Consider the following 72,089-nt stretch of genomic DNA (forward strand, 5'->3'; position numbering starts at 1 on the left):
CTAAATGAGAAGACACGAGTGAGTGATCACCCGTACGGCTGATGAAGTCAACTCGTACGTGTGATGAATGAATCGTATGGGTGAGTCAACAGCAGGGGTATATAAAGTGTTATGTTCTTCATTTTAGGTTAAGCCTCTCATTTGTTACACACACTCAGATCTAGTGAGCTCCTCCGATTCTCTCTCAGTCCAAATCACCCAGGTGGTGAATAATAGCTCTAGGTGTTGATCTAATCACACTTGATTTAGTTGTGGTTTGACTAAATTAATCAAAAAAAAAAAAACTTAACCTATTCACTAGAGGGTTTGATTCACTTATTCTGCCATTTCGTGAGTTAAATATGTTGATTTCTAAGTTCCTAGTCATGTTTCATCACCTTCTATTCTTTCCCCCTCAACTCATATTTTAAAGTATTCATCAATATGCTCCATCCAGTTCTGATTCTCGATATACTTCTAACTTTCATATCGGTCATTCTTCTTTTTCATCTACCGCCGGAAGAATCTATTTACTTCTACTATACTCTTGGGTTTATAGTATTTCTAGTTCTCCCGTGTCTTTATATTGCTATATGCATCGATATATATGGTTTATAATTTCTGGTTTGTCGTTGGACTTTATATGTTCCCTTATATTTTAAAGTCTCTGCTTCTGTCTTCTATAATCATTATCATTCATAGTTAATGCTCTCTTTTATTTGCTGCAATTTATACCCCAATTTCTATTTCGGAGTTTTGCCCTTTTGTTTCTTCTTCTTGCGATTAAGCACCGCTTGTAATGGTCCAGAATTCACAGATATGAATTTCGGAATGAACAATGTTAATGTTCTAGGAAGGAAATTGTGATGGCACGATCTTGACTTGTCAAATTACTAGATTACCTTGGAAAAGGCCGAATCATCAAGAAATATTTCCTTGATATTTTAGAGGTTAAATAGAATACAAGAGTCGTATAACATGGCACATGATGATGTTATGATCTGTGAATCATCACGTTCCATTTAGAAACTCAGCATGACTTACTGTAATATAATCACATTGATCAAGTGTCATTATATTATACTAATTCATGCTTCAGTTCCCAACACTACTTCAAAATATTCCTATCTTAAACTTGAATGTTTCAGAATTTAGAAACTAAAATAGTTTATTTTATGATGTAATACAGATAGCGCGAAGAGGTAAATGATTTCAAATAAGAAAAATTAAGAAAAATATCTTCAGAAATATGGAGGATATTTATAATGAAAGATATGATGATATTTTAGAATTTCTAATATCAGAGGATGATGAAGAATATTTTCCGCAGGGGTTTAGAGTCAGGAACAAGGTATTCGTTAATGACTTCAGCAGGTACTGAATCATTTGGATCCTTTGAAGTCAGGTTCAGTCTTTGTAATTTGTCCACAGCCTCCTTCCTACTTTGCTCAATCCGTTTTCCAGTTCCAAAACTTCTCTTTTTATGCGCTTTGCCAGCACACTTCATCATTATCATCCAGCTTTTACCGTTTAAAGTCGTTTATAGTTTTTGCTGCTTCATCAGCATTTTTTTTTTCGGAGAACCAATTCGTAGTTCGGAGTGTTTTTCAGAAACTTCACATTCAAATTAAGTCCAGAAGATAGACGTTGTATATACACATATAACTGTTGGCGTAGAATGCTGCGAGATTTCAAAATACTAATTGCTAATTCCCAATGATTCGTATGGCAATTCTCATTACAAGATGCGAATGAGTAAATGATGGGGTTTCAATGAATAATTATAATGACTTTTTGGAGAGGCTAAAGTCAAAGGGTAATGAAGTTGTTGGTACATCTGCTAATAATGTGGTGGAATGTAAAAGGTTCCCTGGTAACGATGGTGTATATCTCAAGGTTATAATAAGGTTAGTCTGACTGAAAAGTCGAAGTTGACTTGCTGGAGCTGTGACAAAACTGGCTACTATGAATAGGAGTCGCAAAGTTATTTTTGCTAATAAATGCCAAAGAATCTGACGCGGATACGTTGTTTAAACTTTTACTTTGGTTTCAAGAGTTTTTCGGGTACATAACTGTGGGTAACATGTGGTTGGATCATCATCTCGATTGCTCATCATTCGAAGTGTCTTCAGAAATTTTCGAAGGATTTGAACACAGATTGTAATCGTTAACATACATTTGATGTTCTAACACAGTTTTGAAGTCAAAATATAGCTTGTGAAAGATGTAAGGATCTAAGAGTGATGATTTTGGTCATATCTCAAGTTGAATTTTGAGATTTCAAAATCAGAATATGTAATTAAATTTTGAATGAGTATGGTTGTTTTGATTTCTATAAAAGAATGTATATTGTTATGAAAGTAGGGAGTATAATGGATGATTTGCTGAATCAGATTCGAAGAATGTAACATGTTAATTGTGAATTTATATATCTCTCGGGTATTACCTACCCGTTAAAAAAAAGATTCACAATTAATATTTTGTACAAAAGAATTTTATTACAGTCTTTATGAAAATATATATATGTATATTTTCTTCAGATGTAACATAGATTTAATGAGTTAATGTTAAATTAAACTCATTTGATTTACGGTTGAAACTAGAATTGAATAATCCCTAAAGGCTTTAAAAAGTACATAACTTTTACGCAGTATTTCTTTAATGACATTGAAATTATGAATCAATACTTCGTTATTTGTTGATGTATGATGTTCGGTTCGTGGAATTCTTGTGAATTTCGCAAAGTACGAATGATGTTATCTGAAAAGTTTCGGGTACATCGATGATGAAAGTGTAAAATCAAATATATACTTGCTTTATTATGAATTGGAATTTGTTGAATTGCGACAGAGATTGTAGTTAACGCTGGTTAAGTTGCGGCCGAAGGACGTACATTATTGCATATTTGTAATATGAATTAACCGAGTAGTTAAGATTCACACACAATAGTTTAGCACGGAAAGATTTATTTCAATATATATATATATATATATATATATATATAATATACATATAATTTCTTCAGAGGGAATGAGTTAATTCTTCATAACTCGTTGATACAATATACACGTTATTGATTCGTAATGATGTCCACAGTGATTCTTGAACTGACGGAGTTTGTGATGTTATCTGTGTTGTTGATTCGGATGTTGACTGTACTGACGATGCTGGTAACGCTGACGGTACTGTTGATGCTGTTGGTAAAGCAAGTTTAGCTTGTTAATCACACACCATTTTTGTCAGGGTTTCTACTCTTCCTTCTATCATTTTGGTTCGCTTAACTGATTTATGGTTAGGGCTAGATTAGATAATCTCTAAGACTTTAGAGATTACATAATCGCCGCGGAATGTTTCTCCAATGAAGTTATGAATTAATACTTCATCAGTTATTGTTGTTGGTACTCCTTGGTATCTATGGTGCGTATGACGTTGATGCTCGTGGGACAGATTGTGAAGTTGAGGTTTACGACGCGGTTGTGGTTGGAGGTGGTAATGGTACTGTTGGCGTTGATGATGGTGGTACTGGTTATGCTGCTGATGCTGCTGCTGGTGTTTGTAATCTCTGCACCATATTCTCCAAAGCCACTACCCGAGCGCGAAGCTCGTTGACTTCTTCTATTACACTGGGGTGATTGTCGGTTTGGACGAGCGGATAAATAAAATCTAAAATTTGATGTAATATATAATTGTGACGAGATACTCTGGAAATGAGCGAGAAAATGGTGTTTCGGACAGGTTCGCCGGTAAGTGCTTCAGGTTCTTCGTCAAGAGGGCAATGTGGTGGATGGAAGGGATCACCTTCTTCTTGTCTCCAATGATTGAGGAGGCTACGAACCCATCCCCAATTCATCCAGAATAGGTGATGACTGATTGGTTGATCTATTCCGGTCACACTGCTTTCGGAGCTTGAATGGGATTCCATTTCGGAATCTGAGTGACTTGAACTGATGACGAATTCCATTTCGTACGATTGGATAAAGGATTTTTTTTTCCGATATGAAATGATTTTGGCTAACGGATGATATTCTAATTACATAGAATATATATATATATATATATATATATATATATATATATATATATATATATATATATATATATATATATATATATATATATATATATATATATATATAGATCAAAAGATTTCGTAGATTACGGAGGACTTTGCGGGATATGTCAGGCAAAGTTTAAAGCAACAGATATGATTTAGCAGATATGCTAAGATATGAATTTTTGTCTATACACTATTCATGCAATCAATGCAGCAAGACGTGTCTTAGACTAAAAATGATAAGCAGGTAATTTCCTGAGGATGATAAGTAGTTAATTTTTGACACAAAATGATAAGCAAAACTTTTGACATGCAGACCGGGTCGAAGTCCAGACTCACTAATGCATCCTATCGACTTATCAGTTAGACACACTAATGCAGACCTGGTTCGCTAAGACCACCGCTCTGATACCAACTGAAAGGACCCGTTCATATACATTATAAACGATTCACAATAGTTGATTACATTGCGAGGTATTTGACCTCTATATGATACATTTTACAAACATTGCATTCGTTTTTAAAAGACAAACTTTCTTTACATCGAAAATTGACAGGCATGCATACCATTTCATAATATCCACTATCCAACTATAAATTGATTAATAATAATCTTTGATGAACTCAATGACTCGAATGCAACGTTCTTCGAAATATGCTATGAAAGACTCTAAGTAATATCTATAAAATGAGCAAATGCACAACGGAAGATTTCTTTAACACCTGAGAATAAACATGCTTTAAAGTGTCAACCAAAAGGTTGGTGAGTTCATTAGTTTATCATAATCATTTATTTCCATCATTTTAATAGACCACAAAAATTTCATTTCCAGTTCTCATAAATATACGTCCCATGCATAGAGACAAAAATAATCATTCATATGGTGAACACCTATTAACCGACATTAACTAGATACATATAAGAATATCCCCTATCATTCCGGGATCCTCCTTCGGACATGATATAAATTTCGAAGTACTAAAGCATCCGGTACTTTGGATGGGGTTTGTTATGTAGTGACCCGAACTTTTCCACGTTTATATATATTAATTGAGATTGATATTTACATGATTAAATGTTTCCAACATATTAAGCAATCAAACTTGTTAAGACTTGATTAATTGAAATAGGTTTCATATAGACAATTGACCACCCAAGTTGACCGGTGATTCACGAACGTTAAAACTTGTAAAAACTATATGATGACATATATATGGTTATATATATAGTTAACATGATATTATGATATGTAAACATATCATTAAGTATATTAACAATGAACTACATATGTAAAAACAAGACTACTAACTTAATGATTTTGAAACGAGACATATATGTAACGATTATCGTTGTAACGACATTTAATGTATATATATCATATTAAGAGATATTCGTACATCATAATATCATGATAATATAATAATTTAAAATCTCTTTTGATATTATAAACATTGGGTTAACAACATTTAACAAGATCGTTAACCTAAAGGTTTCAAAACAACATTTACATGTAACGACTAACGATGACTTAACGACTCAGTTAAAATGTATATACATGTAGTGTTTTAATATGTATTCATACAATTTTGAAAGACTTCAAGACACTTATCAAAATACTTCTACTTAACAAAAATGCTTACAATTACATCCTCGTTTAGTTTCATCAACAATTCTACTCGTATGCACCCGTATTCGTACTCGTACAATACACAGCTTTTAGATGTATGTACTATTGGTATATACACTCCAATGATCAGCTCTTAGCAGCCCATGTGAGTCACCTAACACATGTGGGAACCATCATTTGGCAACTAGCATGAAATATCTCATAAAATTACAAAAATATGAGTAATCATTCATGACTTATTTACATGAAAACAAAATTACATATCCTTTATATCTAATCCATACACCAACGACCAAAAACACCTAAAAACACTTTCATTCTTCAATTTTCTTCATCTAATTGATCTCTCTCAAGTTCTATCTTCAAGTTCTAAGTGTTCTTCATAAATTCCAAAAGTTCTAGTTTCATAAAATCAAGAATACTTCCAAGTTTGCTAGCTCACTTCCAATCTTGTAAGGTGATCATCCAACCTCAAGAAATCTTTGTTTCTTACAGTAGGTTATCATTCTAATACAAGGTAATAATCATATTCAAACTTTGGTTCAATTTCTATAACTATAACAATCTTATTTCAAGTGATGATCTTACTTGAACTTGTTTTCGTGTCATGATTCTGCTTCAAGAACTTCGAGCCATCCAAGGATCAGTTAAAGCTAGATCCATTTTTCTCTTTTCCAGTAGGTTCATCCAAGGAACTTAAGGTAGTAATGATGTTCATAACATCATTCGATTCATACATATAAAGCTATCTTATTCGAAGGTTTAAACTTGTAATCACTAGAACATAGTTTAGTTAATTCTAAACTTGTTCGCAAACAAAAGTTAATCCTTCTAACTTGACTTTTAAAATCAACTAAACACATGTTCTATATCTATATGATATGCTAACTTAATGATTTAAAACCTGGAAACACGAAAAACACCGTAAAACCGGATTTACGCCGTCGTAGTAACACCGCGGGCTGTTTTGGGTTAGTTAATTAAAAACTATGATAAACTTTGATTTAAAAGTTGTTATTCTGAGAAAATGATTTTTATTATGAACATGAAACTATATCCAAAAATTATGGTTAAACTCAAATTGGAAGTATGTTTTCTAAAATGGTCATCTAGACGTCGTTCTTTCGACTGAAATGACTACCTTTACAAAAATGACTTGTAACTTATTTTTACGACTATAAACCTATACTTTTCTGTTTAGATTCATAAAATAGAGTTCAATATGAAACCATAGCAATTTGATTCACTCAAAACGGATTTAAAATGAAGAAGTTATGGGTAAAACAAGATTGGATAATTTTTCTCATTTTAGCTACGTGAAAATTGGTAACAAATCTATTCCAACCATAAATTAATCAACTTGTATTGTATATTATGTAATCTTGAGATACCATAGACACGTATACAATGTTTCGACCTATCATGTCGACACATCTATATATATTTCGAAACAACCATAGACACTCTATATGTGAATGTTGGAGTTAGCTATACAGGGTTGAGGTTGATTCCAAAATATATATAGTTTGAGTTGTGATCAATACTGAGATATGTATACACTGGGTCGTGGATTGATTCAAGATAATATTTATCAATTTATTTATGTACATCTAACTGTGGACAACTAGTTGTAGGTTACTAACGAGGACAGCTGACTTAATAAACTTAAAACATAAAAATATATTAAAAGTGTTGTAAATATATTTTGAACATACTTTGATATATATGTATATATTGTTATAGGTTCGTGAATCAACCAGTGGCCAAGTCTTACTTCCCGACGAAGAAAAATCTGTGAAAGTGAGTTATAGTCCCACTTTTAAAATCTAATATTTTTGGGATGAGAATACATGCAGGTTTTATAAATGATTTACAAAATAGACACAAGTACGTGAAACTACACTCTATGGTTGAATTATCGAAATCGAATATGCCCCTTTTTATTAAGTCTGGTAATCTAAGAATTAGGGAACAGACACCCTAATTGACGCGAATCCTAAAGATAGATCTATTGGGCCTAACAAACCCCATCCAAAGTACCGGATGCTTTAGTACTTCGAAATTTATATCATATCCGAAGGGTGTCCCAGAATGATGGGGATATTCTTATATATGCATCTTGTTAATGTCGGTTACCAGGTGTTCACCATATGAATGATTTTTATCTCTATGTATGGGATATGTATTGAAATATGAAATCTTGTGGTCTATTATTATGATTTGATATATATAGGTTAAACCTATAACTCACCAACATTTTTGTTGACGTTTTAAGCATGTTTATTCTCAGGTGATTATTAAGAGCTTCCGCTGTCGCATACTTAAATAAGGACGAGATTTGGAGTCCATGCTTGTGTGATATTGTGTAAAAACTGCATTCAAGAAACTTATTTTGTTGTAACATATTTGTATTGTAAACCATTATGTAATGGTCGTGTGTAAACAGGATATTTTAGATTATCATTATTTGATAATCTACTTAAAGCTTTTTAAACCTTTATTGATGAAATAAAGGTTATGGTTTGTTTTAAAATGAATGCAGTCTTTGAAAAACGTCTCATATAGAGGTCAAAACCTCGCAACGAAATCAATTAATATGGAACGTTTTTAATCAATAAGAACGGGACATTTCAGTTGGTATCCGAGCGTTGGTCTTAGAGAACCAGAATTTTGCATTAGTGTGTCTTATCGAGTTTGTTAGGATGCATTAGTGAGTCTGGACTTCGACCGTGTTTACTTGAAAAATGATTGCTTAACAAATTTTGTTGGAAACTATATATTTTTAACATGTGAATATTATGTGATATATTAATCTCTTAACGCGTTTGATATTATGTGATAGATGTCTACCTCTAGAACAAGTCCCATTGACTCACCTAATAATAATGAAGAGTTAAATGTAAATTGGAATGATTCGTGGACTGATTCACAAGTTCCCGAAGAGGAACCGGAAGAAGAGTCGGAACCGGAAGAAGAATCGGAACCGGAAGAAGAATCGGAACCGGATGAAGAAGTAGAACCGGTGGGGGAAATAATAAAACGGTTAAGTAAAAGAAAATCCTCAACCAACCGACCAAGGTTAATTATGGTCAATGGTGTTTCCGCCAAGGACGCAAAATATTGGGAGGATTACCAATTCTCCGATGAATCGGATTCCGACGAGAATTCCGATGATGTTATAGAAATTACCCCAACTGAATTTAAAAAGGCAAAAGAAAATAATAAGGGAAAGGGCATAAAAATAGAGAAATCTAATTCCAACCCCGATGAACTTTATATGTATCGTCAACCCCCGAAGTCCTTAAGTTGTAACAGTGACCCGGGAACCTCTAAACCACCAGGTTTTTCTAAACCGTTGTGGAAAACGACAGTTAGTATTAGGGGAACATCATATATCCCTAGAAACTTGGAAAAACGAACCAAAACCGAAGAAGAAAAAACGAGCGAGTCGGAATAAGATAGTTGTATTCGTGTGGTGTAATATATGTAATATAGTGTTCTTATGCTTTATGATATATGTAAAAATTGCTTGTATTAATAAGTATTTTTTTATGAATCTAACTCTTGTCTATTTTACAGTTTAAAAACACAAAATGGATAGACAACCCAATATTTTAAGAGACCTACCCGGAGACATGATTGATGAAATCTTGTCTAGAGTCGGCCAGAATTCCTCGGCACAACTATTTAAGGCGAGATCAGTTTGTAAGACATTCGAAGAACGTTCCAAGAATGTCTTGGTTTATAAGAGACTTTCGTTTGAAAGATGGGGGATATCACATTGGGAAACCCATAAGTTATGATGTGTTTACTTTGATACATATATTGCGGGGAACCCAAATGCTATTTTACGCAACGGGTTAAGAAATTATTTTGACTCAATATATCCGAATATTGGACTTCGTGATTTAGAAAAAGCGGCTAACATGCAACATAAAGAAGCATGTTATGCTTACGGATTAGTAATGTTCGCTTCTCACCAAAGTGAGAACAAGAACATCGGGCTACAACTATTAAACAAAACGTTCCCACAAGTGACGGAGTCGGTAATTGGGGTAAGAAATGAGGTTTTTAGATTGTTACGGGACTGTTGGACATTACGTAACCCTCGTCCCTTTGACGACGTTACAACACGCTGTCTTATCAACGGCCATAATGGTTATGTTCCACAAGACCAAGGATGGGAAGTAATCCTAGTAAAACCAGAATGCATGACTTGTTTCTGGACGTATGAATTACGTGTCTTTATTGCCTTTGCTGAACGACTTGTGTACTAGCTAGAATTATCTTCACAACCATCTTGTATCAAATTTATTGTGTGCTATATTTCATGCTATTTGTAAAATAAGCGGTATTGTAAGTTTGTAAAATATTGTGTAAAAGTTTGAACGCGAAATATTATTATAATCAGTTTTTCATATAGAATTGTAGTAGTTGAATTGTATATTAGCTACTAAGTATGAACTTAACGGGTAGGTACTACCCGAATTTAAACTTATAAAACGCTAATATGAAGAAAAAGCTTTTATAAATGAGTTCATATTATGCTATGAAATACTATTAACTACTCTTAATATTCTGTATGATTAACTTGTTCCATTTGACTATTTTGAAGGAAATGGCATCGACTACTCGACACACCGTGAATATGAATGAAGAGGAATTCCGTACTTTTCTAGCTTCAAACATAGCCGCAGTACAGGCTGCGCTACATACCAACAATAACCTTAGATCTGGCAGTACAGGAAATCGTGTAGGATGCACCTACAAAGAATTCACTGCCTGCAAACCTTTGGAATTTGATAGAACCGAAGGACTGATCGGATTGAAACGGTAGACCGAGAAGGTCGAATCGGTGTTTGCCATAAGTAAGTGTACTGAAGAGGACAAAGTGAAGTACGCTACGCATACCTTCACAGGTTCTGCGTTAACATGGTGGAATACCTATCTAGAGCAAGTGAGACAAGATGATGCTTACGCACTACCGTGTAACATCCCGCGTTTTTCCGTTAAATTTATTTTAACACCGTCTTTTTTTTTAAAATAATATCTTTCGTCATTTAATTTGGCATCTTTCGTTAACTAACGTTCATAATATCCTCGTTATTTAATTATAACGTCACCCGTTTACTCGAGCGTTTTAAATATTCATTTGGTTATTTCCCGCACCCGCTTTGAAACTAGAGGGACCAAACTTGCAAAGAGGCCAAAGATTTGACTAGGTCAACTAGTCAAACCTTCAACCTCCTCCTCTCATTCATCTCTCTCTTTCTCCTTTTGATACTTCCAAATCCTCTCAACTTTCTAACATAAATTCATCATCTAAATCCGGATTAGGGAGCTAGCAACCAAATAAATTACATATTCTTGATCCTCTCATCATCCTCTTCGATTTGATGCTAACTACTTTGATTTTGGGTAACATTTCTAAAACACTAGATTTCTTTAAATTTGTGTTCTTGACTTAAAAGTGTGTTAATTAGTGTCTATGGCTCATTGTGATGTCGTGTATGTAATTTATATGCTCGATTTGTTGTTTTTGGTGTAACTAGCTTGAATATGAAAATTGCTTGCTTAATCTTTGATTTTGGATGATTAAAAGTTGTTTAATTGTTAAAGTTCATGTATTAAATGTGTTACTAGCATCATTAGCTTCAAATTGATGTGTAGGTTGATTAAGAAAACTTCAAAAACATGATTATTGATTTTGAGATGTTTGACTAGGGTTTGATAGTTCTTAACATGAATTTTTGGATGCTTGAATGTCATGGAATGTTAATTGTTAGTGTCTAGTAGTAATGTATGCTTCATTACCTTCAAAACGGCATATCATATGTGTGAATTGGTTTCCCGAAACTCAAAATGCAATTGATGAACTTGAAACTTTGAAAATGGACTTTTATTGTTCGCTTGATGAGATTTCGGCTATTGTAAATGATTTTATTGTTGGACCATAAGTGCTTAGTTGTATTCCTCGTCAAAATACCTTTCCAACGATATATGATAGGCATTATAAATGTTTGCGGGTCAAGAGTTGGGTTGGAAAAGGTTTTGGTTCGTGCATACTTTGAAAAACTGACCAGAATTCTCTGCCCAGATGGTGGCGCGGCGCGCCCCATCCCCGCGCGGCGCGCGGATTGGCCTGGTCAGATTCTGACCTCTTTGTCCCATTTCACGTGAAATGTTTGACTAGCTACCGACCTCCGATTCACATGAAACTTGTTCTAATATACTTGTATATGAATAATTAGCATAGAAAAATAGTCCGGGACCCGACCCGAACATGTTGACTTTTTTGTTGACTTTGACCCGACCAAGTTTGACTTTTTGTCAAACTTAACCAATTAATTATGCAATCTTTCTAACATGATTCTATACTTGTATCTTGCATGAAACTTGACAATTTTCTTCACATGCTACATAATCGAGTCGTGTCGAGCCATAGGACTAATTGAACAACTTTGACCCTTCGTGACTATCGTTATTGATACAACCTACTTGTTTAGGTCGAGATTAGCTTTGTCTTTGCACGCGTTTACTCGTTGAAGTACTTTATTAACTCTTGCGCTCAAGGTGAGATCATAGTCCCACTTTTACTCTTTTTGAACTTATATTTGGGATGAGAAAACATAAACGATTCTTTTGAATTAAGTGAACACAAGAACGAGAAAACAAACATTCTACATACGAGTTTAGAACAAAAATCCTCAATTCGATTATCATTAGTTACACTTGACGGGTGTAAGCGGGAACTTATGTTATATGGCCATATGGGTTGACAACCCTCATCTTTGATGGTTCGCTACCGTCTACGGATGAAATATATTTTCGAGAATCAGTGTTTGTTCTAGCACTATGGATGGGGTATACAATGGATGGAATGTTAAGCTTTGATAATTGGGTGCTCGTGAATATTAACTTTTAGAATGTATTACTATTATTTCAACTTTGCAAACCTTGTGGTTCGACTTACTTACTTTTACTCACTTACTTACTTAAACCTATGATTTCACCAACGTTTTCGTTGACAGATTTCTATGTTTTTCTCAGGTCTTGCACGATATGTGATACATGCTTCCGCTCATTATTTGATACTTGCATTGGATGTCGAGTATACATGCATTTCATGGAGCGTCTTATGACTTTACTTTAAACCGTGTCGCCTAGATTTCATTTGTACTTATAACCTTGTAACTTAACTTTTGGTTGAACAATTCTTTTAAACTTTGGAAACAATCTTTATGTTGAAATGAAGGCGACATATTTTGGTCAAACGTTGTCTTAAAGACTTATGACCAGGTAATGGGACCCATGTAGACGACGCCGTCACTTGACGATTTGTCGGGGTCGCTACAAGTGGTATCAGAGCCTTGGTTGTAGGGATTTAGAGTTCATTTGTGTCCACCCTGAGTCATAGGGTACATAGGTGAATCTAGACTACAACCGGCATATAGACTGAAGTAGGAATTACTTGACTATTTGTGCATTTATACTCGAACTCTTCTATCATATCTAACTCGTATTCGATCTTGATCTTACGTTGATAAATTTTGTTGACGCGCCACCTTGACTTTATGAAGTAATGTTAAATGCACATGAGAATCAGGGTAATATAATTTCCGGGATTATATTACGGTGATTCACATGGACGTTCCGACATTATGACATAAAGAATTTAAGGCGAGTCAAGGAAAAATTTTCTCTCTATCCTTATTCCATATCACGGTTAGTATTGTTAAGAATACTAATCAACGATATTCTTGTGTCATGAAGGAACAATGGCTCACCAAGGTCAACACAATACCCCTCTCGAAACTCTAGAACAAGCTCTTCAACGAATGATAACCACCGCCGTGGGTACGGCCGTGGCCGATCACTTTTCCAACAACACCAATCGTGGAGCCGGTAATTCAAGCGAAGGTTGCTCCTACAAGAACTTCATGAAGAACAACCCTCCCACTTTCGATGGAACCGGAGGACCGGTTGTTCTCACCCGATGGTTTGAACAAATGGAGACCGTTTTTAACACAAGCGGTTGTCGAGACCAAGATAAGGTCAAGTTTTCCACCCTCACTTTCACCGGCATTGCTCTTTCGTGGTGGAACAAGTACGTACAATCGGTGGGTATCGATGAAGCCCACACACTCTCATGGACCGAATTAAGAGAAAGAATGATCACCGAATATTTTCTGTGCGACGAGACTCGAAGGCTCGAACAGGGTCTAAGGAATTTAAAAACGGTCGGGAACGACCTCGAAACTTATAATCAACGGTTCACCGAACTAGTCTCAATGTGTCCAAATCTCATGACTCCCGAATCCCTAAGAGTCGAACTTTACATGGATGGCCTCCCTAAGAGCATTCAACACGGGGTAATGGCATCCCAACCCACTAACATACAAGAGGCTTTAACCAAGGCCCGCCAAACTTTAGAAACGGCGAATGAAATGGAAGCACCGGCACCAATGGTCGAGAACCACCCGAGTAACAACAAAAGAAAATGGGAAGCCTCCCAATCAAGCAACCGCAACAATAACAACTTCACCAAAGAGCCCTTTTTCCCCAGCGACAAGAAAGGGTATGCCGGAAAACTACCTTTTTGTAACGAATGCCACAAGCATCACTTTGAAGGATGTGGCAGGTTTCGCCACCGGCGCCAAGGAAGTGGTCACATCGACAAACATTGTGGAAGTGCCACCCCCGTCCCTCGAAAGGGACCCAACACACAAAAGTCGGTCACTTGCTACGCATGTGGCCAAACGGGTCATTTTAGGAATGAATGCCCAAATAAGAAAATCAACCCCAACGCACGCCGTTAAACTTTCAACATCAACGCCTAGGATGCCCGAGACGACGATGGACTAGTCACGGGTATGTTTCTTCTCGAAATTCTCACGTTTCATGTTTATTCGATTCGGTTACCGTTAGACGTTTTATAATCAAGGCTCTGACTCATACTCTTTGCACTTCACCTTTTTCCCCTAGACACTACTTAGGCAATTTAAGTGACCAACGGAAAATATTGTGTGCCTATAAATTTTATTGGAGGATATACGTTAAGACTTTTGACTTGACACCTATAGAATTAGGGAGCTCGAAACCTATTCGTTAAAAAGAAAATGTTTTCCCCATCATCTTGTATAGATTATTGTGAACTGAGTAATTTTCGGTTAGAAACCGATACCCTCTCCCTCGCATCCATGACCTCATGATTACTTGCATGAATCCCATGTGTATTCCAAAACGACCTCCGTTCCGGTTATCATCAATTGGGGGTTAAGGGAGACGATGTCTCCTAAGCCATCTTCCGAACTCGCAACGTTAGTTGTAAATCTCTCTTAGTACCGTCGATTTATTTAGGACTCCGTCCGTATTCATGAACCTCCTAAACCACGTATGCAAACTTATCTAGACAAATCTGTTATCGTATTTATAGATGACATCTTAACTTATTCAACTAAGTCCAATTTTCTAGACTATGATGTTAATGGTCAAGGCATTACAATCAATCTCAAAATCAAGCCACATGTAATCAGGGAACTCTCCCAACTCAGACTTGTATTCGTAAAAATCTTAGATCTCACCGGTTCTTACCGAAAATTCATTTCTGACTTTTCTCGTGTTACACGTCTTTAATCTCTCCGCGATCGAACCTTGAGCGTGATTCTTCACACCAACATTTCTAGCTAAATTCGTACAACACCAGATGGGACTCAAATATGGAAATATTTCTACTTGGACGCCGAAAGGCATACTCCCTCGACTCGAAATCAACGGAACGGAAATTCGTTATTTTGCACGAAGAATTCGAATACTAAATTGTGGATCCGATCAATATTCTCGTCATCACTTACCACACTACATACCTCTGTTATTTCACCGTTACCGTCTGATATTACTGGAAATTAAGATAACACACAATCCAACAATACTTCACTCTTCTTTGACTTAACGCCCTTGTGTTTCTGATAATCGGCCAACTATTATTCAACCCCGAACTATACAACTATGTGTACTATCTCGTTTCTCTTTCAGACTTCAACTTTTGACAACTAGAGGCCCGTTATGGCAACCTCAAGATGCAAGCTCATCCTATTATAAGTCCTCATTTCACTCCTATCTTTATCGCTCGCATTTCCGTTTAAAGAAACTCCTTGTAACATTTCTCCATGGATAGAGAAATTCCTCATATTACATTAGTATTCGCCACGAGGGTGAATAGTCCTAACGAACATTTTTTTTTGAACCCTAACTGACTTGTTCAAACATATCTTAAGAGATTCTATTCCAACACGGAGTATCTTTGTCAATTATCCCGTATCGAAATACTCGTTTCGCCTCTAGTTTTACAAGAAATCTTGGAGACCCGCTTAGACATGAGTACCGCGTACCACCCACAAATAGACGAACCAAACAAACGAACGATTTACGTCTTCGAAAGACATGTTTCAAACTTGCATGGTCGCTTTTAGTAGATCCCTCTTACAACAGTAGTTACCACTCGTGTGTTCACACGCACTTTCCGAAACCCTATATGACCGCTAATGTCATACCCCTATTCGTTGGACCAAAGCATGTGGCAAACAAAACACCGAATCTTAACTCATCCAAGAAACAACAATTGAGATAATCCAAGTCCGAGAAGGGCTCGAGACGACCCGTAGTCGCCCAAAAGAGTCATACCAAACTTAGATGAAAACCTCACAAATCCCAGTGTGTAACCGCGTAATATTGAGAAACCGCACCTTGGAAAGGTGTAATCCATTTTGGGAAATCGAGAAAGGCTATATCCGCAATATCGAACCTTTTGAAACCTTGGGGCGTATTGGAACCGCTTCCTATCGTTTAGAACTTCCGACTCAATTAAGTTTCCGTTTACCCTACATTTCGTGTAACAAACTTAGAAACGTGTCCTGCGGAACAGGAACGTGCAATCCTTCTAGATGCACCAACTATTGATGACAAACTCCTCCTCATAGGAAAAACCGGCTGAACTTGTGGATCGTAAAACCAAGCCTAATACAACGTAACACCCCGACTATCTGGATTCGTGGAATGTCCAAGAAAGTACCTTCAATCATTCGTAGAGTTACTACACTAGGTCTCGAGTAAGAGACATCGACTATTACTTCCAACTAAATTTCGGGACGAAATTTCTTTTGAGGTGTGGATAATGTAACATCCCGCGTTTTTCCGTTAAATTTATTTTAACACCGTCTTTTTTTTTTAAATAATATCTTTCGTCATTTAATTTGGCATCTTTCGTTAACTAACGTTCATAATATCCTCATTATTTAATTATAACGTCACCCGTTTACTCGAGCGTTTTAAATATTCGTTTGGTTATTTCCCGCACCCGCTTTGAAACTAGAGGGACCAAACTTGCAAAGAGGCCAAAGATTTGACTAGGTCAACTAGTCAAACCTTCAACCTCCTCCTCTCATTCATCTCTCTCTTTCTCCTTTTGATACTTCCAAATCCTCTCAACTTTCTAACATAAATTCATCATCTAAATCCGGATTAGGGAGCTAGCAACCAAATAAATTACATATTCTTGATCCTCTCATCATCCTCTTCGATTTGATGCTAACTACTTCGATTTTGGGTAACATTTCTAAAGCACTAGATTTCTTTAAATTTGTGTTCTTGACTTAAAAGTGTGTTAATTAGTGTCTATGGCTCATTGTGATATCGTGTATGTAATTTGTATGCTCGATTTGTTGTTTTTGGTGTAACTAGCTTGAATATGAAAATTGCTTGCTTAATCTTTGATTTTGGATGATTAAAAGTTGTTTAATTGTTAAAGTTCATGTATTAAATGTGTTACTAGCATCATTAGCTTCAAATTGATGTGTAGGTTGATTAAGAAAACTTCAAAAACATGATTATTGATTTTGAGATGTTTGACTAGGGTTTGATAGTTCTTGACATGAATTTTTGGATGCTTGAATGTCATGGAATGTTAATTGTTAGTGTCTAGTAGTAATGTATGCTTCATTACCTTCAAAACGGCATATCATATGTGTGAATTGGTTTCCCGAAACTCAAAATGCAATTGATGAACTTGAAACTTTGAAAATGGACTTTTATTGTTCGCTTGATGAGATTTCGGCTATTGTAAATGATGTTATTGTTGGACCATAAGTGCTTAGTTGTATTCCTCGTCAAAATACCTTTCCAACGATATATGATAGGCATTATAAGTGTTTGCGGGTCAAGAGTTGGGTTGGAAAAGGTTTTGGTTCGTGCATACTTTGAAAAACTGACCAGAATTCTCTGCCCAGATGGTGGCGCGGCGCGCCCCATCCCCGCGCGGCACGCGGATTGGCCTGGTCAGATTCTGACCTCTTTGTCCCATTTCACGTGAAATGTTTGACTAGCTACCGACCTCCGATTCACATGAAACTTGTTCTAATATACTTGTATATGAATAATTAGCATAGAAAAATAGTCCGGGACCCGACCCGAACATGTTGACTTTTTTGTTGACTTTGACCCGACCAAGTTTGACTTTTTGTCAAACTTAACCAATTAATTATGCAATCTTTCTAACATGATTCTATACTTGTATCTTGCATGAAACTTGACAATTTTCTTCACATGCTACATAATCGAGTCGTGTCGAGCCATAGGACTAATTGAACAACTTTGACCCTTCGTGACTATCGTTATTGATACAACCTACTTGTTTAGGTCGAGATTAGCTTTGTCTTTGCACGCGTTTACTCGTTGAAGTACTTTATTAACTCTTGCGCTCAAGGTGAGATCATAGTCCCACTTTTACTCTTTTTGAACTTATATTTGGGATGAGAAAACATAAACGATTCTTTTGAATTAAGTGAACACAAGAACGGGAAAATAAACATTCTACATACGAGTTTAGAACAAAAATCCTCAATTCGATTATCATTAGTTACACTTGACGGGTGTAAGCGGGAACTTATGTTATATGGCCATATGGGTTGACAACCCTCATCTTTGACGGTTCGCTACCGTCTACGGATGAAATATATTTTCGAGAATCAGTGTTTGTTCTAGCACTATGGATGGGGTATACAATGGATGGAATGTTAAGCTTTGATAATTGGGTGCTCGTGAATATTAACTTTTAGAATGTATTACTATTATTTCAACTTTGCAAACCTTGTGGTTCGACTTACTTACTTTTACTCACTTACTTACTTAAACCTATGATTTCACCAACGTTTTCGTTGATAGATTTCTATGTTTTTCTCAGGTCTTGCACGATATGTGATACATGCTTCCGCTCATTATTTGATACTTGCATTGGATGTCGAGTATACATGCATTTCATGGAGCGTCTTATGACTTTACTTTAAACCGTGTCGCCTAGATTTCATTTGTACTTATAACCTTGTAACTTAACTTTTGGTTGAACAATTCTTTTAAACTTTGGAAACAATCTTTATGTTGAAATGAAGGCGACATATTTTGGTCAAACGTTGTCTTAAAGACTTATGACCAGGTAATGGGACCCATGTAGACGACGCCGTCACTTGACGATTTGTCGGGGTCGCTACAAGTGGTATCAGAGCCTTGGTTGTAGGGATTTAGAGTTCATTTGTGTCCACCCTGAGTCATAGGGTACATAGGTGAATCTAGACTACAACCGGCATATAGACTGAAGTAGGAATTACTTGACTATTTGTGCATTTATACTCGAACTCTTCTATCATATCTAACTCGTATTCGATCTTGATCTTACGTTGATAAATTTTGTTGACGCGCCACCTTGACTTTATGAAGTAATGTTAAATGCACATGAGAATCAGGGTAATATAATTTCCGGGATTATATTACGGTGATTCACATGGACGTTCCGACATTATGACATAAAGAATTTAAGGCGAGTCAAGGAAAAATTTTCTCTCTATCCTTATTCCATATCACGGTTAGTATTGTTAAGAATACTAATCAACGATATTCTTGTGTCATGAAGGAACAATGGCTCACCAAGGTCAACACAATACCCCTCTCGAAACTCTAGAACAAGCTCTTCAACGAATGATAACCACCGCCGTGGGTACGGCCTTGGCCGATCACTTTTCCAACAACACCAATCGTGGAGCCGGTAATTCAAGCGAAGGTTGCTCCTACAAGAACTTCATGAAGTACAACCCTCCCACTTTCGATGGAACCGGAGGACCGGTTGTTCTCACCCGATGGTTTGAACAAATGGAGACCGTTTTTAACACAAGCGGTTGTCGAGACCAAGATAAGGTCAAGTTTTCCACCCTCACTTTCACCGGCATTGCTCTTTCGTGGTGGAACAAGTACGTACAATCGGTGGGTATCGATGAAGCCCACACACTCTCATGGACCGAATTAAGAGAAAGAATGATCATCGAATATTTTCTGTGCGACGAGACTCGAAGGCTCAAACAGGGTCTAAGGAATTTAAAAACGGTCGGGAACGACCTCGAAACTTATAATCAACGGTTCACCGAACTAGTCTCAATGTGTCCAAATCTCATGACTCCCGAATCCCTAAGAGTCGAACTTTACATGGATGGCCTCCCTAAGAGCATTCAACACGGGGTAATGGCATCCCAACCCACTAACATACAAGAGGCTTTAACCAAGGCCCGCCAAACTTTAGAAACGGCGAATGAAATGGAATCACCGGCACCAATGGTCGAGAACCACCCGAGTAACAACAAAAGAAAATGGGAAGCCTCCCAATCAAGCAACCGCAACAATAACAACTTCACCAAAGAGCCCTTTTTCCCCGGCGACAAGAAAGGGTATGCCGGAAAACTACCTTTTTGTAACGAATGCCACAAGCATCACTTTGAAGGATGTGGCAGGTTTCGCCACCGGCGCCAAGGAAGTGGTCACATCGACAAACATTGTGGAAGTGCCACCCCCGTCCCTCGAAAGGGACCCAACACACAAAAGTCGGTCACTTGCTACGCATGTGGCCAAACGGGTCATTTTAGGAATGAATGCCCAAATAAGAAAATCAACCCCAACGCACGCCGTTAAACTTTCAACATCAACGTCTAGGATGCCCGAGACGACGATGGACTAGTCACGGGTATGTTTCTTCTCGAAATTCTCATGTTTCATGTTTATTCGATTCGGTTACCGTTAGACGTTTTATAATCAAGGCTCTGACTCATACTCTTTGCACTTCACCTTTTTCCCCTAGACACTACTTAGGCAATTTAAGTGACCAACGGAAAATATTGTGTGCCTATAAATTTTATTGGAGGATATACGTTAAGACTTTTGACTTGACACCTATAGAATTAGGGAGCTCGGAACCTATTCGTTAAAAAGAAAATGTTTTCCCCATCATCTTGTATAGATTATTGTGAACTGAGTAATTTTCGGTTGGAAACCGATACCCTCTCCCTCGCATCCATGACCTCATGATTACTTGCATGAATCCCATGTGTATTCCAAAACGACCTCCGTTCCGGTTATCATCAATTGGGGGTTAAGGGAGACGATGTCTCCTAAGCCATCTTCCGAACTCGCAACGTTAGTTGTAAATCTCTCTTAGTACCGTCGATTTATTTAGGACTCCGTCCGTATTCATGAACCTCCTAAACCACGTATGCAAACTTATCTAGACAAATCTGTTATCGTATTTATAGATGACATCTTAACTTATTCAACTAAGTCCAATTTTCTAGACTATGATGTTAATGGTCAAGGCATTACAATCAATCTCGAAATCAAGCCACATGTAATCAGGGAACTCTCCCAACTCAGACTTGTATTCGTAAAAATCTTAGATCTCACCGGTTCTTACCGAAAATTCATTTCTGACTTTTCTCGTGTTACACGACTTTAATCTCTCCGCGATCGAACCTTGAGCGTGATTCTTCACACCAACATTTCTAGCTAAATTCGTACAACACCAGATGGGACTCAAATATGGAAATATTTCTACTTGGACGCCGAAAGGCATACTCCCTCGACTCGAAATCAACGGAATGGAAATTCGTTATTTTGCACGAAGAATTCGAATACTAAATTGTGGATCCGATCAATATTCTCGTCATCACGTACCACACTACATACCTCTGTTATTTCACCGTTACCGTCTGATATTACTGGAAATTAAGATAACACACAATCCAACAAAGTACAGAAAATCGTGTAGGATGCACCTACAAAGAATTCACTGCCTGCAAACCTTTGGAATTTGATGGAACTGAAGGACCGATCGGATTGAAACGGTGGACCGAGAAGGTCGAATCGGTGTTTGCCATAAGTAAGTGTACTGAAGAGGACAAATTGAAGTACGCTACGCATACCTTCACAGGTTATGCGTTAACATGGTGGAATACCTATCTAGAGCAAGTGGGACAAGATGATGCTTACGCACTACCGTGGTCAGCATTCAAGCACTTGATGAACGAGAAGTACCGTCCCAGAACCGAGGTCAATAAGCTCAAGACAGAACTTAGAGGGTTACGAACCCAAGGATTTGATATTACCACGTACGAAAGACGATTCACAGAATTGTGCCTATTGTGTCCGGGAGCATTCGAAGATGAGGAAGAGAAGATCGACGCGTTTGTGAAAGGATTACCGGAAAGAATCCAAGAAGATATAAGTTCACACGAGCCCGCCTCCATACAACAGGCATGTAGAATGGCTCACAAACTAGTGAACCAGATTGAAGAAAGAATTAAAGAACAGACTGCTGAAGAGGCCAATGTGAAGCAAGTCAAAAGAAAGTGGGAGGAAAACGGTGATAAGAATCACCAATACAATAACAACAGCAATTACAACAATAATCGCAACAATTATCCCAACAATCGCAACATCAATCGCAACTACAACAAACGGCCCAACAACAACAACAACAACAACAACAACAACAACAACAACATCAACTACAACAATCATCCCAACAACAATAATAACCGCAACAACAACAACAATCAGAAGCAGCTATGCCAAAGGTGTGAAAAGTATCACTCGGGGTTCTGCACCAAATTTTGCAACAAGTGTAAAAGAAATGGTCATAGCGCGGCGAAGTGTGAGGTCTACGGACCAGGGGTTAATAGAACGAAAAGAACAAATGGTGTCGGAACGAGTAATGGCGGAGCAAGTAGTGTCGGAGCAAGTTATGCCAATGTAGTTTGTTATAGATGTGGAAAACCGGGCCACATTATTAGAAATTGCCCGAACCAGGAGAACACGAATGGACAAGGCCACGGAAGAGTTTTCAATATTAATGCGGCAGAGGCACAGGAAGACCCGGAGCTTGTTACGGGTACGTTTCTTATTGACAATAAATCTACTTACGTTTTATTTGATTCGGGTGCGGATAGAAGCTATATGAGTAGAGATTTTTGTGCTAAATTAAGTTGTCCATTGACGCCTTTGGATAGTAAATTTTTACTCGAATTAGCAAATGGTAAATTAATTTCAGCAGATAATATATGTCGGAATCGAGAAATTAAACTGGTTAGCGAAACATTTAAGATTGATTTGATACCAGTAGAGTTAGGGAGTTTTGATGTGATAATCGGTATGGACTGGTTGAAAGAAGTGAAAGCAGAGATCGTTTGTTACAAAAATGTAATTCGCATTATACGAGAAAAAGGAAAACCCTTAATGGTGTAAGGAGAAAAGGGCAACACGAAGCTACATCTTATTAGTAATTTGAAGGCACAAAAACTAATAAGAAAAGGTTGGTATGCTGTTCTAGCACACGTCAAGAAAGTACAAACTGAAGAAAAGAGCATCAATGATGTTCCCATTGCAAAAGAATTTCCCGATGTATTTCCGAAAGAATTACCGGGATTACCCCCACATCGATCCGTTGAATTTCAAATAGATCTTGTACCAGGAGCTGCACCAATAGCTCGTGCTCCTTACAGACTCGCACCCAGCGAGATGAAAGAACTGCAAAGCCAATTACAAGAACTTTTAGAGCGTGGTTTCATTCGACCAAGCACATCACCGTGGGGAGCTCCTGTTTTGTTTGTCAAGAAGAAAGATGGTACATTCAGGTTGTGTATCGACTACCGAGAGTTGAACAAACTTACCATCAAGAACCGCTACCCACTACCGAGAATCGACGACTTATTTGATCAACTACAAGGCTCGTCTGTTTATTCAAAGATTGACTTACGTTCCGGGTATCATCAAATGCGGGTGAAAGAATATGATATTCCAAAGACTGCTTTCAGAACACGTTACGGTCATTACGAGTTTATGGTCATGCCGTTTGGTTTAACTAATGCACCAGCTGTGTTCATGGACCTTATGAACCGAGTGTGTGGACCATACCTTGACAAGTTTGTCATTGTTTTCATTGATGACATACTTATTTACTCAAAGAATGACCAAGAACACGGTAAACATTTGAGAAAGGTGTTAGAAGTATTGAGGAAGGAAGAATTGTACGCTAAGTTTTCAAAGTGTGCATTTTGGTTGGAAGAAGTTCAATTCCTCGGTCACATAGTGAACAAAGAAGGTATTAAGGTGGATCCAGCAAAGATAGAAATTGTTGAAAAGTGGAAAACCCCGAAAACTCCGAAACACATACGCCAGTTTTTAGGACTAGCTGGTTACTACAGAAGGTTCATCCAAGACTTTTCCAGAATAGCAAAACCCTTGACTGCATTAACGCATAAAGGGAAGAAATTTGAATGGAATGATGAACAAGAGAAAGCGTTTCAGTTATTGAAGAAAAAGCTAACTACGGCACCTATATTGTCGTTGCCTGAAGGAAATGATGATTTTGTGATTTATTGTGACGCATCAAAGCAAGGTCTCGGTTGTGTATTAATGCAACGAACGAAGATGATTGCTTATGCGTCTAGACAATTGAAGATTCATGAACAAAATTATACGACGCATGATCTGGAATTAGGCGCGGTTGTTTTTGCATTAAAGACTTGGAGGCACTACTTATATGGGGTCAAAAGTATTATATATACCGACCACAAAAGTCTTCAACACATATTTAATCAGAAACAACTGAATATGAGGCAGCGTAGGTGGATTGAATTATTGAATGATTACGACTTTGAGATTCGTTACCACCCGGGGAAGGCAAATGTGGTAGCCGATGCCTTGAGCAGGAAGGACAGAGAACCCATTCGAGTAAAATCTATGAATATAATGATTCATAATAACCTTACTACTCAAATAAAGGAGGCGCAACAAGGAGTTTTAAAAGAGGGAAATTTAAAGGATGAAATACCCAAAGGATCGGAGAAACATCTTAATATTCGGGAAGACGGAACCCGGTATAGGGCTGAAAGGATTTGGGTACCAAAATTTAGAGATATGAGAGAAATGGTACTTAGAGAAGCTCATAAAACCAGATACTCAATACATCCTGGAACGGGGAAGATGTACAAGGATCTCAAGAAACATTTTTGGTGGCCGGGTATGAAAGCCGATGTTGCTAAATACGTAGGAGAATGTTTGACGTGTTCTAAGGTCAAAGCTGAGCATCAGAAACCATCAGGTCTACTTCAACAACCCGAAATCCTGGAATGGAAATGGGAAAACATTACCATGGATTTCATCACTAAATTGCCAAGGACTGCAAGTGGTTTTGATACTATTTGGGTAATAGTTGATCGTCTCACCAAATCAGCACACTTCTTGCCAATAAGAGAATATGACAAGATGGAGAAGTTAGCACGACTGTATTTGAAGGAAGTCATCTCCAGACATGGAATACCAATCTCTATTATCTCTGATAGGGATGGCAGATTTATTTCAAGATTCTGGCAGACATTACAGCAAGCATTGGGAACTCGTCTAGACATGAGTACTGCCTATCATCCACAAACTAATGGGCAGAACGAAAGGACGATACAAACGCTTGAAGACATGCTACGAGCATGTGTTATTGATTTCGGAAACAATTGGGATCGACATCTACCATTAGCAGAATTTTCCTACAACAACAGCTACCATTCAAGCATTGAGATGGCGCCGTTTGAAGCACTTTATGGTAGAAAGTGCAGGTCTCCGATTTGTTGGAGTGAAGTGGGGGATAGACAGATTACGGGTCCGGAGATTATACAAGAAACTACCGAGAAGATCATCCAAATTCAACAACGGTTGAAAACCGCCCAAAGTCGACAAAAGAGCTACGCTGACATTAAAAGAAAAGATATAGAATTTGAAATTGGAGAGATGGTCATGCTTAAAGTTGCACCTTGGAAAGGCGTTGTTCGATTTGGTAAACGAGGGAAATTAAATCCAAGGTATATTGGACCATTCAAGATTATTGATCGTGTCGGACCAGTAGCTTACCGACTTGAGTTAACTCAACAACTCGCGGCTGTACATAACACTTTCCATGTCTCGAATTTGAAGAAATGTTTTGCTAAAGAAGATCTCACTATTCCGTTAGATGAAATCCAAATCAACGAAAAACTTCAATTCATCGAAGAACCCGTCGAAATAATGGATCGTGAGGTTAAAAGACTTAAGCAAAACAAGATACCAATTGTTAAGGTTCGATGGAATGCTCGTAGAGGACCCGAGTTCACCTGGGAGCGTGAAGATCAGATGAAGAAGAAATACCCGCATCTATTTCCAGAAGATTTGTCAACACCTTCAACAGCTTCAAATTTCGGGACGAAATTTATTTAACGGGTAGGTACTGTAGTGACCCGAACTTTTCCACGTTTATATATATTAATTGAGATTGATATTTACATGATTAAATGTTTCTAACATGTTAAGCAATCAAACTTGTTAAGACTTGATTAATTGAAATAGGTTTCATATAGACAATTGACCACCCAAGTTGACCGGTGATTCACGAACGTTAAAACTTGTAAAAACTATATGATGACATATATATGGTTATATATATAGTTAACATGATATTATGATATGTAAACATATCATTAAGTATATTAACAATGAACTACATATGTAAAAACAAGACTACTAACTTAATGATTTTGAAACGAGACATATATGTAACGATTATCGTTGTAACGACATTTAATGTATATATATCATATTAAGAGATATTCGTACATCATAATATCATGATAATATAATAATTTAAAATCTCTTTTGATATTATAAACATTGGGTTAATAACATTTAACAAGATCGTTAACCTAAAGGTTTCAAAACAACATTTACATGTAACGACTAACGATGACTTAACGACTCAGTTAAAATGTATATACATGTAGTGTTTTAATATGTATTCATATACTTTTGAAAGACTTCAAGACACTTATCAAAATACTTCTACTTAACAAAAATGCTTACAATTACATCCTCGTTTAGTTTCATCAACAATTCTACTCGTATGCACCCGTATTCGTACTCGTACAATACACAGCTTTTAGATGTATGTACTATTGGTATATACACTCCAATGATCAGCTCTTAGCAGCCCATGTGAGTCACCTAACACATGTGGGAACCATCATTTGGCAACTAGCATGAAATATCTCATAAAATTACAAAAATATGAGTAATCATTCATGACTTATTTACATGAAAACAAAATTACATATCCTTTATATCTAATCCATACACCAACGACCAAAAACACCTAAAAACACTTTCATTCTTCAATTTTCTTCATCTAATTGATCTCTCTCAAGTTCTATCTTCAAGTTCTAAGTGTTCTTCATAAATTCCAAAAGTTCTAGTTTCATAAAATCAAGAATACTTTCAAGTTTGCTAGCTCACTTCCAATCTTGTAAGGTGATCATCCAACCTCAAGAAATCTTTGTTTCTTACAGTAGGTTATCATTCTAATACAAGGTAATAATCATATTCAAAATTTGGTTCAATTTCTATAACTATAACAATCTTATTTCAAGTGATGATCTTACTTGAACTTGTTTTCGTGTCATGATTCTGCTTCAAGAACTTCGAGCCATCCAAGGATCCGTTGAAGCTAGATCCATTTTTCTCTTTTCCAGTAGGTTCATCCAAGGAACTTAAGGTAGTAATGATGTTCATAACATCATTCGATTCATACATATAAAGCTATCTTATTCGAAGGTTTAAACTTGTAATCACTAGAACATAGTTTAGTTAATTCTAAACTTGTTCGCAAACAAAAGTTAATCCTTCTAACTTGACTTTTAAAATCAACTAAACACATATTCTATATCTATATGATATGCTAACTTAATGATTTAAAACCCGGAAACACGAAAAACACCGTAAAACCGGATTTACGCCGTCGTAGTAACACCGCGGGCTGTTTTGGGTTAGTTAATTAAAAACTATGATAAACTTTGATTTAAAAGTTGTTATTCTGAGAAAATGATTTTTATTATGAACATGAAACTATATCCAAAAATTATGGTTAAACTCAAAGTGGAAGTATGTTATCTAAAATGGTCATCTAGACGTCGTTCTTTCGACTGAAATGACTACCTTTACAAAAACGACTTGTAACTTATTTTTACGACTATAAACCTATACTTTTATGTTTAGATTCATAAAATAGAGTTCAATATGAAACCATAGCAATTTGATTCACTCAAAACGGATTTAAAATGAAGAAGTTATGGGTAAAACAAGATTGGATAATTTTTCTCATTTTAGCTACGTGAAAATTGGTAACAAATCTATTCCAACCATAACTTAATCAACTTGTATTGTATATTATGTAATCTTGAGATACCATAGACACGTATACAATGTTTCGACCTATCATGTCGACACATCTATATATATTTCGGAACAACCATAGACACTCTATATGTGAATGTTGGAGTTAGCTATACAGGGTTGAGGTTGATTCCAAAATATATATAGTTTGAGTTGTGATCAATACTGAGATACGTATACACTGGGTCTTGGATTGATTCAAGATAATATTTATCAATTTATTTATGTACATCTAACTGTGGACAACTAGTTGTAGGTTACTAACGAGGACAGCTGACTTAATAAACTTAAAACATCAAAATATATTAAAAGTGTTGTAAATATATTTTGAACATACTTTGATATATATGTATATATTGTTATAGGTTCGTGAATCAACCAGTGGCCAAGTCTTACTTCCCGACGAAGTAAAAATCTGTGAAAGTGAGTTATAGTCCCACTTTTAAAATCTAATATTTTTGGGATGAGAATACATGCAGGTTTTATAAATGATTTACAAAATAGACACAAGTACGTGAAACTACACTCTATGGTTGAATTATCGAAATCGAATATGCCCCTTTTTATTAAGTCTGGTAATCTAAGAATTAGGGAACAGACACCCTAATTGACGCGAATCCTAAAGATAGATCTATTGGGCCTAACAAACCCCATCCAAAGTACCGGATGCTTTAGTACTTCGAAATTTATATCATATCCGAAGGGTGTCCCAGAATGATGGGGATATTCTTATATATGCATCTTGTTAATGTCGGTTACCAGGTGTTCACCATATGAATGATTTTTATCTCTATGTATGGGATGTGTATTGAAATATGAAATCTTGTGGTCTATTATTATGATTTGATATATATAGGTTAAACCTATAACTCACCAACATTTTTGTTGACGTTTTAAGCATGTTTATTCTCAGGTGATTATTAAGAGCTTCCGCTGTCGCATACTTAAATAAGGACGAGATTTGGAGTCCATGCTTGTGTGATATTGTGTAAAAACTGCATTCAAGAAACTTATTTTGTTGTAACATATTTGTATTGTAAACCATTATGTAATGGTCGTGTGTAAACAGGATATTTTAGATTATCATTATTTGATAATCTACTTAAAGCTTTTTAAACCTTTATTGATGAAATAAAGGTTATGGTTTGTTTTAAAATGAATGCAGTCTTTGAAAAACGTCTCATATAGAGGTCAAAACCTCGCAACGAAATCAATTAATATGGAACGTTTTTAATCAATAAGAACGGGACATTTCATGTTAGGACCAATAGATCTATCTTTAGGATTCGCGTCAATTAGGGTGTCTGTTCCCTAATTCTTAGATTACCAGACTTTAATAAAAAGGGGCATATTCGATTTCAATAATTCAACCATAGAATGTAGTTTCAATTACTTGTGTCTATTTCGTCAAACATTTATAAAAGCGCATGTATTCTCAGTCCCAAAAATATAAAGGGTAAAAAGGCAAATGAAACTCACCATACTGTATTTCGTAGTAAAAATACATATAACGTCATTGAACAAGTGCAAGGTTGGCCTCGGATTCACGAACCTAAATTAATTATATATATTTATGTGTTGGTCAATATTTGTCTAATAAATTAGGTCAAGTCATAGTATACCACAATCATAATGCTCGAGACTAATATGCAAAAGTCAACAAAAGTAAATTTGACTCAAAATAATTTTCAAAAATCTATACATGATTAATATATAGTTTAAATATCGTCGTTTTATATTTTTGAATATTTTTTAAAAGATTTATTAGAGTAAATAATATAATTTATTTATTAATAAATAAAATTTTATATTAAATTTATATAATAAAATATACTTTTATATATATTAAGTAATAAAATTTATAGGGTTCATTTAATATCATAAAGATAATATGATATGTATTATTAAAGTAAGTTATTACACATAGTAAAATATGTTTGTATCACATATTTATTTGATAAAATAATATCTATAATGATAGTAAGTAAAAGTTGTATTATTTTGTAATAATAATTATTATTATAAAAATATCAATATTTATAATTACTAAGATGACATTATGATAAAACGATAATTTTAATTATGATAAATTTAATATTTACGATAATTTTTAATATTATCTTTAAAATAATAATTCTATTTAAAATAACAATAATAATAATGATATTTTATAGTAACAATGACATTTCTATTAAAATGATAATTTTTGTTAAAATGATAGTTTTAATACTAACGATACTTTTAATAATAATAGTAATGATAAAAATAATAAGAACGATAATTTTATCTTAATCAATATCTTATAATATTTTAATTTCATCATGATACTCTTACTCATTATTTCCTAATCGTTTCGTTTAATAGCTTTTAATCGTCTTTTATATCGTGTTCATAATAATGATAATAATAGTAATCAAAATAATTAGGTGTTACAAATATTTGTTTTAATTACACTAATATTAATAATGATAGTTACTATAACATTATTAACGATAATACTAATAATTATCTTAATGATAATATAGTAATAATAATAATAACAATAACAATAACCATTTTTAAATAATGATATATATATTAATAATGATAATAATAATAATAATACTAATAATAATAATAATAATAATAATAATAATAATAATAATAATAATAATAATAATAATAATAATAATAATAATAATAATAATAATTGGATAATAATAATAATACTAATTATAACTTTAACGATAATAACGATAGTAAATATAAAAAAAAATAACAATTTTTAATGATAAATCCCTTTTATTGATAAAGATAATAATAATCATAATAATAAGATAAAACTAGAACGACGATAAAAACGACGATAATAATAATCATTTTTAATAAAAATATCGAAAATTCAATTGATTATAACTTCTAATCCGTTCATCGAAACCATTCGATATCTAAAGGAAAAGTTCTTAATTTTTCGCTAGCTTTCCAAGGACATGCATATCTTATACCTTATCTCAACCGCAAGTGTAAATAATTCAAGATTCAACCTAACCTGTCTAAGGGCAATATCAAAAGTGCAAGCATGCATAATCCTAAATACTCGAGCACTAGTCAGGGATACACTATTAGTATGTAAAAGTTAAATTATGAGTACTCACGTATCAATATTGAGATTCAATATTGCAGGAAAGGTACGTAGACGCAACGGAAATGATAAACACTATATTGACCTCACGAGCATACTCATGAACCATACTCAATCACCTCCATAGCTATAACCCATAATTTCCTTAATCCTATCCTACTCGAAAAACAATTTCAAAACCACTCGGACAGCACTCCGTCGTAATATTTTATGTATACTAATAATATCTTGAAATAATACGGAGTAAATATATATATGTAAATCAATTGAGAGAGTTTAGAGAAAAATATTTTCAAGTTTCTATGAAATACTGAAACCTATTGAATTCTATTTATAATATATTTTTGAATTATTAAAGTGAATTATTAAAGTATGAATTATTAAAGTGATTTATTAAAGTATGAATTATTAAAGCGAATTATTAAAGTATGAATTATTAAAGTGAATTATTAAAGTGAAATATTAAAGTTAAAGTAAAGTAAAAATAAAGTAAAGGTAAAGTTTAAGTATAGTAAAAGTATAAAACTATGTACGTATAATATGCGTATAAATATATATAATATTAATTTAAATCGTTATATATATTTAATAAAATAAAATATAAATATCGTTATCTTTATCATACTAATTAAGTAATGAGTTGTCAAAAGTGGTTCTATATATTTATAAAAGTTATATACGTTTTAATAATAAAGGTCTTTTTAAACTGAAAACGTTTTTGTACGTTTGAAACTAAATAGATCAATCAAGTCTTTATGAGATTCAATCTTCCACTATCCTTTGTCTAGTTCTCAATGATTGACAATTTGTTCTTATTTATAAATCAATTTACCATTTTCCGAATATTGTTAAAATGGAAAGATTTCTCAAATCAACGTGGGCCTTTCAACAGAGACTTGTAATCATAATTCGATATATCTCATAATTCAATCATTTGATATTATCTTCTAATTCCATTGATAAACATTTTGAAACAGATACAATCATATAAAGTATTTAATCTAATATTTTGTTTACGTTTCAAGTTATAATATATATACACATATACATATATAATCATATTCGTTTAATGGTTCGTGAATCGTTGGAACTTGGTCGAGGTTGAATGAATGTATGAACATAGTTTAAAATTCTTGAAATTTAACTTAACAAATATTGCTTATCGTTTTGCTTATCGTGTCGGAAACATATAAAGATTAAAGTTTAAATTTGGTTGGAAATTTCCGGGTTGTCACAATGGCCCTCCTGTTCAGGACCCGACTCTCTATCGGAGCCTCGCAGGAGCATTACAGTATATCACGTTTACTCGACCGGACATCTCGTATGCCGTTCAACAGATTTGTCTCTTCATGCATGATCCTCGAGAGCAACACATGCACGCCCTGAAACGGATCATTCGTTACATTCAGGGTACCACTGAACTTGGATTACAGTTATATGCGTCTTCTCCTACCTCCTTAGTTGCTTACTCTGACGCGGATTGGGCAGGCTGCCCCACTACCAGACGATCCACCTCTGGCTACTGTGTTTTTCTTGGTAATAACCTTCTCTCATGGTCATCCAAGCGGCAACCGACGCCCTCTCGATCCAGTGCCGAAGCAGAATACCGTGGGGTTGCTAATGCAGTTGCTGAGACTTGCTGGATTCGTAACCTTCTTCGTGAGCTTCATTGTCCTCTCAGCTCAGCCACTCTGGTATATTGTGATAATGTCAGCTCGGTCTACCTATCTACTAATCCGGTCCAACACCAACGTACCAAGCACATTAAGATTGACATCCACTTTGTTCGTGATCTAGTTGCTCAAGGACAGGTACGGGTCCTTCACGTTCCCTCCCGATATCAGTTTGCGGACATCTTCACCAAAGGGCTCCCATTTGCATTGTTTGATGAGTTTCGATCCAGTTTGAGCGTCCGACGCACTCCCGCTCCAACTGCCGGGGGATGTTAGACTATATTATTTATGTAGCCCATGTATTATGTATGTTGGGCTTAGCCCGTTATTAGATGTTAGGGTTATTGGCTATATATAGCCCTTATGCATGTACTGAACAATTCATTCACAATAATAAGATATCAATGTTGCACTTTAACAGACACTATATTGCCTCGATTTTTTAACCATCTAAACGAATACATTTTAACAATATCAAAAATACTACTCCTACGAATAACAACGTCGTTAAAAACAACTCCATTGCGAAAACTCCAAAGGACCCATAGAACCGTTATCATAATTGCCTTGATCCGAACTATAGAATCCGAATTCGTCTGTAACCCATCGAGCCACGCTTGCAAATCCACCAAAGAGGCGAACCTAGGCATGCCTATATCCATCCAAACACGTATTAAACGCCATGAATCGTTAGCCACCTCGCATTCAAAAAATAAATGATTTTGTCTTTCGATTCCCGAATTACATACCGGACATTCCAAATTTGTCAACTCAACACCCCTTGTGGATAGGTTCCAACGTAAAGGTAAAGAGTCCAACCTAAGTCGCCACCAAAAAACATTAACTTTTCTCGGTATTTGTTTAATCCAAGTCGTAACAACATTCAACGACGGAAGCATAACCCGATCCAAATGTTCACGTATAGTCTTGACGGAGAACAAACCATTTGAACTCAAGGAACATTTCCATTTATCCTCCCTTTGTGAAATGAAAATATGCTGTAATTCTCCCTTTAAACTGTTGAGAAGTTCATTATGCCGACCCGTGTCGGCCCGTTAACTGATCACATGTCCAGGTCCATACCCAATTCCCATCTATCCACTTGTTTGCCGCCATATCAAATTTATTAATATCCAAATGGTACAACCTGTTGTATCGAGAAGCTAAGGAAGTCGAGCCACACCAAATATCATGCCAAAAACTGACATTTCTCCCATCACCCACTTCTTTATGAATAACATTAGAGGGTAGATAATTATTGGAGATTAGCTTACTGTTAGTATCAATGATCTCTACCCACAGACTGGAACCAAAACTAGTATCCAAAATGTTACCATGAATAGATAGATTGAATCACCTTAACCCAAAGATCATCGGGACTACTGACATACCGCCAACGCCATTTTTGCAATAACGCTAAATTAAACGCCTTGAGACTACCAATATTCAATCCGTCTAGGTCTAGGTCTCTTTTGGGTTCCACTGGGGGTCACCCGTCTAAAGCTAGTTCCGCCCCTGGGTGAATTTGAGCTAATCTGTAATTCACAAGTAACTCATTAACCAAAAGCTTTACAACGCATTCTCTGAGTTTCTTTTAAAAGTAAAGGATAACAAAGGAAAATATATATACAAAATATATACGGAGTAGAACACTGATGATCTTTTAATAATGAGGTAATATCTATATCACTGATCTATTTCAGGCCCATATACTTGACTGGATCATTTTTAATTTTTAATAATCAATCTATGAGGCTAAAAATAGAGTCAAATGCAACTACTTGTTCACTTCACTAATGGTAGATCTATGCAGCTCATACATCGACATATTTCAAAATACAATCAATTAAAATAATCCAGCTAATGCATACATATTATTACAATACTTGACAATTGATATTATAAAGAGCAAGTAATCGTAGGGAGTATAATAGTGACGTCCATTGGTAGCCGAAAGAGTCTACAGAGTGACTCGACATTGTCTAGCCTTTTTGCCAGAAATGTGGCGTTTTACACTCCCAGCACCTCAGACGTTTGTGTTCAACGTTTTTCAGTGTTTATTGTATGACGATGAGATGTGATTATTTTAATTTTATTTATTTTTTGTTAGTTTGTTTTCTACCACTGGTATGATATGAAGTTAGAGAAGAAAAAAATAAAGGAAGCATGTCCTTCCATTTGTTTTGTGTGTTTAGTCATTTTATACGGGGAACAGGATCTGGGTAACTTGCAGAAAGATTTTAGGGGGAAGAGAATGAGGATAATTTAGTCATTTTAGCATCATGGACCATTTAGTCATTTTAAAAACTTAAGAAATAGTAGTATATAAATATAAATGAGATAGGATTTAGTTTTATTGCTAGCTTATTACAGCACAAGGAGTGGTAACTTACAAATTCAAGTTCTTGAGATATTACAACCTTGGATGGTTAAACCAACTATTCACTTGCAAAACCTAAAGACAACTTTTCATGAAGCACATGATACACTCACTCACAACATAAATTACTGAACAAAATGAGAAAGCTGATCAAGGGCAACTACAAGATTACCGAGGCAAGCGATAATCTTATCACCATTAAGTCGAGTTAAATCAATGGTAGCCTCACTATTCATTGAATCCTCTTTCACTATAGCTTCAATTAGTTCTGCGTTTTCTCTTAATTTCTCAGCCATCGTTCGTTCTTGCTCCTCTCGAGTGCTTTCTTCAGGCCTCATGTTTCCATTCATGATGTTGTTAGTTGGTTCTGAACTGCATTCCTCTGCTTTAAACTCTTCGATTTTGATTTGTCTTTTTTGCTTTGTAGTGTCTTCTACGGTGTGTTTTTGATTTATTGTCTTCGATCGTTTCTTCTTTGCACCTGCTGTTATCGAAATAAACAATAATTTGATTTAGAGCTTTTATCTTTACGAGGAATTGAAGGTACAACCGTAAAATGTATGATAAGAAAAAAACATGTTTTTGCAACATAAATCTCTAACGGGTCATTTTTGGTAACATCATAAAAATTAGCTAGAATGGAAATGGGTAGAATGGATCAAAAGTTGCTCAAAGCATATGTAATCTTTCTCATACAGACTCGATTATAGCTATTGTAACATGATAATTATTGTAATCATACTTGATTTTTTCATTAGTAATATAATTTACTACACATAAGAGGAAATATAGGTGTTTAGGCTCTACGAAACCCAACATCTAAATATAACCATCCTTAATGATCTGTTATGTGACCAGCCCATGAGTAGCGGATCCATGAACTTTTTTCCACATGTGCAAAATGTTAAAAGTTTGAAAATAAAAGTAAACGGTGGCAATATGCCGACTTTTAACATATAAATACACTAAACGTTCAAAAACGTGGTGCAAGAGGCAGTCGATAATTGGGGTAATTCGGGCACGTTCCATGACAAGTTAAAATTCCTCAAATAAAAAATTAAAACCTGGAACAAAGAGAGGACATTCAATAATGGTAACAGGAAGAAGGATGTGGTGGACAAACTAGCGGCTATTGACATTCTGATTGATCAACAGGTCGCAACAGAAGCTCAGGTGGAGGAAAGATGCAATTTGTTTCATGAACTCGAGACTATGTCTAAAATCGAGGACATGGATATTTTACAAAAAGCTCGCGTTAAATGGAACGTAGAGGGGGACGAGAACTCCAAATACTTTCACAGTTTGTTGAAACAACACCGGAACAATCACACTATTAAAGGGGTGTCGGTAGATGGTATATGGATTGATGATCCCTCTAATGTCAAAAAAGCTTTTCTGACTTTTACAAGAGCAAATTTGATGCTGTCTCTCGTACTCGACCTTTAATGGTTCCTGATCCGCTGATTATTACTAATGAGGCTGACCGAAAGTTTGGATACCGAAGTCACAACGGAAGAGATAAGAGTGGCAGTTTGGAGTTGTGGGAGCTCTAAAGCACTCGGACCAGATGGATTCACTTTCGGGTTTATTGGAAAATATTGGGATTATGTTAAAACTGATTTATGCGATTCTATTTTGACTGCTTTCAGGTCACGGAAGCTTCCCAAAGGATCTTCATCCGCTTTTATTTCTCTCAATTTCTCTCATTCCAAAGGTTTCAAATCCCAGGATTATTAAAGACTTCCGGCCGATTTACCTAATTAGTGTTGAATACAAGATCATCACTAAAATATTGACAAACCGGTTGGCGAAAGTGATTAACAAATTAATCAGTGAGGAACAATCGGCATTTACCTCGGGTCGACAGATTATGGATGGTCCGTTAATTCTATCCGAAACTGTGGAATGGTACAAGAAAAAGAATCAGAAGTTGTTAATATTCAAGATTGATTTTGAAAAGGCTTACGATTCCGTCTGTTGGGATTTCTTGGATGCCATGATGTCAAAGATGGGATTCAGTCAGATTTGGCGGGATTGGATCACCATGTGTCTCACAGCTGCGAGAACTTCTGTGATCATTAACGGGAGCCCCACTTCTGAATTTGTTCTAAAACGAGGCTTGCGTCAGGGTGACCCTTTAAGCCCATTTTTATTTTTAATTATCATGGAAGGCTTGCATTTGAACATCGAACAGAGAGTTGATGCTCGGGATATTAAAGTGGCTCGTGTAGGCGTTGATGAAGTCCCAGTGTCCCATTTATTCTATGCCGACGATGAGGTAGTAGTGACTGAGTGGCACAGGCAAAGCTTCGATAACATCCTACAGATTTTAGACTCGTTCCACTTGCAATCCGGCTTAAAAATAAATGTGGTTAAGTCACAGGTCTTTGGCTTGGGTGTTCCAGATTCAGAGATTGACTCTCTAGTGGCAGATGCAGGTTGTTCGAAGGGTTGTCTGGCATTCCAATACCTTGGTTTACCCATAGGATCGAACATGAATCTTATAGGTAGTTGGAAACCAATTATCGATAAATTTAAGAAGAAACTTTCGGATTGGAAAGCTTGCATGATCTCTATAGGTGGACGGCTTACCCTTGTGAAATCGGTATTGGGAAGTTTGGGCATATATTATTTATCATTATTCAAGTGCCCGGAAGCCGTGATAAAGGAGCTCAAATCGGTTAGAGCAAACTTTTTTGGGGCTCGTCGGGGGATTCCAAAAAAATGCATTGGGTGAGTTGGAACTTGACATTAGCTTCGTTAGACAAAGGAGGTGCGGGAATAGGTAGCTTGCGTGCCTTTAACATGGCTCACGTTCAAATGGATATGGAGAATTGTAACGCAACCAAACTCGAAGTGGGCAATTATTGTCAAGTCAATTCATGGTATGAATACGGGCTTGGTGGATTTAAAACCGAGTCAAAAAATGTATGTGGGCAAATATCATCAAGTTTTATGCTACTGCTCAGGAGAAAAATATAATTCCTCATGCCACATTGCAACACAAAATTGGTAATGGTACTAGTATAAATTTTGGCTTGATGCTTGGTGTGGAAGTGGACCGTTAGCCAACAGATTCCCTCTTCTATACCATCTCGAAAGCAATCCTCAATGCAACATATCAGATCGTTGGGTAAACAATTCATGGTTTTGGCAATGGAATCGTTCTGATATTGGTACTCGAATTGTTCAGAGTTTGGAAGTTATGTTTTTGGAAATTGGTAGTATCAGTCTTTCAACTCAAGACGATGCATGGGCATGGAGATTGGATGGAGCTGACACGTTTTCAGTTAATCACACTCGGAAATTTATTGATGATTCAATACTCCCAACGGCCACAAGTGCTACTAAATGGTACGTATGTATTCCTTGCAAAATTAACCTTTTCTTGTGGAGACTCAATTTAGACAGGTTACCTACAAGGCTCAAGCTCTCGCAAAGAGGATTGGAGATCGAACAAGTTGGTTGTGTGCTTTGTCAATATGGGATTGAATCCGCATCACATGTTTTCTTTGAATGTCCGGTGGCATTGGATGTTTGGAGGCGCATTGATTCATGGCTAGACTTGGATCGTTCCACTCCTCACTTTGTTTCGTGGCAAGAACAAAGTTCCTGGTTAGATGATTTGCAAGCTGATAATGACACAAGGAAGAAAATCTTGGTTATTATTGCGACTTCTCTTTGGACGATATGGAAACTAAGGAATAATATTAATTTCGGGCCTTCTCATATTCGGAAAAGTGGGCTCTTTGACTTTATTCATGAAACTTCTTATTATTGGTATTGTAATAGAGGTCGTAAAAACATTAGTTGGAATTTGTGGCTACAAAGGCCAGTGTAATCTTTGTATTTTTCGCTCCCTAGCGTCTTGTTAGGGGCTCGTAATAAATTCTAAGCTGTTCGAAAAAAAAAACTAAAAAATTTATAAACACACTGAAAAAAATTTGGGTCGTCGGGGACGACCGACCCCGGTTGACCGTTAATAGGTCCGCCTCTGCGGCCCATACACTATACAAACCTAGGAAAATTGCAACAATTTAATTGAAAACATCAAATACTAATGTTGGTCTACTGTTATGCATATGTATAAGTATAAGCAATAAGAAAGAAACACCTACAAAACACCAATCACTTAATTGTGATCTAGAGACGATAATCAATAGTTAACTTGATCATAAAGTCAACAAACGAGGTACATTTCGAAATGTGGGGATGAACGATTATATACACAACAAGCTGGGATCATTTAGTTACATCTATAATAATTTAAAACCTCGTTTAAGCTCTATAGAATTACAAATTTCTTCACCAGCCTATTTCCAGATTAAAGCAAAATCATTTCAAACTTTTTATTAACTAAAAATGAACCCTAATTCCATTTCAAAATCTCCATTTCATTACCAATTAAAGCAATATACTAAACATAAAGAGTTGGAAATAATAGAAATTACATTACATACCGGATTTTACAATAGAAGCAAGTACAGGATCCGGGTCCATATCCACGTCCATACCCGGACCCGCATCTGATTCAGTATCTGGATCCGTATCACACCCACCTTCAAAATCTCTAACATACCATTCAATAACCTTATACAAGTCAGAATTAAAGCTCGCCTTTTTAGAACCTGATTGTTTAATTTTCTTAAAATCAGATAATAAAGAATCCCATTTTCTTCGACACTGATTTAGGTTTCGATTCACGCCCAACGCGTTGCAATTTTCAACGATTATTTTCCATTTCTGAAATGAAGCGAGCGTGTCACGGCAGTCGGATTCAACAGCCGATACTTCGTTGACTAAAATTAAGGATTCTTGTACGGTCCAATCGGGTGCGAATTTTGATCGGGTACGGAGAGTGCTAACGCCGTCGTGGTTGTCCATGCCGATCGGTAGTTAGTAGTATGGTATGATTGTGCGATCCGGATACATATTCAAAGGATGTCAATGTATTAATGATAACGTATAGCTTATAAAATAAAGGTAAGGACTTTTAAGCAAATTGGGGATGTAGCTCAAATGGTAGAGCGCTCGCTTTGCATGCGAGAGGCACGGGGTTCGATCCCCCGCATTTCCAATTATTAATCTTTATGTATGCAATGTTACGGTTTTTATAATCAATCTAATTGTTATAATTCAGTAGGCTTATAACTACCTTTAGTGGTTTGATTCTTGATGTTATAATTCAGTAGGCTTATAACTACCTTTAGTGGTTTGATTCTTGATTTAGAATACTAATAATGAAGTGTAAGAACAAAGATGATAATGGAGAGAAAGAAAGAAACACTTTGTAAGTGTGAGAAATGGTGCAATTTTAATGCTTGCATTCATGAGTATTTATAGCCTAAAATCTCAATATAAAAATACATACTTTGTGTACCAAAATTGACTATATGTATACACCAAAATTGACTATCCATATCTATATTATTATTATTATTATAACACTCCCCCTTGGATAGCAATTTTATTTTGTTGAAGATCAACTATAAATTACTGCCTCGTTAAAAACCTTGCTAAAGAAAACCCAGTGGGAAAAAACTTTAGCTAAGGGAAAAAGAGTGCAGCATGGAGTTGACTCCCCCTCAAGTAGACATCGCTTCAGCTGTTACATCTTTTGAACATGTCTCATGCCAATGTTATGAACGTGTGTTCTGAAAATAGCAGTTGGAAGTGCTTTCGTGAAAAGATCAGCAGAGTTTTTGCTAGATTGCACATATCTCATTTCAATCTGGTTGTCCTTAATGAGATTTTGAGTGTATGAGAAGAATCTAGGTGGTATGTGTTTTGTTCGGTCACTTTTGATATACCCTTCTTTCATCTGTGCTATGCAAGCTGCATTATCTTCATAGATAGTTGTTGGACTTTTATCGCGTTCTAGTCCACAAGAATCAGTAATGAGTTGTGTCATTGATCTCAACCAAAAACATTCTCGAGTAGCTTCATGTAATGCAATCACTTCGGCATGATTTGACGATGTAGCAACAAGTGTTTGTTTTTGAGAACGCCATGATATTGCAGTACCTCCATTTAGGAATACATATCCAGTTTGAGATTTAGCTTTATGTGGATCAGATAAATAACCTGCATCTGCATAACCAACCAAATCTTGTTTTGATTCGTTAGAATAAAATAATCCTAAATCAGTAGTTCCTCGAAGGTATCGAAATATGTGTTTGATCCCATTCCAGTGTCTTTTGGTAGGAGCAGAGCTGAACCTTGCCAACAAATTAACTGCAAAAGAAATGTCAGGTCTTGTACAATTTGTAAGATACATAAGAGCTCCAATTGCACTAAGATATGGTACTTCTGGTCCAAGAATGTCTTCTTGATCTTCACATGGACGAAATGGATCAGCTTCAACATTGAGTGATCTAACAACCATAGGAGTACTTAATGGTTTTGCCTTGTCCATATTGAAACGTTTCAAAATCTTTTCAGTATATGTTGTTTGATGTACAAGTAAACCATTAGGCATATGCTCAATTTGTAAACCAAGGCAATACTTGGTTTTTCCGAGATCTTTCATTTCAAATTCTTTCTTTAGAAGTTGAATGGCTTCATGGATCTCTTTATTTGTACCTATGATGTTAAGATCATCAACATAAACAGCTATGATCACATATCCGGATGTTGTTTTCTTAATGAAAACACAAGGGCAAGTAAGATTATTTGTATACCCTTTGCTTATCAAGTAATCACTTAATCGGTTATACCACATACGTCCCGATTGTTTTAACCCATATAAAGATCTTTGTAATTTAATCGAATACATTTCTTTGGGTTTTGCATTTGATGCTTCTGGTACCTTAAATCCTTCAGGTATCTTCATATATATATCACTATCAAGTGATCCATATAGATAAGCAGTCACAACATCCATGAGATGCATTTCTAAATTTTTAGAAACTGCCAGACTGATTAAGTACCTAAAAGTAATTGCATCCATAACAGGAGAATAAGTTTCTTCATAATCAATTCCCGGTCTTTGAGAAAAACCTTGAGCTACAAGTCTAGCTTTATACCTTGTAACTTCATTTTTCTCATTTCTTTTTCGGACAAAAATCCATCTGTATCCTACAGGTTTCACATCTTTAGGAGTGAGAATGATGGATCCGAAAACTTTTCTTTTATTGAGTGATTCTAATTCAGCTCGTATTGCTTCTTTCCATTGAGCCCAATCATGTCTATTTTGACATTCAACCATAGATGTTGGTTCTGGATCATCATCATTATTCATGATGTCATATGCAACATTAAATGAAAATTTCTCATCAAGATTTTTCATTTCATTTCGGTTCCATAATATTTTTGAATATGCATAATTGATTGCAATTTCTGTATTGACATCATCAATCTCCTCTGCAGTAGGAGTACTGATTTGTGGTTCTTCTTGAACACTTTCTTTTACTTCATTATCAGCTGATTTTCTTTTTCGAGGATTTTTATCCTTTGAACCGATTGGTCTTCCACGTTTCTGACGTGGCAAAGATTCATGAGTGACGTTATTGCCAGCTTTTGGAATTTCAATTCGAGCTGGAGTATTTACTGCTGGTATATATGATTTTGTCACCGTTTTTGTATCTGTAAATGCATCAGGCAATTGATTTGCAAGTTCTTGTATATGCATTATCTTTTGAACTTCTGTCTCGCATTCTTTTGTGCGAGGATCAAGATACTTTAATTGAGGTTCACACCATGAAACATCATTTTCTTTATTTTTCATTTCTCCCCCTAATCTAGGGAACAATGTTTCATTAAAATGACAATCAGCAAAACGTGCTGTAAAAACGTCACCTGTCATAGGTTCAATATACCTTAATATTGAAGATGTTTCATATCCAACATATATTCCCAACCTCCTTTGAGGACCCATTTTTGTACGTTGTGGTGTCGCAATTGGAACATACACTGCACAACCAAATGTTCTAAGATGGGAAATATTTGGCTCTTGACCAAAAGCAAGTTGTAGGGGGGAATATTTATGATTTGCACTTGGTCTGATGCGAATCAATGCAGCAGCATGTAAAATTGCATGACCCCATATAGATACAGGGAGTTTTGTTCTCATTATCAATGGTCTAGCGATTAACTGTAAACGTTTAATCAATGACTCGGCTAAACCATTTTGTGTATGCACATGAGCAACAGAATGTTCAACAACAATTCCTATAGACATGCAATAGTCATTAAATGCTTGAGATGTAAATTCACCAGCATTATCAAGTCTCACCCTTTTAATGGTGTAATCAGGAAAATGAGCTCTCAATTTAATAATTTGGGCAAGAAATTTTGCAAATGCCACATTACGGCTTGATAACAGACAAACATGAGACCATCTGCTAGATGCGTCTATTAGAACCATGAAATATCTAAATGGTCCACATGGTGGATGAATTGGTCCACATATATCACCTTGAATTCTTTCAAGAAACATTGGTGATTCTTTCTCAACCTTAAGTGGTGAGGGTCTAGTTATCAATTTTCCAAGAGAGCAAGATGTACATGGAACCATTGTATCATGATGGATTTTTCTATCCTTTAGTGGATGTCCATGAGTACATTCAATAATCCTTTTCATCATTGTTGATCCTGGATGGCCTAATCTGTTATGCCATAAACTGAATACACCAGGATCAATATATTTTTCGTTAACTACCATATGTATTTCTGGTACATTTATATGTGTATAATGTAATCCAGAACTAAGTCTTGGCAGTTTTTCAACCACATGACTCTTGTCAGTGATACTTAAATATTTCTCATTTTCTGTTGTCACTGACTGATAATCATACCCGTTAAGGTATATGTCGGAGAAACTCAATAAATTTCTGCTTGACTTGGGAGAAAATAAGGCATCATTTATTAAAAATTTTGTACCATTTGGTAGTATGAAATTTGCCTTTCCTATCCCTTTTATCAAGTTAGCAGGTCCTGATATTGTATGTATAGTTCCTTCCGTTGGTTTTAGATCAATAAAATATTTCTCGGATTTAAGTATAGTGTGTGTAGTTCCACTGTCTGCTATACAGAGATCTCCACCACTTGATTGATGTTGTATTCCAGCAAAATTCATATTGAACTTCATATATAAGAAATAAATAGTGAGTACATTAATATTACACAATATTTTAAACGCAAATAGATAGTACTGAAACATTTAGCAAACATAATGACAAAGACAGACGATATTAAATCGTTTATTTTTCAAAAGACACACAACTTAAACATTCAAGAAATCTTCATATAAATCAGATGGTTTCTCAGTGACTGTTGGATCAATATTATCCACAAAATTTACTTCCTTTTCTTTACCTTTCAGCGAATCCTGATACATCTTAACAAGATGTTTAGATGTTCGGCAAGTATTAGCCCAGTGGCCCATTCTACCACATCTGTAGCAAGATTCTTCAGAATTTTTAGAAGAATTTTCTTCAACATCTTGTTTAATGGGCTTGTTTTGTGGTTGATATTTATATTTTCGTGGATTACTATTTCTTTGACCACCACGGCCACGACCACGACCACGTCCACGCCCATTACCATTACCATAAGGATGGTTTCTACCATAGTTATGGCTTTTGGCATGATGATGGTGATGGTTATTATAACCACGACCTTGCCCGCGTCCTTGTCCCTGTTTATAATTATTTGCAGTATTTGCTTCAGGGATTGCAAGTGTACCAGTAGGACGGGATTGCTGATTTTTCATTAATAGCTCATCATTTTGCTCTGCAACTAAGAGATATGAATTAAGTTCAGGATATGTTTTGAACTTTAGCATTCTCAAATTTCTTTGTACTGTGATGTTTGCAGCATTCATTGTGGAGAAAGTTTTCTCCATCATGTCTGCATCACTAATTTCATGTCCACAGAATTTAAGTTGTGAACATGTATTATACAGAGCTGAGCTGTATTCATTTACTTTCTTAAAGTCTTGGAACCTTAATGTTCTCCATTGTTCCATTGCAGCTGGAAGTAAAATTTCTCTTTGATTATTGAATCTGCTTTTGAGACCTTCCCATAAAACATGGGGATCTTCTACAGTCACATAATTATTTTGTAAGCATTCATCAATATGTTGATGAATAAAGCAACATGCCGTAGCTTGTTCTTTTTCAGAACAAGTGTTGTTTTCATTTATGGTTTCAAGAATGCCCATTGATTTAAGATGCATTTTTACTTTTATAACCCATGGCATGTAGTTGTTTCCAGTTGATTCTAAAGGAGTAAATTTAAGCTTTTCCAGATTCGACATTTTCTATTATCAAAAATTAAAACAAACATCATGATAAATTAGAGTCAATTTATATTCATAAGTATATAAACATTAAACATAAATTTAATATAACATAAATGATAAGTAGGTGACAGTGTCGACCATGTGTAAGCAATCATAAATAAATGTTATATAACAAAAATATAAATATTAGTAAACATAAATGAAAATTTGGCGACAGTGTCGACCATATATTTTTTCAGGTGGTATAACCGACCTATATCATTCTGGTGGTATAACCGACCATATATCATTTTGGTGGTATAACCGATCATATATCATTTTGGTGGTATAACCGACCATATATCATTTTGGTGGCAGAGCCAACCATATTTAGTATTAAGATTATCGTGCTGATAACGTGTTATAATTCAGTAGGCTTATAACTACCTTTAGTGGTTTGATTCTTGATGTTATAATTCAGTAGGCTTATAACTACCTTTAGTGGTTTGATTCTTGATTTAGAATACTAATAATGAAGTGTAAGAACAAAGATGATAATGGAGAGAAAGAAAGAAACACTTTGTAAGTGTGAGAAATGGTGCAATTTTAATGCTTGCATTCATGAGTATTTATAGCCTAAAATCTCAATATAAAAATACATACTTTGTGTACCAAAATTGACTATATGTATACACCAAAATTGACTATCCATATCTATATTATTATTATTATTATAACACTAATAATATTTACATGGTACCAAGCAAGGTTGCAAAATTAAATTAATCGATAATTCGGGAATTAGTTGAGATAATAATATTTACATGGTACCAAGCAAGGTTGCAAAATTAAATTAATCGATAATTCGGGAATTAGTTGAGGATTAATCGGATTGTACTTTATACATTTAAATATTCAATTTTAAAAATTATATGTATAAATAAAAAAAAATCATAATATCAAATTAAATTTTAACATAATTGTCTAAAATTATTCATTTTGTTCAAAAACTATAAAGTTTAGCTTAAATTCACGTTAAAATGTTAATCATTTTTTACTTTGACATACTTTAATTACCAAATTCGATTTTGACCCATCAATTGACGTTAACCGTTTAATTAAACGGATTTTTGGAAATCGAAACGAATTGCTCTTAAAAATGATTAATCAGCGAGTAATCGAGTTTTTTACAACACTCGTACCAAGGATTCAACATAACAAGCAATAAAATATTTTTATGGTTTTAACTTGTGTTTATATTAGACGATTATGTCATTGTTCTTGAAAATATGTAGAATTTGGAAGTGAATTTTCACATACATAGGCAAGTATTTTTCCATATAATTGTCGTGATGTTCTAATTTTGCTTCAAGATTAAAGAACTGTCATGAAGTTTAGGATGACACAAAGAATCAAATTAATTGTGCGTTTGATTAGCTATTATTAAATGATTCAACGTTCTAAATGTTAAGGTTTATTTTCTTGAATAGTTCAAAATTCAATAGTGAACCAAGTTGATTCAGACCTTTGAATTATTTAGAACCGAGTTTGGAGTCATTGAGACTTGTTTTCGTTCGGCTTATATTTCGGTTCTGGTTAATGGGTCTCATACCAAGGAATTCTCGTTGCAAAAAGGTATCCGCCAGGGTGATCCTCTCTCACCCTATCTCTTTATCATTGTGGGCGAAGGGTTGAATATATTAACGAAAATAACGGTTCGAAAGGGTCTGATCTTGGGGGTAGAAGTAGGTTCGAACAAAGTTGGCATCTCGCACTTACAATTTGCAGATGATACTATATTCTTTGGTAAGTGGAGTAAGAGGAACGTGTCAAATGTTCGAAAAACTCTTGAGTGTTTCGAGAAAGTTTTGGGGCTTAAAATAAATATGAATAAAAGCAGCTTAATGGGAGTGGGGGTTGCCCAACCCGATGTTGATAATCTTGCTTCTAGGATGAGATGTAGTGCTGGGCTGCTTCCATTTACGTATCTAGACATGCCAATTGGGGATAATATGAGCAAGCAGAGTGCCTGGAAATCGGTACTAGAGAAATTCATGAAGAGGTTATCTGAATGGAAGGCACGATCGATGTCGTATGGGGGCGGTCAACTCTTTTAAAATCGGTTCTTAGTATGTGACGACCCAGAAATTTCCGACCAAATTTAAACTTAATCTTTATATGAATTCGACACGATAAGCAAAGTCTGTAATATTGAGTCTCAAAATTTTGGAACTATATTCATGTAATCAATTACCTTTGACCGTGTCCGACGATTCACGAACAACTATTTGTAAATAGATATGTGTGTGTATATACATATATATAGATATAAATAATAATTGAAAATATAATTTGAAATATTATATGTTGTTGATATTAAAATTAATTAAGTAAAATAAAATAAAAGTATGATATTATAAAAATTATTATTTAAAATACATATATATAAATAAAATATATAGAATATATATTTTGTGATTTCGAAGTTATTTAGTAAACGACGGTAATGCTAAATTGTAACTCGATTGATAATAAACGAGTTAAAAAGGAACTTATGTGGTTTTAAAATAAACGGTGATTCGAAAATGAGTTATATAAAGTATAGGCTTATTAAAAATATATTTAGGAACTATTTATTGAGTTTTAAATTTTTTTATATTTTATTTAGAGTTGGGAGTGAATAAATAATATAATTTTTATTTAATAATTAATGCTCGAATTTTATACCATAATGACCAAAATAAATAAATATACTTAATTTAAAAATATGGAATTTTTCTGAATACTTTTATCCGTCACTAATTTATCAACAGAGTACGATATAGCCATCCGGGATAAACTGTCGGTAGATTAAAGTAGTGATGGCTGCTATGAGTTTATCACATGTTCTTTTATTATTATTAAATTACTATTATTAATTATTATATTATTATAATTAATTATTATTTGAATTATATTATTATAAATCATAGATATCTGTATTATATATGATCAAGTTAGTGATTTCAATCATCCAACACATTACTTCCTTGCTAACATAATCGAACTTCAATCTCCACACCTTATCACCTTCCTCCGAACCACCACCACTCAATCACTTTCGGCAATAATCACAGCGAGAACTACTACCTTGGCACCACCTTCACCGTCACCATCACCTAACCCATGACAAATCACGAGCTGTTGCAACTATTCTTGTTTATTTCATGAATCCAACCAACACCTTCATGAACCCATGAACTTGCTAACATCAAAACCACAAAAAAAAACCCACCTCTAACTGGACAACACATGTTTTCTATTTCTATTACTCGAGCAGCCCTAAAACCATCACCAGAATTGTCACATGTTGTTGATGTTTACAACCGAGAACCAACACTTCGATTTTCTGTTGGTCGTAAACTATTGATGAAAACCAACCATTACAACCTCCACTGCCACCCACACTAGTATCCAATCACCGAGAGTCACAACTTTCCACCACCCTTAACCACCATCGTGAGTCACCTGCAACTTCACGCCCATCTCCATCACCATGATCTTTCAACCACCAAATACACCACAAACCCATCGAAGAATAACCCAAAACCATCACTACGATCCTTGTAACTTCTATTGTTTTTCTTCTGTTTTCGGGTCATCATCTTATCCGTTTTACAACCCTATCATCGAATAATCACTTGCAAATTACTATATCATCATGTTCTATATTTGAAAATCAAAATGCACTTCTGCTACAGTAATAAATATCACAAAATTACACGAAACGTGTAAAGGGTCGAAGGAATACGCGATCTGCGTAGTGGTTGCAGCTGTACGACTGTTCCTGTTCAACCCACAGACCTCCACCACCATCCTGAGTTGCTACAACTACTGTTTAATCTTGCTGCTATACTCGTTATTTGTTTCTATTTAAGTTAACAATGATGATGGTGATGTTCTACGATAAATGTGATGAAAGGAAGATGATGATGACTGATAACGATGATGATGTTTAACGAAGATAATGATGATGACAAAGGAAGAAGACATGATGATTATTTGGTGATGATTAAATGATCGAAGATGAGGCTTCTGTGATGTAACAGCGACGATGATAATGAATTAGGAAAGAAACAAGATGATGAATGATGTCGACTTATTGTTGAAGAAGGAGATGTACACAGGAAATGGTTTATAGGATTTAGGTTGCGTATTAAAATAGAAAAGAGGAAACGGAGGAGCGGTTTAGGTGTGTGGGTGTTTAACGATTGGTCTTGAGTTCGAATCTTGGCTATTACAGTTTATTTTTTTTCTTTTTCATCAAATAACTGCACCATGCTAAGTGTTGGGCCGAGTAATTGTTAATTGGGCTTGGTTCAGTTTTCTAAATTGGGCCGAAGATATTAAGATAGATGAAGAAAACAGAAAAACGGATTTAAAGAAGTCATGCATAACTTAAAAGAGAAATCTAACAAGCGGTTTAATGGTTTGGAGTATGTGTGTGGTTAACGAGAGGTCGCGGGTTCGAGTCCGGTCTGTGTCATATTCTTTTTGGAAAAGCTTTTAAAGGTAGAACACTCATTATTTTTACTACTACTACTACTACTACCACTACTACTACTACTACTACCACTACTACCACTACTACCACTACTACTACTACTACTACTACTACTACTATTATTATTATTATTATTATTATTATTATTATATATTATTAACATCATTGATATTATTGTTGTTATCATTATTGTAAAATATATATATATATATATATATATATATATATATATATATATATATATATATATATATATATATATATATATTATTTTTATAAATATCATTTAGTAAAAGTATTATTATTATTATTATTATTATTATTATTATTATTATTATTATTAATATTATTATTGTTATTGTTATTATTATTAGTGTTATAACTATTATTATTATTATTATTATTATTATTACTAATACAAGTATTAAGTATCATTTATTATTATTAATATTATTAAGTATTAAGTATTATTATCTTTATTATCATTTTTACTAATAGTATTGTTGGTCCCTTGAGAACAACATGAGTATTGTAGGGGGGGTGAATACAATTTCTTTTAATTAACTTAACAGTTAAACACGATTAGTATTCAAGCATGTAAATTAAATAGAGTCTAGGTAATTTTCAACGGTTATTCTTTATTGATTGAATCATAAAGAATCACAACTATCCTTGACAGAATGATAATTGGTTGATACAGATTACCTAGAATATAGTTAAGAGGTAAACTAAAAGCTATTACACGTTTTTGACTCTAAATAAATAAACCCACACCACTAGTTGTTACAATAGTGGATACAACAATTTATAGTAGTCCTATTAATCGTGTAATGGTTCTATTGTCCACTGGTACATAGGATGTCTGTACTTGTGGGGACAACTGCATCAGAGAGCATGCTCTCCTCTTTTCTCTTTGGTAGCTATTTGCAGGAACACCCCAATTCGGTTTGGCACCCCTATTTGATTAAACAAATAGAATGTTGTGTTCCCTAGGTATTGACAAAGTATAACCAATGTCTGCACATGCGCTAAACTTCTGCATTCACACGCGGTCTTGTAAGGTCATTTGTCAGCCGCTGACGCGTGTCCTTTTCTGTTCAACTTTATCTTTGACTTCTATTGAATAGTACAATTGATGTAGACCACTCGGAAAACTACTATGCTTATAATGGAGCATATCTGTCTTGTATAGTAAGCTACATTCCAGCTGTGCTAGTTCTTCATTGCTGAGACACTTGATATTCTTGAACTGCTGAGTACACATCCTGTGCTGATTGAAGAACACTGTCTACCTTGTGCTGGTAGACTGAGCAGCAAACTACACTAGATACAGCAATATCTGCTGTCTATACATAAACAAACTTGTGCTGGCTGCACATAACATTTTAGTGCAAATAAATTACAGTTTTGTCATAATTAAATCCTTAATTATTTTGGGGACTCAACAATCTCCCCCTATTTGATGATGACAAAACCTATGACATATAGAGAAAACACTAAAGCTAGCACAGAGGGACCTAATGAAAAATGAGCAGTAAAGTTGTCTCTTTTAAGTTTATTTTTGGGATCTTTTGCTGAGTTATCTATATCTTATAATTTGATATGATTTTGAAGATAAACTCATTTCACTTTCATTACAGCAGAGTACATATAGTAATTACAAGAACATCATAATGAAAAATGAAATAAACAAAAGATACAATTTGAGCACTAGAGGGCTATCTATCTTTATCTTTATCTAATTCCTCTTCAGATAGCTCCTCTTGTTTGATTTTTTAGGCTTCAGGAAATAGGATAGGTATATCAGTAGGATCAAATACAGGGATATGAGGAGGTAGAATGATGGGATCTCTTCTTTGTGGGCCTTCACCAGTAGATTTCTTTCCTTTAGGTTTTTGAGAAAGTACTTCTTCTACGTTTACTACTGGTGCATTCCCAAATTTTGTAGCTTTGTTGAAGAGTTCTTGGAGTTCTGGCTTCAATGTCTTTTTAATACCACTTTCAGCTTTACCAATGAAGTACTCCAATATCTCCATCCATTCACTGAATCCTAAGGATCGTAACTCATCATAATCTATCCTTTCTTGAACATTATTCTTCCTGCTGACATTGAAAGCTCTTTTTGAGCCTCTGTGCACTTTGATGATTTTAGTGAGATTTGATCTTCTGTTCATCACATCATCATACCTGCTCCTATAATAATGATCAGATAGTTCTATGGTTCGGGTAGTTTCTATAGGAGCAATAGCAGGCAGTGTTGTAAAAAACCCGATTACTCGCTGATTAATCTCCGATTAATCATTTTTAAGAGCAATCCGTTCCGTTTTTCTAAAATCCGTTTAATTAATAGGTTAACGTAAATTCATGGGTCAAAATCGAATTTAGTAATCAAAGTCGGTCAAAGTCAAAATTGGTCAACATTTTAACATGAATTTAAGCTTGAACTATATAGTTTTTGAACAAAATAAACAATTTTAAACAATTATCTTAAAGTTTATGTTTATGTTTATGGTTTTTTTTCTATATTTACACATATGATATTTAAAATTTAATATTTACATGTATAAAGTACAATCCGATTAAACTCTGATTAATTTCCGAATTACTGATTAATCCTTCCAAAGTCCCGACCGATTAATCCCCGAATAGCGAATTTTGTAACCTTGATAGCAGGTGCTTTCTCAGCAGCTTCTAGTTCATCAAGGGCCTTATCCTGTTCCTTGACAATGGCTTTAGCTAATTTGAGGGACTCAGCCTCTTGCTTTCTATCAGCAGCCAATTTGTCTTCTACATCCTGAAGCCTTAACCTCTCAGCGAGTTCAGCATCAGCAGCCTCCCTTCTTTGCCTTTCAGCTTCTAAGCCCAACAGATAATCATCGGCAGTAATTTTCAGGGACTTTGCTATTTCAATCATCTTTCTACCATCTTCAGTTCTAAGGGCAGCACGATACTGCCTTAGATCCATACCCAGCTGACGAACCTCTTGAAATTGAGCTTTCTCCTCATCAGTAGAGAGCCTTTGACCATTGTTATTTAAGTATACACCGATTTCAATGTCATAAGTCAAGGCAGTGATGTAGAATGGCTGATCAAGAGGATGATGCAGCAATCTAACTTGGCGTATCCTTTCATTTTTTTTTTTTTTTTTTTGAAAGGCGCGTATCCTTTCATTAATAGCTGCTTGTCTTTGCTCAAGCAATTATGGTACAGTGATCTCCAGCCTGTAAGCCTCTCTTTCATCTGGATTCATTCTAAATAGATCTGGCTCACCACGGGCAACTGAATCATCTTCCCAAGATCTGTGTTTACCATGACGTTTTGGGGAAGATGGAGGATACATGATTGATTCACCTATGCCAGATGAACTCACTGGAAATTTATTAACACGATTATTCGGTGCTCTGTTAAAATAAGTGAGGGTCCGGGGAGAGATAGGTGATTGAATAAATAAGTGATCTCTTCTACCCCAGACTGTAAAGTCAGCAGGATTAACCGTATCATCATCTTGATTAGCACCCATCACATCCACCTTTGCTGGGTCTTCAACACTTGTTTCACCCAGCAGCACACTACTGGCTGGGTCTTCATTCACATCACTCCTTGCTGTGTCTTCAGTACCAGCTGACTGATTAGTATCAGCTGGCACAACTGCCACAGTATCTTCATCAGCTGCCTCAAATAGGGGTCCTTTCCTTAGGGGCTGGTTGTCCCTAGGAGCAGATTTCACCCTTTGTTTGTCAATTGGCTTGGGTTCAGCTGATGGTTTTTGTGTTGATACTGGTTCTTGTGGTGGCAGATAGGGAACAATAGCAAGATGCTCTCCCTGAACATCAACATCTGCTGGCTGTTGTTGTGTAGTTGGCTGAGTAGACGATACTGGTCGAGAAGATGAGCTGGTTTCTAACATTACATCTAGCCATTTCATAAATACATCAGCTCTAACTCCTCCTGACTCAGTAGAAGCTAAATAGTCTTTCATATCTTCAGGAGTCATCTTCTTTATTCTATCTGCTCGCTCAGCATACAGCTTGGCTTTCTTTTTATCATACTTGATCATGAACTTAACATTTCTTTTTAAGGTAGCCCTTTTATATTCTTCAATGCTGATCAGATCATCATCAATTTCACGCTTATCAGGAGTGAGGGTTCGTCTACACTCAATTTTAAGTCTTTTTACAGTAGCATAGGCCCCAAACTTAGCATTAAAAGCATCATCTAATTCCTGCTGTCTCTTCTGATGTCTCTCCATTTTTCTTTTCATTTTACGTTCAATGGTTTGAGAGACAACAAAAGATTCAGCAACAGCCAATTCAGAAACGTCACTGGGCTTACTGCCAGAACCAATATCATCCACTGATGTGGCAGACACACTGGGTTGAGATTCACCAGCTGCCTGTACACCAGCTTCAGTATGAGCGTTGCTGGGCTTAGTGCTAGTACCATCATCACAATCATCACCATCTCTCCTTTGCTGTTTAGGAGCCTTTTCATGCTCATGCTCTCCCTTAGATTGTTTTATCTTTTTGAACTTCTTTCTAGACTTCTTCTCCCCCTTTTTGTCATCAGCAGGGGCAAAAGGGTGAGCAGGGGAGACCTGTGCATCAAGGTCACTATCTGACTGAGGAACAGAGAAAGCAAAATTGTTTCAGTCAGCATCAGCAGGAGAAATATGGGCACCAGGATCTACGCCATATTGTCTTAGGCAGAGGTTGGAAGTTCGAACTTCATTTCTAGCAACACCAATGGCCATTTGTTGGACATGAGCCCTAACATCAGCTTGAAGAGTAGCCATTTGTTGCATTACCTCCACCATTTGAACATAAGCTGAGGCAGGAATTATAGTAGCCATTTGCTGTTCCTGCGAATCCAATCTCTCTGACAATACCCTATTCTCCTCATTAAGAAAGAGAATTCTGCGATTAGCAGCATCCAAATTGTAGTGATCCGAACTTTTCCATGTTTATATATATTAAATGAAATTGTTATTTACATGAGTAAGTGTTTCCAACATGTTAAGCAATCAAACTTGTTAAGACGTGATTAATTGAAATAGGTTTCATATAGACAATTGACCACCCAAGTTGACCGGTGATTCACGAACGTTAAAACTTGTAAAAACTATATGATGACATATATGGATATATATATATATATATATATTAGTATTGTAACAATTAGTTATATACATAAAAATGAGTCTATTGAATTAAGAAACTCGAAAACGATATATATAACGATTATCGTTATAACAACGTCTTACTAAATACATATGAATTATATTAAGATATTGATACACTATGTTTAATCATGATAAATGATAAGTAAACATGTCATTAAGTGTATTAACAATGAACTACATATGTAAAAAAACAAGACTACTAACTTAATAACTTCGAAACGAGACATATATGTAACGATTATCGTTGTAACAACATTTAACTGTATATAGATCATACTACGATATATCATAATATCATGATAATTTAATAATTTAACATCTCTTTAGATATAATAAACAATGGGTTATCAACATTTGACAAGATCATTAACCTAAAGGTTTCAAAACAACACTTACATGTAACGACTAACGATGACTTAACGACTAAGTTAAAATGTATATACATGTAGTGTTTTAATATGTATTCATACACTTTTAAAAGACTTCAAGACACTTATCAAAGTACTTCTACTTAAGAAAAATGCTTACATTTACATCCTCATTCATTTTCATCAACAATTCTACTCGTATGCACTCGTATTTGTACTCGTACAATACACAGCTTCTAAATGTATTTACTATTGGTATATACACTCCAATTATCAGCTCTTAGCAGCCCGTGTGAGTCACCTAACCATGTTGGAACCATCATTTAACATCTAGTATGAAATATCTCACAAAATAACAAACTAATGGAGCCTATATGATGGATCAATATTCACGTGAAGTATGGTGTACACAAACACTTTCATTTTGTAACTTACATGCATCAAACTACTCTCTCTCAAGTGTTCTTCCATTGTTCTAAGTGTTCTTCATCATCTTCATCAAAATCTAGCTCAATCTAGTTCATAAATCCATACATAAACCAAGTTATAAAACAACTACTCAAGAACACACCAACAACACTTCTAAGTTTACTAGCTTACTTTCAATCTTGCAAATCCACTTTGAGTGATCATCCAACCTCAAGAAATCTTTCTTATTTACAGTAAGATATCTTTCTAATATAAGATAATACTCATATTCAAAATTTGATTCAATTTCTATAACTTTAACAATCTTATTTCGAGTGGAAATCTTACTTGAATTTGTTTTCGTGTCATGATTCTACTTCAAGAACTTTCAAGCCATCCAAGGATCCTTTGAAGCTAGATCTATTTTTCTCATTTCCAGTAGGTTTATCCACAAAACTTGAGGTAGTAATGATGTTCATAACATCATTCGATTCATATATATAAAACTACCTTATTCGAAGGTTTAAACTTGTAATCACTAGAACATAGTTTAGTTAATTCTAAACTTGTTCGCAAACAAAAGTTAATCCTTCTAACTTGACTTTTAAAATCAACTAAACACATGTTCTATATCTATATGATATGCTAACTTAATGATTTAAAACCTGAAAACACGAAAAACACCGTAAAACCGGATATACGCCGTCGTAGTAACACCGCGGGCTGTTTTGGTTTGGATAATTAAAAACTATGATAAACTTTGATTTAAAAGCTATTCTTCTGGGAAAATGATTTTTATTATGAATATGAAACTATATCCAAAAATCATGGTTAAACTCAAAGTGAAAGTATGTTTTCCAAAATGGTCATCTAGACGTCGTTCTTTCGACTGAAATGACTACCTTTACAAAAATGACTTGTAACATGTATTTTTGACTATAAACTTATAATTTTTCTATTTAGGTTCATAAACTTAAGTTCAATATGAAACCATAGCAACTTGAATCACTCGAAACGGATTTAAAACGAAGAAGTTATGGGTAAAACAAGATTGGATAATTTTGCTTGTTGTAGCTACGTGAAATTTGTAACAAATTTATACAAAACATAACTTAACTAACTTATATTGTATTATACATGTATTCTAACATATATTATGTAATCTTGGGATACCATAGACATGAATACAATGTTTTGACATATCATATCGACCCATATATATATATATATATTTCGGAACAACCATAGACACTATATATGCAGTAATGTTGGAGTTAGCTATACAGGGTTGAGGTTGATTCTAAAATATTATATATACTTTGAGTTTTGATCTAGCCTGAGATTTTGTATACACGAGGTCATGGATTGATTTGAGATAATATATATTGCTTTATTTCTGTACATCTAACTGTGGACAACTAGTTGTAGGTTACTAACGAGGACTGCTGACTTAACAAACTCAAATATTTAAAATGTAATAAAAAATGTTGTAATTATATTTTGATCATACTTTGATATATATGTACATATTTGTTATAGGTTCGTGAATCAACCCGTGGCCAAGTCTTACTTCCTGACGAAGTAAAAATCTGTGAAAGTGAGTTATAGTCCCACTTTTAAATCTAATATTTTTGGGATGAGAATACATGCAGTTTTGTAAATGTTTTACAAAATAGACACAAGTACTTGAAATAACATTCTATGTTGGATTATGAATACCGAATACCACCCTTTTAGCTTAGTAGCCTAAGAATTAGGGAACAGACACCCTAATTGACGTGAATCCTAAAGGTAGATCTACGGGCCCTAACTCCCCCCATACTGGAAAATGGTATGCTTTAGTACTTCGAGTTATTAATACAGATGGATTTCTGTTTTGGGGATATTCCATATGCATTTTGTTAATGTCTGTTACCAGGTATTCAACATATGAATGATTTTTATACAGATTGTATGTTATTGAAAAATGAAATCTTGTGGTCTATTATTACGATTTGATAAATATATAGGTTAAACCTATAACTCACCAACATTTTTGTTGACGTTTAAAGCATGTTTATTCTCAGGTAATTATTAAGAGCTTCCGCTGTTGCATACTAAAATATGGACAAGATTTGGTGTCAGCATGCTTGTATAATATTGTTTAAAGCTGCATTCGAGATTTACTTTGTTATAACATATTAATATTGTAAACCAATATGTATTGGTAGTGTGTAAGAGTGATATTTTTAGATTATCATTTCTGGATAATCTAGGTGGTGACTTTTTAACCTTGTCGATAAAATAAAGGTTAAGATTTGTTTTAAAAACGAATGCAGTCTTTGAAAAACGTCTCATATAGAGGTCAAAACCTCGCAACGAAATCAATTAATATGGAACGTTTATAATTAATATGAACGGGATATTTCAGTTGGTATCCGAGCGTTGGTCTTAGAGAACCAGAATTTTGCATTAGTGTGTCTTACCGAGTTGTTAGGATGCATTAGTGAGTCTGGACTTCGACCGTGTTTTCTTCTAAAACGATTGCTTAACACTTTTTGTTGAAAACTATATATTATTAACATGTAAATATTATGTGATATATTAATCTCTTAACGTGTTTGATATTGTGTGATAGATGTCTACTTCTAGTACAAATCCCATCGACTCACCTAATAATAATGAAGAGTCGAATATATTTTGAGAAGATTCACAAAATCCCGAGGAGGAATCGGAAAAGGAGGAACCAGAAGAAGAAGAGGTTTCAGAGGAAGAAATATTAATACCTACAGTTAAATGATTAAATAAAAGAAAATCCTCAACCAACTGACCAAACTTAATAATGGTCAATGGTGTTTCCGCCGAGGAAACAAAATATTGAAAAAATTACCAATTTTCTGATGAATCGGATCCCGACGAGGATTCCGACGATGTTATAGAAATTACCTCGACCCAATTTGAAAAAGCAAAAGAAAACAATAAAGGAAAAGGTATCAAAATAGAGAAACCTGATTACAACCCCGATGAACTTTATATATATCGTAAACGCCCGTATTTCTTAGATTTTAACAATAATCCGGGAACATCTAGGCCACCAGGTTTTTCTAAACCATTTGTGAAAATGACGGCTCGTATTAGAGGATCACCAAGTATCCCTAGGAAATTAGCCAAACGAATTAAGTCCGAAGAGTTGTAATCATGCTGTGTAATATATGTATTGTAGTGTGTTTGTATTTTTATATGTAAAAATTGCTTGTATTGTTTGTTAATAACCTTTTACGAATCTAATCCTTGTTTATTTTACAGTATAAAAACAAAAATGGACGTTAAGGATAGACAACCAAAAATTTTAGAAGACCTACCAGGAGATATGATTGATGAAATCTTGTCTAGAGTCGGGCAGAAGTCATCAGCACAATTAGTTACGACAAAATTAGTTTGTCAAACGTTTGAAAGACATTCCAGGCATGCCTTAGTATATAAAAGGCTTTCCTTTGAAAGATGGGGTATATCACTTTGGGGAGACTTTAAGTTACGCCAAGTTTTCTTTAAGGCATTTAGTGCGGGAAACCCAGATGCAATTTTACGCTACGGGTTACGAACCTATTTTGACTCAACATATCCCAACATAGGACTCCGTTCTTTAGAAAGAGCTTCTAACATGCAACATAAAGAAGCATGTTATGCTTACGGATTAATAATGTTCGCTTCTCATCAAATTGAGAAAAAGAACATTGGGTTGCAACTTTTAAATAAAACATTCCCACAAGTGACGGACTCGGTAGTTGAGGTGAGAAACAAGGTTTTTAGATTGTTACGGGGCTGTTGGACATTACGAAACCCTCGTCCTTTTGACGATGTTACAACATACTGCCTAGCTAACGATCATAATAGTTATCTGCTACATAACCAAGGATGGGAAATAATATTAGTACAACCAGAATGCATGACTTGTTTCTAGACTTATGAATTACGTATCTTTATTTCTTTTGCTGAACGGCTTGTGTACTAACTAGAATTGTCTTTATAGCTGCTGAGTAGCAAGTTATTATGTTCTATATTTCATCCTATATGTATAATAGTGGTATTGTATGTTTGTAAAATATTGTATAAAAGTTTGAATGCGAATTATTATTGTAATAAGTTTTTCATATAGAATCGTAGTAGTTGAATTGTATAATAGCTACTAAGTATGAACTTAACGGGTAGGTACTACCCGAATTAAAACTATAAAATGCTAATATGAAGAAAAATCTTTTATAAATAAGTTCATATTATGCTACGAAATACTATTGACTACTCTTAAATTCTATATGATTAACTCAATTCTTTTGGCTATTTTTGAAAGAAATGGCACCGACAACTCGTCAGAACTTGAACATGAGTGAGGAAGACTTCCGTGTTTTCCTTACTGTGAACATAGCCGCCATGTAGGCCACAATGCAAAATAACAACCATAATTCTGGTTCTAGCAGTGGAACTAATTCCACAAGAAATCGTGTAGGATGCTCCTACAAAGAATTCACTGCCTGCAAACTTTGGAATTTGATGGAACCGAGGGTTCAATTGGATTGAAACGGTGGACCGAGAAGGTTGAATCGGTGTTTTCCATAACTAAATGTACTGAAGAAGACAAAGTAAAGTACGCTACGCATACCTTCATAGGTACTGCGTTAACATGGTGGAATACCTATCTCGAGCAGGTGGGACAAGATACTGCCTACGCATTACCGTGGTCAGCATTCAAGCACTTGATGAACGAGCAGTATCGTCCCAGAAATGAGGTTAATAAGCTCAAGGTAGAGCTTAGAGAGTTACGAACACAAGGGTTCGACATTACCATGTATGAACGATGATTCACAGAGTTGTGCCTATTGTGTTCGGGAGCATTCGAAGATGAAGAAGAGAAGATCGACACATTTGTAAAAGGGTTACCAGAAAGGATTCAAGAAGATGTGAGTTCACACGAGCCCGCTTTCATACAAAAGGCAAGTCGAATGGCTCATAAACTCATAAATCAGATTGAGGGAAGAATTAAAGAGCAGGCGGCCGAAGAAGCCAACACGAAACAACTCAAGAGGAAGTGGGAGGAAAACAGTGATAAGAGTCACCAGTACAACAACAATTACAACCACAATCGCAACAACTATCCCAATAACCGCAACAACAACCGCAACAATAACCACAATCCTAACAATAACTACAACAAACGTCCCAACAACAACAACAACCACAACAGCAACCATCCCAACAATAATAAAAAAGGCAAAAACCATGTCAGAGGTGTGAAGGATACCATCCGACTGGGTTCCTGCACGACAACGTGTACTAAGTGTAAGAGATGTGACAACCCGGAAATTTCCAACCAAATTTAAACTTTATCTTTATATTATTTCGACACGATAAGCAAAGTTTGTTAAGTTAAATCTCAAGAATTTTAAACTGTGTTCATACATTCATTATAACCTTGACCAAATTCCGACGATTCACGAACCGTTATATATAAATAGATATGTATATATATATTATAACTTGAGAATATTAATAAAGTATTAAACGTATAATACTTTACACGAACATATTTGTTTCAATATGTTTATCGATGGAATTAGAAGATAATATCAAATGATTGATTTATCAGATACATTGTGATATGATTACGGGTCCATGTTATGAGGTCCAATGTGATTTAAGAAATCTATTCTTTTTGACAACATTCAGAAAATGGTAAAGTGATTTATAAGTAAGAACGTTGAGTGTAAATAACTTAGATGTTGGATATCGACAAGTTAAGTAACTCGACATTTTTCATTAAGATGATTTCATACGTTTATTTAACCTTTGGACTTTATCGCATACTTCACCAACAGACTGTAATTTAAAAACTTGAAACCTATTATGAATATATATGATTCTACTTTTCTAAAACGTTTTATGATATAACGATTTCTATTATTTTAACCTTTAAACAAAATGATTCTTAAATATATTTAGTTTTGGAAAACAATATTATCATATTTATTTGATTTAGTTTCAAACGTACAAAAATATTTTCAGTTTAAAAAGAACTTTATTATTAAAACGTATATAACTTTTATAAATATCTAGAACCACTTTTGACAACTCATTACTTAACGAGTATGATAAAGATAATGATATTTATATTTTATTTTATTAAATATATATAACGATTTAAATTAATATTATATATATTTATACGCGTATTATACGTACATAGTTTTATACTTTTACTATACTTAAACTTTACCTTTACTTTATTGTTACTTTACTTTAACTTTAATAATTCATACTTTAATAATTCACTTTAATAATTCAAAAATTTATTATAAATAGAATTCAATAGGTTTCATTATTTCATAGAAACTTGAAAATATTTTCTCTAAACTCTCTCAATCGATTTAAATATATATATTTACTCCATATTATTTCAAGATATTATTAGTATACATAAAATATTACGACGGAGTGCTGTCCGAGTGATTTCGAAATTGTTTTTCGAGCGGGATAGAGCTAAGGAAATTATGGGTTATAGCTATGGAGGTTATGGGTATGGTTCGGGAGTATTGCTCGTGAGTCAAACTAGTATTTATCAGCTCCGTTGTGTCTACCTACTTTTCCTGCAGTATTGAATCTCAATATTGATATGTGAGCCCTCATAACTTAACTTTTATATATTATTAGTGTATCCCTGACTAGTGCTCGAGTATATAGGATTATGCATGCTTATATGTTCGTTATTATCGTTAGATAGGTTATGTCGAATCTTGAATTAAATACATATGCTATTAAGATAAGGTATATGATATGCATGTCATTGAAAAGTTAGCGAAAAATTGAGAACTTTTAATTTAGATATCGAATGGTTTCGATGAACGGTTTAGAAGTTATAGTCAATTGAATTTTTGTAGAAATGATTATTATTATCGTTGTTATTATCGTCGTTATAATCTAATTATTATTATTATTATTATTATTATTATTATTATTATTATTATTATTATTATTATTATTATTATTATTATCATTGTCGTTATTAATAAAAGATATTATTGTTATTATTATTATTATTATTATTATTATTATTATTATCGTTATTATCGTTAAGGTTATAATTAGTATTATTATTATTATTATTATTATTATTATTATTATTATTATTATTATTATTATTATTATTATTATCATTCAAATAGTTATTAGTATTATCATTAATATTATTATTATTAGTATTATTATAATTAAAACTAATATTAGTAACATCTAATTATTATGATTACTATTATTATTATTAATATGAACGCGATATAAAAGGCGACTAAAAGCTATTAAACGAAACGATTAGGAAATAATGAGTATCATGATGAAATTAAGATATTGTAAGATATTGATTTAAAGGAAAAATATCGTTTTCATTATTTTACTATTATTGTTACTAAAAGTATTATTAATATTAAAACTATCATTTTTACTAAAATTATTATTTTTACTAAAAATATCATTGTTAATATGAAACATCATTATTATTATCATTTTAGTACTATTATTAATAAAAATTATCATTTTATCATTTTTAGAAAATATAATTATTGTTATTTTTATTAGTAGAATAATAATAATTATTACAAAATAATACAACTTTTACTTATTATTATTATTATCAATATTATTTTATCAAATAAATATGTGATACAAAGATATTTTACTACGTATAATATAATTACATTAATAATACCTATCATATTATTTTTATGATATTAAATGAACTTTATAAATTTTATTACTTAAGATATATAAAAGTATATTTTTATTATATAAATTTTAATATAAAATTTTATTTATTAATAAAAGAACTATATTATTTACTTTAATAAAATCTGTTAAAAATATTTAAATATATAAAATGACTATATTTAAACTATATAATAATCATGTATAAATTTTGGAAGACATTTTGGTCAATATGACTTTTGTTGACTTTTGCATATTTAGTCTCGAGCATTAGGATTGTGATACACTACGACTTGACCTAAATTGTTAGACAGATATTGATCAAACATATAAATATATATAATTAATATAGGTTCGTGAATCCAAGGCCAACCTTGCACTTGTTCAATGATGTCATATGTATTTTTACTATAAAATACAGTATAGTGAGTTTCATTTGCTCCCTTTTTAAATGCTTTTGCAATATATATTTTTGGGACTGAGAATACATGCGATGTTTTTTATAAATGCTTTACGAAGACACAAGTAATCGAAACTACATTCTATGGTTGGATTATCGAATCGAATATCACCCTTTTTAGCATGGTAACCTAAGAATTAGGGAACATATACCCTAATTGAAGCGAATCCTAAAGGTAGATCTACGGGCACTAACTCTCCCCATACTGGAAAATGGTATGCTTTAGTAATTCGAGTTTATATTATACAGATGGATTTCCATTTTGGGGATATTCTATATGCATGATGTTAATGTCGGTTACCAGGTGTTCAATCCATATGGATGATTTTTAAACACTTGCGAGTGTATGATTATTGAATAAAGGAAATCTTGTGGTCTATTAAAATTATGGAATTGATGGATTATGATAAACTAATGAACTCACCAACTTTTTAGTTGATACTTTAAAGCATGTTTATTCTCAGGTATTAAAGAAATCTTCGGCTGTGCATTAGCTCATTTTAAGGATATTACTTAGAGTCATTCATGGCATATTTCGAAAGACGTTGCATTCGAGTCATTGAGTTCATAAAGATTATTATTAAGTCAATTATAGTTGGATGTATTATGAAATGGTATGCATGCCGTCAACTTTAGATGAAAAGAAAGTTTGTCTTTTAAAAACGAATGCAATGTTTGTAAAATGTATCATATAGAGGTCAAATACCTCGTGATGTAATCAACTTTTGTGAATCGTTTATAATGTATATGAACGGGTCCTTTCAGTTGGTATCAGAGCGGTGGTCTTAGCGAACCAGGTCTATATTTGTGTGTCTAACTGATAGTCGTTAGGATGCATTAGTGAGTCTGGATTTTGACCGTGTCTGCATGTCAAAAGTTTTGCTTATCATTTTTGTCGAAAATTGCCTGCTTATCATTCTTAGTCTAGACACATCTTACTGCATTGATTGCATGAATAGTGTATAGACAAAATTCATATCTTAGCGTATCTGTTGCTGTAAACTTTGCCTGCCATATCCCGTAAATTCCTCCGTAATCTACGAAATCTTTTGTGCTATATATATAGATATTCTATGTAATTAGAATACCACCCGATAGCCGGAAAATAATTTCATATCGAAAAATCCTTTATTCAATCGAACGAAATGGAATTCGTCACTAGTTCAAGTCCCTCGAATTCCGATATGGAATCCCACTCAAGCTCCGTAAGCAGTGTGACTGGAATGGATCAACCAATCAGCCATAATCTATTTTGGATGAATTGGGGATGGGTTCGTAACCTCCTCGATCATTGGAGACAAGAAGAAGGCGATCCTTTCCATCCACCACATTGCCCTCTTGGCGAAGAACCTGAAGCACTTACCGACGAACCTGTCCGAAACACCATTTTCTCTCTCATTTCTAGAGTATCTCGTCACGATTATATACTACATCAAATTCTAGATTTTATTTATCCGCTCGTCTGAACCGAAAATCACCCCGGTGTAATAGAAGAAGTCAACGAGCTTCGCGCTCGGGTAGTGGCTTTGGAGAATATGGTGCAAAGGTTACAAACACCAGCAGCAGCACCAGCAGTATAACCAGTACTACCATCATCAACGCAAACAGTACCATTACACCCCCAACCACAACCGCGTCTTAAACCTCAACTTTACAATCTGTCCCACGAGCACCAATGTCATACACCCTGTAGACACCAAGGAATACCAACAACAACAAACGATGAAGTGTTAATTCATAACTTCATTAGAGAAACACTCCGAGACGATTTTGTAATCTCTAAAGTCTTAAAGATTATCTATTCTAACCCTAACCATAAATCAGATGAGTGAATCGAAATGATAGAAGGAAGAGTAGAAACCCTGACAAGAATGATGCGTGATTTATAAGCTAGACTTGTTTTACCAACAACGTCAATAGTACCGTAGCATCACCATCACAGTCAGTGCCGTCAGTGTCATCAGAATCAGCAGCACCTATAACATCACAAACTCCGTCAGTTCAAGAATCACTGTGGACATCATTACGAATCAATAATGCGTATATTGTATCAACGAGTTATGAAGTATTAACTCACTCCCTCTGAAGAAATTATATGTATATTTTATATATATATAAATTTTGAGATCAAAATAAATCTTTCCATACTAAGCTATTATGTGTAAATCTTAACTACTCGGTTAATTCATATTACTAATATGCAATGAGGTACGTCCTTCGTCCGCAACTTAACCATCGTTAGCTACAATTTCTGTCTCAATTCAATAAATTCCAACTCATAATAAACCAAGTGTATTATTTAAATATATGTTTGATTTTACACTTTCATCATCGATGTACTCGAAACTTTCCAAATAACATCATTCGTACCTGGCGAAGTTCACAAGGATTTCACAAAAACCAGCATCATGTATCAACAAATAACGAAGTATTGATTCATAATATTATTGAAGAAATACTTATGTAATTTCTAAAGTTTTAGAGATTACTCAATTCTAGTTTCAACCATAAATCAGATGAGTTTAATTTAATATTAACTCATTAAATCTATGTTACATTTAAAGAAAATATACACATATATATTTTCGTAAAGACTGTAATAAAATTCTTTTGTACAAAATATTAATTGTGAATTTTTTTTAACGGGTAGGTAATACCCGAGAGATATATAAATTCACAATTAATATGGTACATTCTTCGAATCTAATTCTGTCATACCCCGTCCTAATCCATCTGGACGAAGTCACCAACATCTGGTCCCATTGCAATGATCGACTCCAAATGATGTCTTTTAAAATGAGCTAATGCACAGCGGAAGATTTCTTTCATACCTGAGAATAAACATGCTTTAAAGTGTCAACCAAAAGGTTGGTGAGTTCATAGGTTTATCTTAAAACAATAAAATTCATCATTTTGGTAGACCACAAGATTTAAATCCTGCATGGTACAAATGGGCCCGAATCCTATACCCACCTGTAATGTACATGCGATATCTTTTAAATACAGTACACATTTCTCGTGTACGAAATCATCTTTCATAAATCTTAGTAATCGTACACATATCTCGTGCACAAAAATAACATACACATAAACTGTGTATAAAATCATTCTCTCGATACATAACATTCACTTTTCATTGCTTTCATAGCTTGGCTTGGTAACCGACCTTAACATATAATGCGCATAAATAATATCCCCAAAACAGAACATCTTGTCTGTATAATAATCATATAAACTTCGAAGTACTAAACACCACGCCCACTAGCCCTTCCGTCTAGTGAACATTCTGGGTGGGGGTGTTAAACCCGGTAGCTACCTTTAGGATTCGCGTCAATTAGGCGTGCAGTAATTATCAAAATTAGTGATGTTCCCTAATTCTTAGGTTACCAAGCAATAATAATCAGGGAAAAAATATTCATATCAATTGTGGCAATTATCACGTCCACATAATTCAATGGTGGCAATTATCACGTCCACATAATTCATTCGAGGAATGTTTTGCTTGTGTCTATCTCGTCAAACATTTATAAAAGCATTTCATGTATTCGCAGTTCAAAATGTATTTCAAAAGCATTTAATAAAGCAATTGTAAAAGTATCGCATGTATTCTCAGTCCCAAAAATGTAAAGAGTAAAAGGGAATCAAATGAACTCACAATACTGTATTTTGTAGTAAAAATACATATGACGACATTTGAACAATGCAGGGTTGGACTCGAATTCACGAACCTATATCATTTATATATATATTAACACATATAATGGTAATCGAACAAATTTAGGTATTATTATTACTTGTTATTTTAGTAGCTTGTACGTTTCATTAATAACTAAATTAACTATATTTATTTTTTATATACATTAAATAGATAATTAGTATTTATTATAAACTTATTAACATAATTATGTTTTATGTAAATAATATATTTTTATATAGAAAATCTTTATTTTGATATATTAATAATACTAATATTAATAATGATAAAAATAACAATATTAGTGTTAGAAATAAAAAAAATAGTAATAAAAATAATAATGATAAAAATAATGTTAGTTCTAATAATAATAATAATGATAGTTCTAATAATAAATATGGTAATTTTTATAAAAATTAGTTTTAATAATAGTACTACTTACATTAAGAATGATAATAATAATAATAATAATAATAATAATAATAATAATAATAATAATAATAATAATAATAATAATAATAATAATAATAATAATAATAATAATAATAATAAGAAATTACTACCTCAAGATATAGCTTTAAAAAAATAGACGCCGTCACCCAGGCTCGAACCCAGGACCTCTCGTTCACTGACAACATGCCTAACCAATGTTCTGTCTAGTTCATTTCTGATTTAACTGCTATTCGAATTCTTTATAATCTGTTATTCTGCCCGACATAAACCACATCTCGGCCCAATGTTTATCTGGCCCAACAGGCCCACGTTTTATTCTACTAACTCGATTGTTAAGCCTTATCCAATTTAGCAATTCAATAAACCCAAGTAGAAAGGTCCATTAGTGTATTTAATTAAATCCACTAGCCTAGTCCATGTTTTATTAAACTGCTTGAAGCATGTATAGGTGTAGGTATGGAGTTTGATCAGGACAGAAACCAAATAAAATCAATGATTATTATCACTAATATTTTATGAGTTGGCTTTTGGTTTAAAATAACAAAAAAACTGAATCGCAAATGGGCAAGTGGGAAACTTTAATAAAAACCATTTCGGTGATGGGGTTGTCTTTATTCAAACGTGATCATTTAACAACTCCCATATCTTTATCTAGTGGATTGTTGTGCTTGTAATTGTTGGCCACTAAAGTATAATAATCAGTCACGGTTCATCCTCATTAAAAAAATCATACGCGTAATATTATTTACCATCATAATATTAGTATCTGTCCCACAGGTTACTACTCGACCTACCTTACGGCCCAAGCTGCTCCGGTCCAGCAGTACAGTCCACTAACCAAGATCAAACAGCCCCATTACTTGTCAAGTGGTAGTTTATCGATATCAGGTATTTGTATCAGGAAATCAAATATAGCAGCAGCAGTTGTAAAATGTAAACAAATGGGCGGTTTACAGTCGTGATGATGTTTGAGGTAGTTTAATGATCGTGGAGATCAAATCTGAATTAGAAGAGCTCTATAGGTAATTGAAGCTAGAGTGGTGGTGACATGGGGTGGTAGCTCAATGTTGGTGGATTGTAGTGTGGCTGTTTGTTTGATTGATAAACAGGAAGGGTGAGTGAATTGAAGGTAATGGTTTTGGTGATCTGTTCGTGGGCTGTAAAATAGCAGGAATAGGTGACTTTGAGGTATGAGGTGGCGATGATTGGTGTTCCATGGTGATTAGTCGATGGTTATGGCGAGTTCTATTAGAAGAGATGGAGAGATAGAAAGAGGATGAGAGAGAGAGATGGTTGCTTAGTAGTTCACGGTGGTGGATGATAATCGTGGTGGTCTTGCGGTTGTAATGGCCATCGGTGGTGGAGGTGATGAGGTAGTCACTTGGTGGTGATGGTTGTAGCAGGAGGTGAGTCAAGGTTGATCGAATATGTGATGGTGTTTGTATGTATATTTTATGATGCGTCTCTCTATCACTCATATGGAATGTTTACATATAGAGAGTTGATAAAAGAAAAAAGTAGAACACTAGTTCCCTCAATTAATGTAATTCACGAGATAACAGTACATTTAATCATAAGTCACAGACATCCATTATGTAATATATATTTATTTAGTACAAGATTTCTGTAAGTGGGTTGAAAATAACAAAAGCGTACAATATTATAATATACTTTAAGAATTAAATCGTGCAATTAGTTAGCCATCACCTATTACGGACTAAATTTCGTACTCCGTTGATAAATCAGTGGCGGGTAAAAGTCCTCGAAAAAATCCCATATTTTTAAATTAAATATATTTAATTATTTTAATCATTATGGTATAAAATTCGATCATTAACTATTAAATAAAAATTACATTAATTATTCACTCCCAACCTCAAGTAAAATATAAAAAGTTTTAAAATTTAATAACTAGGTCCTAAATATATTTTTAGTAAGCCTAAAGTTTATAGAACTCATTTTCGAATCACCGTTTATTTTAAAAGCATATAAATTTGAATTTAACTTACTTAATATTACTAGGAACATCAATTGAATATTACAATCATTTAATATTTATTTTTAAAATACTTTATTTATATATATAGATATATTGTAGATAATATTTATTATAATATCCTATTTTTATTTTATTAATTTTAATAACAACAACATATAATACTTCAAATTATATTTCCAATTATTATTTATATATATACATTTATACACACATACCTATTTACAATTAATTGTTCGTGAATCGTCGGGAATAGTGGAAGGTCAATTGAATATATGAACATCGTTTCAAAATTTTCTAGACTCAACATTACAGACTTTGCTTATCGTATCGAAATCAAATAAGATTCAAGTTTAAATTTGGTCGGAAATTCCCGGGTCATCACAGTACCTACCCGTTAAAGAAATTTCGTCCCGAAATTTGAGTGAGGTCGTCATGGCTAACAATAAATATGTTTTCCTGACGAATATGAGCTGATAAATAGAGTTTTATCATTATTGAATAATACAGATAAAGTAATTTGATTATTCGAAGAGCACAAATGAAGCTATCACAAAAGAGTGAAATGAATAAATGAAGTTTCATTTTAACTTATGACGTTGTCTTGGTTGAATTTCGGAATTCAAGGGATATAAAGAAAATCTTCGAAATCTAAAAGATTTGATTCTTCGACGAATAAGGAAATTAAGATCTCTATAATTAAATATGGTGATCTGCTTCGATTACTCTGTCTGATATTTCCATTATAAATTAAACTCTTCCGTTCCATTATTCTCACCATTCTTATACTTTCTTTCTTAGTTCATACATCCAAAAGATTGTGAAAATGCTTAATCCCGTTCTAATCCTTGATATTTTTCTAATTATCATTTCGTTCATTCATCTTTTCTATCTTCCACCAGAAAAATCTGTTTACTTCTACTATTACCTTGGGGTGATACTACTCTTAATTATATCGTGTCTTTATATTGCTATTTGTATTAATATCCACGGTTTGTAATTTCGGCGTTGTTATTGGGCTTTATATTATCTCTTATATTTTAGAGCTCTTTTCCTTTTTATTATCTTCTCGACCTCTAGTAAAGCGAGTAACGGTCCAGAATTCGTAAGTATGGAATTTCGAATGATCATCATGTCCTAAACAAGAAAGAACGTATTAGCACGATTTGATTTGTCAAATTACCAGAATCACTGAGAATAGAACTATCAAGAATATATTTTCTTGATATGTTCAGAAGTTAATCAGAATGAAAGAGTTATGTAACATGACACATGATGACGTTATAATCTGTGAATCATCATGTTCCATTTAGAAACTCAGCATGACTTACTGTAATATAATCACATTGATCAAGTGTCATTATATTATACTAACTCATGCATCAGTTCCCAACATTATTTCAATAACATTCATATTTTAAGCTTGAAAATTTACAGAATATAGAAACTAACAGTTTCTATATGATGTAACACTGATAGCACGAAGTGATAAATGAGTTCAGATAGGAATAGTTATGAAAATATCTTCAGAAATATGTAGGATATTTATAATGAAAGATACGATGATATCTTGGAATTTCTAATATCAA

General features: G+C 34.3%; 2 protein-coding genes and 1 non-coding gene across 5 annotated transcripts; 1 reads left to right on the plus strand and 2 right to left on the minus strand.

Annotated features, from left to right (window-relative positions):
- Positions 1 to 33,470: 33,470 nt before the first annotated feature.
- Positions 33,471 to 34,472, minus strand: LOC139888275 (uncharacterized). Its single transcript, XM_071871293.1, has 3 exons — positions 34,468 to 34,472; positions 34,153 to 34,372; positions 33,471 to 34,067 (listed from the first exon to the last, which is right to left on the minus strand). The coding sequence occupies exons 1-3, from the start codon at positions 34,470 to 34,472 to the stop codon at positions 33,471 to 33,473; spliced, it is 822 nt and encodes a 273-aa protein (XP_071727394.1).
- Positions 34,473 to 35,415: 943 nt separating this feature from the next.
- LOC139891410 (uncharacterized) lies at positions 35,416 to 40,335 on the minus strand. Of its 3 annotated transcripts, none has more exons than XM_071874380.1 (2): positions 39,910 to 40,335; positions 35,416 to 35,930 (listed from the first exon to the last, which is right to left on the minus strand). In XM_071874380.1, the coding sequence occupies exons 1-2, from the start codon at positions 40,331 to 40,333 to the stop codon at positions 35,575 to 35,577; spliced, it is 780 nt and encodes a 259-aa protein (XP_071730481.1). In that variant the 5' UTR covers positions 40,334 to 40,335; the 3' UTR covers positions 35,416 to 35,574. The 3 variants fall into 3 exon arrangements, 2 of the variants coding, with proteins under 2 accessions (XP_071730481.1, XP_071730480.1); XM_071874379.1 differs by having other exon boundaries at positions 35,416 to 35,933; XR_011773642.1 differs by lacking the exon at positions 39,910 to 40,335 and adding an exon at positions 38,866 to 38,990 and having other exon boundaries at positions 35,801 to 35,933.
- Positions 40,336 to 40,453: 118 nt separating this feature from the next.
- On the plus strand, positions 40,454 to 40,526 carry TRNAA-UGC (transfer RNA alanine (anticodon UGC)). The gene has a single exon. It is a non-coding gene; the product is annotated as a tRNA-Ala (tRNA).
- The last annotated feature ends 31,563 nt before the right edge of the window (positions 40,527 to 72,089 follow it).

The sequence above is a fragment of the Rutidosis leptorrhynchoides genome, chromosome 2, assembly GCF_046630445.1.
Source record: "Rutidosis leptorrhynchoides isolate AG116_Rl617_1_P2 chromosome 2, CSIRO_AGI_Rlap_v1, whole genome shotgun sequence".
Lineage (NCBI taxonomy): Eukaryota > Viridiplantae > Streptophyta > Magnoliopsida > Asterales > Asteraceae > Rutidosis > Rutidosis leptorrhynchoides.

Excerpts from the sequence above, each read along its gene's own strand:
- LOC139891410 (XM_071874379.1), bottom strand. The coding sequence starts at position 40,333 with ATGGACAACCACGACGGCGTTAGCACTCTCCGTACCCGATCAAAATTC. Across the intron at positions 35,934-39,909 it reads TGCTTCTATTGTAAAATCCG|CAGGTGCAAAGAAGAAACGA; the intron begins GTATGTAATGTA and ends TTTCGATAACAG.
- LOC139888275 (XM_071871293.1), bottom strand. Across the intron at positions 34,068-34,152 it reads AGTGGATAGATGGGAATTGG|CATATTTTCATTTCACAAAG; the intron begins GTATGGACCTGG and ends GGAGAATTACAG.